Below are 71,050 nucleotides of genomic sequence, written 5' to 3'. Positions count from 1 at the left end.
GAAATATCTTTCAGAAAGACTTTTGTACTCCTTGTCTGTTTAGTGCTTGAAGTCACAAAGTTTTGCACTGACCAGGACTGTCAGGAGATAGCATGAAACACAAAATCTGAGCTTTTGAAGTATTTGTTTCTACAGGAGGTAGGAACTGCTGAAATATTGGTCAGATCCCCAAGATTGGTAGTTCCAGTTTTGTTTTCCACAAACTAACAAAAGCAGAATTCTCATGTCACTGATAACTTAACTGTGTGAAGCACCTAAATAGTGTATGTAAGTGTCATATAAGATACATAAAAATACTTAAACTGTGGTGTAAGTTTTTTTAGAAATTGTGTCTTTGCATTTCCTGGCACTGTTTTGATAGCAAGGCCTTGCATAAAGTGTGTTTACTTTTGTCTTAAATTTCAGGTCATCAAGAAAATAACAACTTCTGCTCAGTAAATATAAATATTGGTCCAGGTGACTGTGAATGGTTTGTTGTCCCTGAAAGCTATTGGGGTGTCATGAATGACTTCTGTGAAAAGTAAGCTGGACATGAAGTTTTTCTCTTACTTTTATCAAAATTTTTGTGCCTGTCTCAGACCTGAGGGGGGAAGTTACTGAGGGTGTTCAAAGGGGATATTATGGGTTTTCCATGAAGTCAGAAAAGTCTTTTAAATGCAGGTCAAAATGCAAAATCTAGAGTTCATACAAAATACCACATTTGTACAATATACAGAAGCTTGGGTTGCCTTTGACAAAACAAAAGCAGAATTCTCTTGTCAGAAGCAAATAAAGAGTCACTGGTATTTTGGCATGTTTTCTTGTTGCATTTAGAGTGAAAGCCTAATTTGTTCAGACCCCAGGAGGTGCTGTGGCAGGCTTTGCTTAGACTTACATATATGTAACACCCTGGAAAAGCTGAGGTACCCTGAGCATTGGGGAACTACTCAGCCACCTCTAAGATTAGGATTTCTCTGCTGTGCCTTGTGTAGAGTGGTTTTTAAAACAAACAGAACAATACAAAAATAAAAACAATACCAACAATACTTGTTTGTACATGTATACACAAAAATAGAGGGAGCATCAGTTGTGTCCCCTAATCATGCCAGTACTCAAACAGGAGCCTCTGAGGTTGATTCTGTGGAAGATTTTTCTTACCCAGTTGAGTCTGGATTAAGCTTTTGACATCAGAACTTTTCCAGAGCTCTGTGAATTCATCTCAGTGTCTCTGTATTTTCTGCCTGCCTACTGACAGCTGTTCTTATTACATCCACCCTTAAAAAGATAATCTCAAAAATGTAATTTCCACTGATGGAATAGTGATGTCTCTGGAACAACAGGCCTTGTTACTTGCATGTCACTGTTCTTCTGAGGCTGACAGAGAAACTGAGAGCTTGGTAACCTCACAAAATGTCTACAGTGCCTCTCCAAAGGCACTTGGTTGTCTTTGAAAACTCTGCATTGCAAATAATCTCTCATGGTGCAGTATAAAAGCAGTGTAATAGTGAGATAAGGATGGGAGAGGAGTGTGGATTTTGGATAACCATAGGGGAAGACTTCATAGTTAGGAAATTCATATGGAGGCGTTTTTCCATGCTGCTCAGGAGGGTCAGCATTTCTTGGCTGAGAGCACAGACCCATGGACCACAGTTAAAATGTTGCTTGTTGTGTGGGCAAGCTGCACATTGGGCAGTGTGAGTACATGTTCAGAACAAAAAACATCCTTGGGAGCTGCTGTGGTCTGTCCAGGAGGCCAGGCAGTGATGGAAAAAGCAGCTTTGGCCACCAGTGCCACAGTGGATCTGAGCAAGGGTTAGTCTGCCTCAGCATCAATAAAACACTGGGAAACTTAAAGGAAAATAGAACCTAACTGGAAGCTGTAAACTGACTTCACATGGGCAGGTGGATGGGAAGGTGTTCTAATGTATTGCAGGCTGTGAAATGTGGAATTGTGGTCAGGAATTTTACAGATGACACTTTCCTTTTGGCTACTGTTTGTGGGTCACTGAACACATTCATGGTGATGCTCATTTTTCACAGGTAGTTTTATTGAAGTGTCTGTCACTAACATTCCACTGGGAAATGCTGAAGACTTTATCTTTGCTCTTGTTTCAGGAACAATATGAACTTCCTAATGGGATCTTGGTGGCCAAACTTGGAAGATTTGTATGAGGCCAATGTCCCAGTTTATAGATTTATTCAAAGACCAGGGGATTTGGTGTGGATAAATGCTGGCACTGTTCACTGGGTTCAGGCCATTGGCTGGTGCAACAACATTGCCTGGAACGTTGGCCCTCTCACAGGTATGTGTGAGCAGTGCCTCTGCTGAGCTCTGTGTAGGTAACATATTACTGCACATGGCACAGAACCTGCCAGTTCTTACTCATTTGCCATGCTTTGCTAGATGAAAAAAACCCCAATGTGTTGTATTTTTAAGATATGACGTGTTGAAGCTTTAAAGAATTCCATTGTGAGAGGAAGAGAAATCAGCAAGAATGCAGCCTTGGCACTCATGCTTTGAATGGGCTTGTAGAAGTAAAATATGTGTATTAATTTATGTACTGTCTTCTTAGGACATTCTTAACTTTTTCTCCCAGATTTGTTCTACCCAGCAAACTGCACTATGGATTTCATATAAATTAAAGGACTAGTGCTCTAATATTGGTGGGAGAGTGGGTACCTAATAACTCTTTGGTGAGAGCATCAGGAAATGCAAACAGCTGTAAAATATAATTCATAAGGAACATTAGGTTTCTCAGACCTACCACTCTAGAATTCTTCGGTTTTGATCCATGGTCTTGGAAGGATTTTTATCTGTGAGTGTGGAAGGAAATTCTGCTACTAAGGCAAGAGTCTGTCAAGTGTTTGAAGAAAATGTACTTCCAAAAAAACTTCTGTTTTCTTAAGTAGTTGAAAATATGTCTTTATATGGTACAATAAAGAGTGCATCTCTAGGATTGTGTGATTGACTGAGAGACCTCTCATGTTCAGTCACAGAAAATTTTGTAAAACATTTTTAAAAGGAGGGTGGCGTGAGTAGGCTGCTTAATGAAAAAGTCTGACTCACTTCATCTCTCAAGAAGAGATTATATACCACAGCAGTGTAGAATCATGATAAATTGTGAATAGACTTGAGATGCAGACATTTCAAACCTGGATTTTTTTAATCTGAAATATTTTAAAATTTACTAATTCACCATTTTTGAAATACCTGCTCCATGTTCCACAAAGAAATCAAACACTTGCCAGTAACTTGTCTGCACAGGTATTTGTTGCTGTTGTGGCATTGTGTGTTCTCTCAGCATCATAAATACACTTTTTAAGACATTTCAAAGAATAGAAATGCAGTTGGAATGAATGGCTCATTGTGAAGGAAGTTTAGCTGTTAGAGATATAAATTACTAATTTAAACAGAGTGGTCTGGGCTGATAATTGTTCCTCCCCTGAGTGATGGCTGTGTTGTGTGTGTTTGTGCAGCCTGTCAGTACAAGCTGGCAGTGGAACGGTACGAGTGGAATAAGCTGCAGAGCGTGAAGTCCATAGTGCCCATGGTTCACCTCTCGTGGAATATGGCTCGGAATATCAAGGTCTCAGATCCAAAGCTTTTCGAAATGATAAAGTAAGTTTTTGTTGATTTGAAGATTTACTGTGCCCTTTTCCTCTTCACACATAAACCAGTGGTTGATTTATAAATAGTTCTTTGCAAGGCTTTTCTGTTCCTGGGAACCAAACCAAAGTTACTTAAGATTCTGTTTTTCAAGCACAATATTTATATCCCTAATTTTATATCTATATAAAATACTATACATTAGTATATATGATAAAATATCTAAATACATAAAATTTATATATATAAATTATATATATATATTATGTATAAAATATATATTATATATAAATTGTATGTATTTATATATAAATTTAAATATCAATATATAAAATTATATATATATTATAAATTTATAAAATATATGAGAAATATATAAAAGTATAATATATATTTATATAATTTCAAACACAATCTTTATATCCCTAATATAATATTTTTATCCCTAATTTTATTATGTTTTATATGATGTTATTTTGGCATAGCTTTAGAATCATCTGTGTAACTTTTTTTAGTTAAATGTGCCATAGATTTTATTCAACAATTTAAAGCAAAATGGCTTTGATCACAGCAGCTGTTTAGTATATATCATCAGAAATAGGAAAATCAGGTCATCAACTCAAATATTTGAATTGGAATATATAGTCATTTTTACAGCAAAGTTAAATTCTGCATTTCTAGAACCTGTAGTTAGTGAACTCATGTTGTCATTTGGAGATCCAGTATAAATCTTTTAGATCTTTATCTCAAGTAGGAACTTGAGACCCTCCTTCCCTTTGCTCTTCTGAACAACGAATTGATTGATCTGTAAAATGATAATTGAGTTTAGTGACATTTCTCATATGCACATTCCAAAATGCAGGAATGTTCCAGGCTTCAAGCATCTGTAGTGATTTTCTTCAAAGGGTGCAATTTGAAGAAATGTAAATCACATTGCACCATACTGAGGTTGGGGACTGAATGAACATTTCTAACATCTAACATAGATTTGTCTTAAAGTGGGGGAATGAATTCCAAAGCATATTACTCATCATGAGAATCCTCTGGTAGCAGCACACTCTGCTTTGCCTGAGTCTCTACCAAGGCACTTTTGAGCCCTTCTTAGTCTTACCAACATACTGGATCAACAAGCATTGTATCCTTTTATTATTTGCCTTGAAATGGGTTTTAAAAAGTGGGTGAATTAATTTTTGAAAAAAAGGGGCAAAGAAAAAGAGTGTCTTTTTTTCCCCAATGGGATTTTGTTGGTGACATCTGAGTGCGACATCTTTTTACAGTAGAAATTTAATTTAGTCTTGAACATCTGTTGCAGAATGGTGGCATTGGGGAAATGTTAAATTTGTAAGAACTGAGAATGTTGGAAGTTGACAACAGGGAGGTTTGTACTAACTCTAAAGCTTGATTATAGGGTAGCATTTGTGTGTGAATACTTTTCTAAAATCTAGGAACCGATACTCAGGGTAAATAAAGTATTTGCTGAAGGCCTGGCAGTCCTGCCCCTTCAATTAAACAATTAGTGCTCATATTCCTAATGCCAGCTGTCATAAAATGGAGAAGAGAAATTGAGTTGTTAGAAATGAGAAACAGGGGAATATGCAGGAGAGTGTGGGAGGGAGAAAACCAAAAAATCCATTTAAAAATACCAAATCCACGAGCTTCACTTTTATCTTTATTTATATAAAATACATACAAAGCCCAACAGACATCTATTGTAAGGCTCAAAGCAGTTCTGGAATGTTCTTAAAAAATATGATTTTGGTATTTTGGCCACTTGTAATTTTGCATTTGCCATGGTTTTGGGTTTGAAAGGAGAAGAATGTGACTGAGCACAGCCTCCTTCTCCAAGAGAATTGCTTAAAAGGTTATGGAGAAACACAGAGGACAGAATGGTAATTTGCTGTTGTCTTGCAGGCTGACAGCAGCCCAGCTTTTTCTAGCAAGAGACTCTAACTTTAGTGTATATTACAAATAAACAGAGATGCTGAGGAGCAGATAGAAATTTTGGATGTCCATGTGCATTTGCTTTTTCCAGTCTACTGAAATAATTTCCAGTTTAGTTGGATTAAGCCTCCCCCATCCAGATTAGTTGTCAGCCAAAACTCAAGTTCCTGCTGTGGCTGCAGAGGGGAAAAAGAGGGGATGATTAGCACTGGTTTGTGAAGTCCAATAGCAGCAGCCTGAGATAACTTTTTGTTGTGGTCACTCCTGTAGCTCTGGAATAACAGTTCCTAGAAATCAGTATCAGCAAAGCCTGTGTCTGACCTTGGCTTTGTAAACACCCTGGAAATGTAGAAACCCTCATGAATTTCCTTAAGAGAGAGAAGCAGTTGCATAATTTTCCTGTGGGCTCCTTGTCTGCAGGAAAAACCATCTGGGATCATGGCTGTTGTCCACAGCACCTGGATTTTCTGTGTACAAAAAGTGACATTTGTGAGTTATGTGTATGGTAGTCTATGCATATGTATAAAATGCTGGAAAAAATAGACATTTTTGATGGAGCTGGTTGAATTTCATCTTGGATAGCTGGCTTCATTGTCATCAGGAAATAAAAATAAGTGACATAGCTGTCATCTTTTTGCTGAGCACAAGTCTGTCAAAAATTGCATGTCAAAGATACATAAAGTGTTAAGGGAGCTTTTGACTTTTATCTCTGGGACTTCTTAGGTATCAGCATATTACAAAAGATTAACTCTTGGAAAATGATAAAAATCCGCTTTTAATTCAGTTTGAAAGATAAATACAAATATGTCTTAGTGGGCTGTGTGAAAGTAACCACTGCAGAGTCAATAAACTAAAGTTTGAGCATAGATATAAGTATTGGGAACCAGGTTAGTGATGGAAAGAAATGGAGTAGCAGAAGAGGAAAAGTAGTAGAAGGAAACTTTGCTTTTGGAAGATATCTGATGCCTCGTTATATTTTTAGTTAATGTGCAGCTCAGTGCTGTCTTTCAGGATAAAAGTCAAAGAGCAAAACCTGAAACTTTCTCATGAGATATTTTTAAAGATTTGGTTTTAACAGTAGAAGCGTGAGCAGGAACACAGCAGAACAAATTATTTAAAACTTGGCTGAGGGAGGACAGCCCTCACAAAAAGAAAAATTAACTGCAAACCTCTTAGATGGGAGCCAGAAGGACTTTTACAAATGCCTTTGAGGAAGAGAAGAATTTTAGAGGTAGAATGAGCATAGTAATAAAAGCTTAAAAAATTAATTCCAAAGTAACTGAAATACTAAGTTCTAATACAGAAATAGTTTCAGAAATGTAAAAGAACATGACATGAGAGAAATAATTTTGCACAAAATCATGAAGTTAGGTAAAATACTTTTAAGTGTCAGGGAAGATGTATTACTGGAAGGTACAGAGAGATCAGTTCTGCATTGCCATTAGGATGGTCTCCACACTTTTGAGAAGTTTTACTGAATATCTAAGTATTCAAATGGCTTTATCACTGCCCTTCTAGAATAAATCAGGATTATGTCCCTTTTTAATTCTCTTCTGTTGAATATTTGAATTTGACTGGACATGATTTACTCTTATATTTATGCCATACCTGCAAAGAATTTGAGAGGGGGAATGGTCTAGATTTTCTTCAATTGAATTCTCACTGTACCAGAGTAAAAACTGGCCTGCAATAATAAAAGCTGACCCCACTGAACTTGCACACTGTCACTTTGCTAGGAACTTTTTTGGCTTTCTTAAGGCTTCCCAATCAGGAAATTGTGCTGCATATTCACAGTGATAGTTTGTATGCTTTCTCTCATATTTAAATGCATGAAATAGTTAGCATTTACATTTTCAAGTTTCATTACTACGACCTGAATTTTATCCAAGGAGGGGGAGTTCACCTTCAAGCTATTGTTTTCTGCTTTGTTTGTGAATTTGGCAAGCACTGCAGCACTGTTGTAAGAGAGTTCATTCTGGGCAGGTATTTTTCACAACTGTAGCAATAGAAACCACTTTGAACATAATAATACTTTGAAAAGTCTTTGGAAGTCAGGAGTGGAGAACAATGGTGGCCTGTGTGCAGGTGTGCTTGCATTGCTCTTTGGGATGCCCAGAGACTTTTCCAAGTAACAGTAGAAAAGAAGAATGGTAGCTTTTAAGTTTATTTTAAATAATCAGGCTGTGTTGCATAAATGAATGCTTTTCCAAAATTATTGAGCTTGTCAGGAGCACAATAACCCAACACTTGAATGAATTAATACTTCATCTATCACCTGTGGTTGGCCTTAACATCATAACTCACATTCGCATCAAACTTCAAAAGTGTTGAAGGAGTTACAGCTTAATGAGCTGCATAATTTTCTTGGAATTGGGTACATGAAAATGAGATGTTTAACAGAGAAACACATTTTCAGTTTTGTGTTACCCTTTCAGTGAGGGTGTTAGTGAAGCCATAGTGAAGCCACTGTTTTTAGTGAAGATGAACAGTGTGAGTGTAAAACAAGAGGAGAGTATTTCAAAATCCTGGAATTCTATTAACTACTTGGAAACACATGAAAGAAATAAGGTTTTTAAAAATAGAGAATGTATGTATTACATGTTTCAGGCTCTATTGGGAGAAGGTTCAAGTTGAAGACACTGTTAGAACTCGTGAGCACTTCATTTTCTGTCCAGTGTTTGTTTTTACCCTTAATTTTTTTCAATCGTCCTTCTGCTTCTAATGAGCATGTAACATAACCACCCTGTGGAGGAGAAAATTGAAGGCTGCAAAGGCTGCAGCTCAAATAAATAGGGTAGCTGAGATCTAAAATTATTGTAGATAACATTGTAATTTAGAAATTTGGCAACCTATTTTGCCAGCTTTTTTTGAAGAACACACATAGCTCATAAAATGCTGGAAAGCAAGTTACATTTTCTTGTAAGGACAAGAACTGTATAAATTGTGACATAAAATAATTTAGGTATTTTTTACCTTTACAGGAGGTATGACAGGAAATTGTGGGTTTTAATTTGACATTTGAACAGTTATTCTCTTCATTCATAAAATAAATGCTAGAATTGGTTTTTGTGTTGATTTTTTTTTCCTAGTACCAACCTGTCCTTTTTCCTTTTTCATGGGAGAAGATACATGTTCATAGATTCTATTCCCACTGTGTGTAAAATGATACCCGGGGTTTTAGAAAACTTGGGATAATAAAGTTGTAATAGTGCAGAGAAAGTAACAGGAGTTTTAGGATGTTAGAAGAGTCCTTTGGATCAGACTATAGTCACACAAAATGTAAACAGCTATGCTGAACTTGGCAGTTCAACATTACTTTTTGCTGAAAAAGTTATGGTTCAAAATAAAATACATGGATTGCTTTTGAAAACACATTGTTCTGTTGGGCTTAAAAGAGCATTGATGTATTTCAGTCAAAAATGAAAGGTACAGCCTGTTTGCAGTACCTGAAAGAGGTCCAGAAGCACAAGGTCTGACTTTTCCCCCAGCCATGAGTCCAGTGATTCTTTCTAGGCAGCTGAAATCCCAGAGGAGGAGCAAGCTCCAAGTGCATGGAATTGGAAGAAGTTGAAGCTTTCTTGAGTTTTGCTGTCCAGTTGAATGTTGAACTGAGCACACAACTGCTTTTGCTTGCAGGTACTGCCTGTTAAGAACTCTCAAACAGTGTCAGACACTGAGGGAAGCTCTGATTGCTGCAGGAAAGGAGATTGTCTGGCATGGACGAGCAAAGGATGAGCCAGCTCATTACTGTAGCATTTGTGAGGTCAGTGAAAATATGTTGGGTCATCTACTCTTGTAATATTTATTTAAATTTTGCTCTGTCTTTTGTTGTTAATGATATTTAAAGTTTGCTTCTAAGCTGCAACATCTGCTCTGTGCTGTAAGCACATCTGTGTGATGCAGTGGTGCCTTCCAGGAGCTCATCCAGATGTTTTTCTAGACATGGGCTGTATTTTGCTGAAAGCTCTCCCACAGCACTTCGACAACATTGTTTTTCACTGGGTCGATTTTCAATTTTCACTTATTATAAAATGTTGTTATCCCTTCCTGCATAAAATTTGATCTGCTGAGCTTCATTTTAAAGGTATATTCAAATTTCATATTCATTTGTGTTGGTCTTTCTTTCAGAAGTCACCAACACACCCAGAAGAGAGAGAACTTAAGTCCTTTTTTTCTGTAGGACATACATTTTGCTGAATTTTTTAATTCTACTTACTGTTAATAGTCGCTTCAAAGTATTAGATAATAATTTTCATTAAGTTTTAAAGAAAATAACATTTTCCTACCCTCTGAAAATCAGTTCTAGTTATCCTCTGACAGAGCCTCTTGGGCAGGATGAGTGTGTGGCTCAGTAGTAAGGAAACAACAAACTTCTTTAGCAGACAGTAAAAAGGAAAAATAAGTATAATTTTTTGAAATCCTCACCTTACTATTCAGCAAATTAATCCTGCTTTGTCAATATTGACCCAAAGCTTTCCCATGGTGCTCTTCATGCAGACACCCTAAGTGTAATATTAGCAGTGTTACACTGCTTCACTTCTCTGCCCAAACCTTAGGAGAATAGATTTTCCCTGAACAAATCTAATTTTTCTCTTTGCATGCACAGGGTAAGCTTGTAAATCTTGAAGAAAGCACTGTTTTCATGGTTTTAACTTTTTAAAAAATGAAATTGTAATGCTTGGCTTTCTGTTTCCTGTCTAATAGGTGGAAGTCTTTGATCTGCTTTTTGTCACTAGTGAGAGCAACTCTCGGAAGACCTATGTTGTACATTGCCAAGACTGTGCACGAAAGATAAGCACGAACCTGGAAAACTTTGTGGTGCTAGAACAGTACAAAATGGAGGACTTGATGCAAGTCTATGATCAATTTACATTAGTAAGTCAAATTAATAAGTGGGTGCATAAATACATTATTTGTAAAGCAGTTGTAGACTGTCTTGGTGCTCCCCTGTACGAGTACCACGGACTTTCTGATTCAAATGGAGGTTTGGGTTGTGTGTGATATTTGCAGAACAAAACCTGAAGAGTCAGAATTGTGTTGAATACTACAGTAACTTACTGCAGAACATAACCACTGAGTTTTCAGGAAAAGTATGATGTTACAATTCATAAAGTTGTGGCTTTAAAAATCCAATAGAGATCACCTGAAGACCATAACTGGATCAGATGGAGATGGGAAGAATCAGGACAGTGAAGCTTGGAGAAACTAGCACCAGGTTCAAGAGCATCTCTAATACATTGGTTGTGGTATGAAGTCAGTATAGCAGCAGAGCATCCTATGCACTCAGACCCCTCCTTCCCCTTCCCCACCCATCCCCTCCCAAATCAGCACTGTCCTTCTGCTTAGCAAGTGGATGCTCTCAAACAGTTCTGTCTCTTGGCTTGGGGCCTCCTTTGCATTTCAATTTAAAGCAAAAAGCCTCTTTGCCATTATAGCTCTGTGCTATATATGGCAGCCTCCTGCTTTGAACTGCATCAGCACAACTGTCCTAACATTTCACCCAGGTTTCATTGTTCCAGGCAAAGATGGCCTTTTTTGTAACCACAATGAAAGTGATGCTGGATGTATTGATAAGCCTTGGCTTTCTGTCAGAGGAGACAAGCATTGGACTAAGTGTTATGGGAATTTCATGTTGGGTTTAATATGACAGCCCAGTAAGGGCTGTGCCTTTTGATTCATTTTCAGGTGCTGCAGAAATGTGTGTTTAGTTATTTCATGTGTTGGTAGCATGCCAAGTTGTGACTTTCTGAGTTAAGGCCTCAAGGTTCATCAGTAGAGGCTGCCCAAAGTGTGGGACCATGTCCTCTGAATTTAATTCTCCTCATTAGTCCCACAGAGCCTGGGTTGGTTAAACTTCAGTTCATGCTTCTAGAAGGTCACTGTCATTATAGTCTGTGAAATGCTGCAATTTCAAGTGATGATCTGTTATAGAAAATCATATAAATAAACACCTGTTCTCAGATGCTTCATCCAGTTGAGTGGAAATGGGCAAGAATGTTTCTGTATGGAGATGAGAGGGAGGGAGGGGTATTTTGTTGTCTGTGCTTATACACTATATAGGTAACAGTGATGATTCTGTCCCTAGAACAAGGGTTCTCAACCTGTGAGTAGCTCCTTCCCCCACCAAAACCTAAGGCTAAGGACATTGATAATTGTTCTTGTATGAAGTTGCTGTGCCATTCATTTCTTTCAAAGGGGATACACACTCAATTGGGAAGAGTCATAGCCCAGAAGTGACATCTGTCAGATGTAGGAGGAGAGTTAAGGTTTGTTGTAAATCACAGGATGAAGATAATCTCAGCTGGCAAAGGTAAATTAGGCCAGAGAGAGACTGGGGTAAAGCACCAGGAGTAAATGAGCCATGTTAGAGTTCCATAGCGGGGTACTCTAATATGATCTAAAGTGTCTTTAGTGACTGTGAGGAGCTTTTTGAAGGGATTGCACAGATGAGCAGGAAAAGAGGAGGAAATGCCATCCAGAGACTCAGTACTCTGAAGGAATGCCACAAAGTGCAGAACTGGGAAGCAGTTAGGTGATTTTCTGGGCCTCCTGGCAGGTGGCAGGAACAAGACTCCTCATTTCATTCTTGATGCACTTTGTCCCCATGTCAGAGAATCTGAGACCCCTTCCACAGATAGATACCTTAACCTTAGAAGGGTATTTGACTGCTCAGGTAGAGGGGAGGAGGGAAAATGAAGCCCACAGAGAGCCACAAATGGACCAACTCCCCATTGGTAAACAGGTTGAGAATCCCTGTTTTAGTTTGTATAAAGATATATCAGTACTGAGGCCACATGGAGCCCTTTGCTGCCACAGTGGGACTTGGGGCTGCTCACATCATATTAACACAGACATCCCACAGAATACTCCAGTCTGCAGTACAGGCAAAATCCTAATGCAGAGTGTTCATAAAATACATGTTGTATTTGAGTAAGGTGGAAAAAAAATGCCACTGTTCTCTCTAAAGTGTCCTGAAGTGTAAAATGAATAGTGTGTGTGACTTTTAAACTCTCATGGTTACAGTTTGTGCAGGTCTTAGTTAAACACAGAGTTTTGCACCCTTGTAGAAAAGGTAATTTAATGTTTTCTCTTTCAGGCTCCTCCATTGCCATCCTCCTCATCTTGACATTTTTTCATGGACATTAAATGAAAACTTTTCTGATATTCAGGAAGTGACCCAGTTCTGCACCACTGATTTTTGTAGCTATCCCGTAAGGCTGCTGGCTGAAAGCTGTGTCTATGCAACCTTCCAAGTGCGGAGTGTCAACCAACTGGACAGGAGAGAGCACTGCCTCCTACTCCAGAACTCAAAACAAATAAAGCTCATCCAGCTGTACTTCAAAAAAATAATTCCATGTTTTGTATATATCTGACAAAACTGGCAACATTATACAGACTACTGACTTGAAGACCACCTCTTTTGTATTTCTCTGTTTCTGGGCTGATGAGTTGGTTTCATCCATTTTTCCCCCTTCAGAATTTCCCTTGGAAAAAGTACTAGCTTAGCTGGTCATTTCTTTGTAAGGTAGTTAGAAATTTTAAGTCTTTCTTTGGGCAACTTTTTTTTTCTTTTTTTTTTTTTTTTAATGTGAAGAGTTAGGTGATATAAATTTTTTACTGCTTTTATGTTTTTCTGTCTTGTTTTGAAACCATGACGGTTACACTTTTGGTTCCTAAATAAAATTTAAAACAATTAACAGCCAAGTCACAAAGATAAATGGGTTGCACATAGACTAAGGAATAAACTTCAGATTTGTGATTTTTGTTTCTAATCTTGATGTAAATTTACACTATTTATAAATACATATTTATTGCTTGAAAATATTTGTGAATGGAATGCTGTTATTTTTTCCAGATTACCTGCCATTGAAATTTTAAGGAGTTCTGTAATTTCAAACACTACTCCTATTACATTTTCTATATGTAAATAAAACTGCTTAGCATTGTACAGAAACTTTTATTAAAATTGTTTAATGTTTAAAGTTTTTCTATTGTTTGAGTTTTAAAAAGATTTTATGTACAGTGCCCAGTTTTTGTTCTTTTTTGAATCTGATTATATATATTTTATATATACTCTTGTGCTTGTGTATATATATAATATATATAGAAACTCGAATATAAATATGTGTATAAAGATTTAGAGACTAAATTTTTCTCGTTTTAAGTTTTACATCTATGGTAGATTTGAGGTGTCTACTGTAAAGTATTGCTTACAAAAGTATGATTATTTTTAAAGAAATATATGGTATGTATCCTCAAGACATAGAATGACCTTCAGACTGGTTTATTGTTAAATTGCACTTTTTGCAATAACAGACCAATAAATAGTTGCTGCCAAAATGTAGTAGTAGAAAATAAGTAATGGCTAAATTTTAAAGCTCTTCAAGAAAATACCAACTTTGACAGGAAGTTTGGCACTAGTTTTAGAGGAGGAATGAAGAAGATTGAGCTTTGGTGGGGATGTTCTCTAGATTTCAACCAAATTGCAACTTATATATTACAATATGTTCTATTAACAATTTTAAAAGTTAAGACTGAATCATCTTGGCGTCATTGCTGACCCCAAAAAAAGGACGTTGTTTTGTGGTATTCTATTGTATTTTCACATATTTTGTAATACGAATTCACTGGTAAATTTTTGAAGCACTAGGTTTATTTAGGACAAGTTTATAATATATCATTGTAACAGTTTGCAGTTTTAATGATGGTATTTATTTTAAGTTGCTCCTTTCTCATTAGCTTCTTGAAAATGCATTAAATCTAAATTTCAAAATTGATAGCTTCCTTATCGATCAGAGTTGACTGATGCAGAAGGTTCTGCATCAAACACTTTCTCATAATTTCTCATTAGTGGGGTATGTTAGTGGTTGCATTGTTAAATTTTTTGTAATCAATGTGAAGTGTTCCAGGCACAGAGCATGCAGATAGTTCCTTTTTTTGAACAAGAAGAATCGCCTCTTATGTTGTAGCTTCAAACTGAAGGGTGTTTTAATGAAGAATCAGCACAGTTTATCTAATGCTGTTACAACAGTTTAACCACAGGTAGAGCTGACTTTCTTGCTAGTTCTCACTAGTTGGACAAAAGGGTGTAGAGATTAAAGAAAAGCATAATGAAATGTTCTTGCCAGCAAAATTATCAACTAGCAGTTAGGAAGCCAGTATTTGCAGTTCTGTAAAGGTGTAAGTCTCAGCTCTTGATAACAAACTCTACAAATCATAATTTTTTTTTACTTATGTATTTTATGCAGTCATAAATATTGTAATCTTGACAAACCATGCTGCAACTGAAAAGCTACTCCTTTAAAGTAGTCTTAAACCCAAATAAAAGCAAGATACACTTACCTCAACTGATGGTAAACAGAAGGTCCTCATTTCTCAGTGCTATAAAAGAACATTGCTAATTAGGGAAAGAGCTACTGTGTGCTAATCAGAAGGGCTTTCCTCCCCTTTGGAAAAGAGGATATGGCATTACCAAGGAAGAATATTCATATTTTGCCAATGAGCAAGTAGACCAAATCAGTAGAGCATCAGGCAGCATTCCTCGTGCTGTGGGAAGGGTTGTCATGAATTGGAATTGCTGCAGGGCTTTAATATTTTGCAGTTTCCACACTTAATCCCACTCTGCTCCCAAGCAATGGACAGTTTGGATTGATAAGCTGCTATGATTTAGAATGCTTTTGTTTCACCTTATTAAAAAAGCACAAGTTAATATTTCGTCAGTCGTACTTCTTAAGAAGCACTTTCTGCTGCTTCAGTTACAAAGCACACGATGCCAAGTGAGGCATTTGTAATCTCTGGGTGTCTCCAAGCATCAGGAGTTGGGCAGGGTGGGGGAGGCTGGAGTCTGGAGCTGAACTTTCCAAGGAATTTTGGTCTTGGGGCTCTTGAGCTCCACAGCTGAGCCCTACTGCAAGTGATTCTGACCTGCTTGGAGCTACTACCTGTATTAGCAGGCAGGTTTAAGATGGAGATGGCCAAAGATGTGGCAGATTTGTTGCAAGAATTTTCATAAAGTTACAGGCTGAGAGAAGAATTATACTGTTAGATGGATAAAACCAGAGATAAAAATAGTTGTTTAAAAAAATACCACAAAGTTGAATTACAGAAAAGAAGGAATCAGAAAGTAAGAGCAACATTTGCTGCTGAGCTATGGGTCTTAGAACTGCCCTTGAGGAGCTTGACAAAAAGGGATCCTTAAATGAGGAAATAAATAGTTGTGTTTGTGAGCTTAATTAAGTCCTTCCCTAAATATATTCAACAGCATTTGATTTTAAAGCTTTCCTCTGGATACACAACTTGGGAGCAGTTTATCTTTGCTTTTTTGGAGAAGTCCTACCAGTGGTTAGTCTAGCAGTAATTATGTTGGTATCTATATATAAAATATTTAGATAAAAGTCACTAGAAAGTGAAAAGTATCTATTGACAGGAAATCCCAAAGTTTCCTGAATTTGTGTGGCAGAGGACTTGTGGATCCTAAAGACAAAGTACCCTGAATCTGTGCCTTGCCATGTGGAAGAAGGACTTTCCAGTAGCATTAAAGTGATGATGCTTTGCTTAAATGAGCTGATTCTTGGGTGGGCAAGGCTTGGGGATTTCACAGCTGGTGGTTCCCTGGCCACAAATACATTTATTGGTTAATAAAGAGAAGGAAGATCCAGGGGTTCAGCCAGGACCACGGGGAAGAGGGTACTCATCCTTGGTTGCTGCCCTGATCCTGGGAAGGTTTCAAACGTGGTACTTAGTTCAGGGCTTAGGAGGGAGGAGGGTGTTTAAACCTGAGCTTAGCTAGGTCAGAACCATTTTGTGTGGAACTAGAGCAGAGCCATGATGGGAGCAGCAGATGAGTGTGGCAGGAAAGATTCATGTAAGATGGACTTGTCCAAGGGAAGGCCAGGAACTGTTGGAGCAGGTTCAGAGAAGGGCCATGAATTTGACAAGGAGGACTGGAGCACATTTCCTATGGAGACAGGCTGGGAATTGGGGCTGTTCATCCTGGAGAAGAGAAGGTTGTGTGAGGAGCTCAGAGCACCTTCCAGTGTGAAGGGGCTACAGAGAAGCTGGAGAGGAACTTTTCTGCCAGAAACTGCAGTGACGGGAAACGGGGCAATGGTTACAAATGGAAAAAGAGGAAATTTAACTCAGATATTAGGGAGAACAGGCACAGGCTGCCCAGGGAAGCTCTGAATGCCCCATCCCTGGCAGTATTCAAAGCCAGGTTGGATAAAATCCTTGAGGAACCTGGTCTGGTGGGAGGTGTCCCTGCCCATGTCTGGGTGTGGGACTAGATGAGCTCTAAAGTCATGATTGAGTCTAAATTTGATTCTGTGATCTTCCATGGCTGCTTTAGCCAGTGTGGGAGCAGGCAGAGGAATCCCTCCGGCTGAGAGCGAAGGGAGACAGGGCTGGTGAGTGTGAGGATTTACTCAGGGACAGGCCAAAGCCAAGCAGTGCTGCTGTTCCCATTGTGCTGGGGCTGAGTGGCGGAAGGAGGGGTGCAAAATTCAAGCACAGAATGAAGCTGAAGCTCAGCCCCAGGTGAGCTCAGTGCAGGGCCTGTGGAGGAGGGCACAGGGTGCCAGGGATGAGGCAGCAATGCAGGGGGAGGGCACAGGGCAGCCTCATTGCGGGAAAACAAAGGCATTCCTCCAAAAGAGGGGAGAGCAGGGCATCTGGGGGAGGTGGAACATAACATTTCCTTGTTGGTGCTGGAAACTCCATGCAAAGCTGAAAATGGAGGAGAGGGAGGGAGAGCAGCTGCTAGTCAGAGCCCCTGTGGAGACAGGGACATGGGGAGAGGGTCAGCTGTGTCAGGACAGGGGCACAGGGACCATCCTGAGCCCCACAGGAGCTGTCCCCTGTCACCACAGCTGGGAAGAGCTGTCCTGTGCCCAGGAGGAGCAGTGCTGGCCTCTCCCATTGCAGTGGGACAAAGGGAGCAGGGATGAGTTGTATAGGTGAGGGGTGAGGTGCCCTTATCCATATTTATTTGGGGAAGCCATAAAAGCACTGAAGGGTTGGAAGATGGGCAGAGGCTCCTCACTGTGGCAGCAGCAGGGAGGGCTCAGCTCCCAGCCTCCCTAGGGCAGCAGTGTCAGTGTTTTACTGCAGTTCCTGCTGCCAGGACCTCCTTAAAGGGTTAAAATGCAAGTGCTGCTGGCCCTGCCTGGGGAACAGTGGGGCTGTGGGCGTGCACAGCAGTTGGGGCACATGAAAATGGATTTATTATTGGAGCCCTCTGCCACCCTCCTGTCCTGCCCCCGAGCTCCTGACAGGCACTGGTTCCTCTCACACAAGAGCACACTCTGCTTTCTATTAGGATGGAGCACTGCTCTCAAATGACATCCCACCTTTTATTTTTTTTCCTCATAGAAGGTATTTTCAAGCTGTAGGACAGAGCAATTTAAAGGTAACAAAATCCCAGGCAAGGGTTAATGGGCGGGCTAATGGTTAAACAAATGGGCTAAAAGCACTGACTCCTTTAATGCACTGAGCTGGAAGATTCTTGGAGGAGTCACACCCAAACAGCTCAGCCATTGCCAGAGTCCATGGGAGCACTGAAACGTGGCAGGAGAGAGCTGCCTCCAAGTACATTCAAAAACTTAAAATCACTGAAAGAGTCAGGAAGGGACACCACAAGAGAAGACTGAGAGAAGAAGCAGCCTAAGATGTGTGCAGTGTCATGGCTGGGATGTCATTTAGTTCAGCCTTGGGGGCACAGCGAAAATGAACAGGCATAAAGGATATTTTCACCCCTTTCCTCCTCTGTTTTTTTCATCACCAAATCAGTGGGAAACTGAGGGAAGCCCTTTGAGGAAAGAGGCCTTTTTCTTGTGGCAGTGGTCAGTCAGCTGTGGCTGTCAATACCATATGCTGAGTGCAACATGCAGCTCATGTCCTGGATGCTGCTGGAGCTTTAATCTGTTCAATTTTAACATAAAATTTAGGGGTTTGGGGTGGTTTTGCTCCCCCGGAACATCACTGCCACTGGGCTGTCCCACAGGCTGACCTTCACAGCAGTAACTTGAAGGATTTTTGTGGCATCTGAGAAGGCTGAGAGGTGGGCAGTGGGTGGAAACAGGGTTTGGTCGCCTGCTTGCAAGCAAGGTGCAAACATTACCTATTTATGAACCTAAGGTACTCATTGGAACCTATTTAGGACCCAAAGTGGTCCTCGGGTAGGGGTGAACATTGGCTGCTGGAGGGTAAGTGAGCCACCAGGAACAGCCTCATTTGGGCTGTGATGAAACCCAAGGACAACAACTGGGAGCCCCTCACAGTGGCCGCATGTTTGGGGGTTTTTTGGGGGGTGCAGGGAGGAGTGTGAAGGGCTTTTTAAGAGTGGTGGCACTAGGCAGGGTACCCAGTGGAATGTGATAAGAGCATCTGCTGTAGTTCCAGTAGCTGAAGACCTCCTTAAAGGTCAAATGCCTTTGTAGTGAAGGTCTGCAAAGATATTCCAGGGGCTCAGGAGCTGCTGCCAGGCTCAGGGCAGACTTGCAGCTCAGTATTTATGTGCAGGACTTTGTTTTGAGATGCCAGTGTTATCTCTGCTGTCCCAGATTAAATGGTGATTTAGGGACATATCCATTGCCTACAGAGCAGCTCTCCCAGCTCCTGGGTCGGGCGCCAGGAGGAAGGAGGAGCAGGGAGGAGCTGGCACAGGAGTGTAAATTATTGCAGCCCTGCCACAGCACAGTGGCTGCTCGAGTCCCCTGGGCTGTGTGAACCTGCCAGGAGCACAGCAGCTCCAATAGGATTCCTCCTGAGTCCTTTTGGAGAGCCCAGGGCAGGGCTGGGTGCTCACCCACACCCCTTGGGGAGGGCAGACAGCAGGAGCTGGGAATGTCTTGGAGAGGGTTTGGGGCTGCTGCTCTTTAATATTCTGCCCATCTCATTACCTCCTGAGGCTTCCCAAGCTGGTGCAACCCTGGAAGCCTCAGGAGAGCACCCAGAAAGGTTTGAGTTTGAGTGGCAAAGTGGTTGTAATTATGCTTGAGGAGGCAGAAGTGCCTGGGCAGCCCAGGGATGCTGATTGCAGCCATCAGATAAGGGTGAGGATACTGGATACCTGGCTGGGAGGTTTAAAAATAAAAAATTGGTTTCACTGACAGGTTGATGGGATATAATGTTGCTGAGAAATAGCAATGTGGGCTCAGCCCAGGGTGCCCCATGGCACACATTTTGCATCAAAATACTGAGCTTTGGCTGAGAACCAGCCCACAACAGGCCCTGGGCAGAGGGACATCTTAGGAGAAAATGCCTCATCTCCACATGAGTCTTGGTTTGGAAAGACAGGAATCTGCTAAGGAAGGCTGGAGCCTCCTCTGAAATGGAAAAATGTAAACCCCCTTCCTCAGAATTGCTATAAATTTTAAATTAAGGCAAAAATATGGGAGCAGGAATAACAGTTCTTCTTTAGGGAAGAAAATAAAAATAAAATAAACAATGCTAGAACAACACTGACAGAGTCAGAACCCAACCTGACACCCTGTGGGTCAGGGTGTTGGTGGCAGTCCCATTGGAATTGTGGCTGCAGCCCTCCTGCAGTGTCAGGGGTGGTTCTGCTGGAGCAGGGATCCTGTAGAGAAGGATGTATTCTTCCTCTGAGGATCTAGTGGGAGAAGAGACAGCTGCTGTTCCTGTGGGGAATCCCATGGAGAAAGCTGTGCTGGTGTTCCAGAATCTCCAGATTATATCCGGGTAAGAATGCTTGGCTCCTCCCTCTGGACTCACATCTCCCAATGGGATGCTCTAGTTCTTATCAGCCATGCAGGGACATTCAATAGCTGTTATCAGCAGATGTCTCCCCAGAGGGAGGAGTGGGTGTGGAAGAGATAAGGAAAACTGCTCACTGAACAGCAGAGCAGACAGCTGCCATCCAGATGGCAAATATAATACAATTTGCTTGGCAATCCAGGACAACATGGATTAGCTTTCCTTCACCATTATCCATTCCTGCACTCAAATGCAATGGGATTTTGGTATTCCTAAACATGAATGAGGGGAATTGCTGTGTGTGTGTGCTGTAACCATGTGATTCTAAGTCAAGCTGCAGCCTCACATTTAAATCCTGCTTCAGCATCTTCATTCTCAAGAGGAATTTCTTCACTGAAAGGGTTGTCAAGCAATGGAAGGGGCTTCCCAGGATGGTGGTGGTGTGACCCTGAAGTGCTCAAGAAACAGCTGGATGTGGCATTTAGTGCTGTGGTTTGATGGCTGTGGTGGTGTTTGGTCAAAGGTTGGAACTTGATAGTCTTGAAGGGATTTTCCAACATTAATGATTCTGTGATTTTTTAATCTTTCAGCTTTTACCTCTGTTTTCCAGTCAGATCTTCTACAGGATTGTCTCTAAGACAGATACAGACATTTCCCCTGTAAAAGAAAAAAATATCAGGGGGAAAAAATACCAGTTTTTGTGAGAAATGTCTTAGTGATACAGGAATACAGTTTTTTAAAGGTAGCAAATGAAGAAGTAGAGAAGCAAATTATGGCAGGGCAAAAGTCTGGGGAGGCAAAAAATTGTTTGAGTGAGTGCTTTGTAAACCCCCCTGAGTTCTGTTAACAGAGAAATAAAGTGTGTGTCAGTAGGTGATGATACCTTTGAAAAGCTGCTTCACCAGCTCCAAAGTGAAAAGCAAAGGTGGAATGAGTTTTCCAGCACTGAGCAAAATGAGTTGGCAATTATCATAAGTGCAACTTCAGTTCCTAATTTTCAAAATCAGTGCAAAATGCTGTTTACAGAGCTCGATGGAGCCTCCAGCAATTAGGGCTGTGCTATGAAGAATGCCATGGCTAATGCTCTCTATGGCTTATTTACACAACCACGAGATGGGAGAACATAAGACAGCATATGAATGAAGTGCTGCTGTGTTTGAATAGGTATTTGATTGCCCTGCGTGTGCCAGGAGCTGCCTTTTCCAGCTCTCCCTGGTGCTCCTGCAGGGCAGGGGAGCCCCAGCCCTGCCAGCACAGCCCAGGGCTCCCTTCCCTGGGGCTGTGGCCACGAGATGTTTTGGGTGAGATGCTGGACTCTGCTGTGCATTAATGTGGAAACTGCGCTAGAAAAATCAATTTGGCCTCCAGCATGGAAACATCCCCAGCTCGTGGGAACGCCGATCCCCTGCCCTCAAAGCATCCCTGTCCCCCAGCAGAGCATCCCAGGGGAGATGGGGGTCACAGGACGCCCACTGAAGGGGGGCTGGCTCCTCAAGGAGGGTGCTGGGCCAGCTCAGCACCTTCTCCCCTCGCTGCTCATCCCCAGCCAGGCCGGGCAGCACTGCCAGGAAAATGAGGAGCGCGGCGCTTTCCCACACACATCCCTGAGCTCTGCTGAGAAAGGGTCGTGGAAGGAGTGAGGAGCTCTGTGCTGCTGGATGTGGTACCTGGAGAGAGGACAGAGGGGTGCAGCACCTTGCTGCAGTGTTTCCTCGCCTCCCTGCCACTGACTGCCCACGTTTGCTGTTTCTGCAGGGACGGTGGGTGCAGGGCAGCAGTGAGTGTAAAAGGATGTGAGTTTAAAAAGTGGGTTTTTCTCTGTCTGAGGAGAAGGGACGTGCATTTCTTCTCATCTTCCAGAAGCTGGGTGGTGTGACTGCTTTTGAAAAACTTGAATACACAGAAAAGAAAAAAAAAATCCCACACGGAGAGGAAGTGCTGCTCATTGCTCTGTGCCTTTTTTTTTTTTTTTGTCTTTTTTTTTTTTTTTTTTTTTGCACCTCCTTCCTCTTCCAGTTTGTTTGGCAAGCTATCTTGCTTGAGATCTGCCAGAGAAGAAGCCCTCTTTCTCTCTATTCTGGCAAATCTCTTCACTTCTTGAATGTCTCCTGTGCCTTATTTGTGTGCTCATTTTGGTGCTTTTCAGTGGCTGTGCTCATCTCTCCTTCTCAAAATATCTCCCTTTCTCTTCACATTTATCTCCATGCTGTCACTGGCAAACATCCCTAGTGCAGCCTTTCTGCTCACTGACACACTCCTTGTGTCTCAGCCACGCTCTTCGCCTTTTCTGGGTGGATTTAATGCTCAAAGGGGAGGAAAAAAATTGGTTTGAAGAATAGGTTGGCATTAGCAGAAACTTCCAGACCAAAGGATATCATAAAGCAATTAGCTCAATACTGTAGGTAGGTCTGTGCCTGTCACTGATAATGGCAAATCCACTTGGATACAAGAAAAATAGTTCTTTTTAAAACAGGCTTTTATTTGTCTCATTGCAAGGTGATTCATTTGTTTGGGCTGTCTGAGAAAGCATTAAATGTCTTTAAAGTTTTAAAAACTGAAGGCATAATGTCCCTCCAATGCTCCTCCACCTTAGTCCCCATGACTGAAATGCTGTTTTCAATGCTGGTTTGACTTGAATTACTTTGTAGTTCTCTACTTGTTTTTTTTCACATTTGCTTCTTGACATGCTAAAATGCTTTGAGTCATCAATTCCCTGCCACACAGGGAAGAGTGGAAATCTTTCCCTCCTCCTTTACCCCCCAAGGTTATTGACCAGTGGTTATTGGGTCAGCAGAGGAAAAAAACTGAGCAAAAAAAAATTAATAGAAAATTAACTAGAAAGAGTTGCATTTATAATTTTTTTTCAGTGAAAATGCATTCTCAGTTTCTGCTGTCTTTAATGTGTTTGTTACACCTGTTTGGATGGCAGGTTCCCCTGAGCACAGTTCATCTCACCTGATTTGCAGAAGCACAGAAATCCTCCTGCCTTGGGGTGCTCTGCCCTGCCATGCCCCCTTAATTAAGCAGGAATTGGAGGGCCCAGTGCTGGTTTGGGTGATCACAACATTTCCCTGTTCCTTCTCTTTGGGATTTCTTTCATCTTCCCTGGGAGCACCACGGGGAAGTTTTTCCTCTGGCTCCTCTCCAGCTGCAGCAGCTTCAAGGAAAGAGTTCCTCTTCCCTGTCCCTGATTTCAGGTCAGAAAACACTTCTGTCTCCTTTTCTGGAGTGGGGAATTGTCCCTTGGGAAGGAGTCTGGCATCCCTGTGATCCTCTGAGAGAAATTACTCAACTTCAGTGAACTTAAGGGATTGAGGATGGTTAGAAGGAAAAACAGAGAGAGCTGTTTTGGGTAAGACATCAAGACAACTTGGTCATGGTGGTTAAATTCTCCAAAAACCCAAGAAGGACAGGAGAAGAGAGGAGGAGGAACAGCTTCCTGAGCCTCTTGAGCAAATTCTCTTGAGCCCAAGGTTTCCAAACCCTGAAAAGCAAACAAAGAGCAGAACAACTCTCTTGGACCATTCTGACTCTGTGAGAGGACACAAACCTGTATCAATCCATGCACAGCCTCTGAAAGCTGTTTCAGATGTTGAAACAAAAAGTCTCTTGAGGGTACCAGCCCTTGAAAATCAAACCAGATGCATTTTTGCCCGATAACTTGCTTTTGATTATGATGAAAGTTTGTTCTGAATGAACATTTCCAGGCATGCAAAGTGGCTAATCTGGCAAAGCAGCACTTTAATAGATCTGGGATCTCAAAGCTCCCATGTGCCATTACACAGTGTTCCCTCCCTCCCTCCTACTCACAGCTCTGATGTTAAGACAGTTTCTTTGGATCAGGATAAGGTTATTTCCTTCAAGCTGGGTTTGGTTTGGGGTTTTTATTCCCCAAAAGGAGATATCAGTGAAAAATTAGGGTGTTTCCTTGAGAAGACAGTGAGTCATTAGTAGCTGTGTTGCAACAGCTTTATTCATTAATATTGTAAAATTATTCACATCTTTAATTGTACAGACACTGCAAAACTTAAGATGAGAAAGATGTTTTCTTGGTCATGACAAGGGGGCACCTGACCACAACCTGGGACATCACCCCAGGAGCCCCAGTCCCTGTTCCTGCCATTCCTGTGACATTTGGAGATCCCTTGGGCCAGACCAAATCACACTGGGGCAAATCTCTGCTGTTGTGTTTGGGGAGGAGTGTAAGACACGAGAAAAAGGAGGATCCTTGTCCTGCTGTGTCCTTGCCCTCCCTGCAATCCCTGATGTGGGGGATTCCTCTCCTCAGGCCCATGACACCCTGCCAGGCTGATCTCTCAGGGAAAACCCTCCCACCACTGTGCCCCTCCAGTTACCCTCTGTTTTCCTCTGTTTTCCTCTGCACTGTGCTGAAACCTCAGCTCTTCCCAGGCTCCCTGAGCTCCCTGGAGCCTCTGCTCTGCTCCTGCTTTTCTCCCCACGAGGAGCATCTGGCCTGGATGGAGTCACACACACCCTGAGCAGGGCTCCTCACTCGTACCCACTGGGTGCTATTCCCACCCATTTTTCACCATCTTTACTGCAAAACAGCGCCAAAGTCTCAGTGCACCCTCCCTCATGTGCTCCTTGCTCTCTCAGAGGGGAGGTTGGGCTGGGGTTTACCTGATTTTAGTTTCAACAGAGTCACTTCAGCTCTTTCTCCTGTTTCTTCTTTGAAACACCGCCTGTGACTGTCATTGCAAAATCCTGATTTCTTCATTCCTTGGGCTGCCTTGCACTGAGATTTCCTGCTGGCCTCAGCAGCTCTCCTGGCAGGCTCTGTGCCTCTGATGTGTTTGAGAAAGGGTTCATTGTCAGCCTCCTCGCTGTTAGCAAGTCACTCCTTGGATTTCTCTTCTGGGGCTGCCTCACTGTAGCCTTGCACTTAATTTGCCTGATTTCTGCATCTGATTCCTCCCTTTTGATGGGCGTCTGTTTGGTTAGAATTGCTCCCTTGTGCTGCTGTTTAGCCACCTGGGGGGTGTGTGTGTGTATGTGTGTGTATTTTTTATTTATTGTCAGCACACATTCACTGTGAACTCCTAATGTGGTGCCTTTAAAGGGATCCCACTCTTGCAGGGCTCTTCAAGAAAAACTTGGGCAGAGATCACAGCAGATCCCACTTTCCCATTGGGCTCCATATACGGCTTAAAACAAGATATGAAGCAGCTCACAGCTGTTCCTGCAACCTGCAAATCCGGCCTCCAAAATTTTCCCTCTGAGTTCCCTCCTCTGCCAGGGATACATCCCATCCCTCCATCCTTGTCCAGCAGCAGGAGGGGATTTGGGGGATTGCATCTGAGGGGTTTTGCTCCCACCAGCCCCAGAAGGAGCTGCCCAGTGTCTCAGAGTGTGCTCATGGATCTGGGTCTGCAGCAGGGAAAGGAGGGAACCTGTGGTCACAGCTTTTCCAATAATTCCTAATTTTTGCCTCTGTAGTACTGAGACTCCTCTGTCCTTTAGTTCAGTCTGTGTTTTTATCAAATTCATGAACAATTCCTCTCATGAAATCCCATGAACATGGACACCTATGGGAATGAGAGTCTTTGAAGGCTCTGATCCAGTTAGAAAAGTCCTGTTTTTTCCCTACCCTTTGACCTTTTATTCTTCCTCTTTGATCTGCCGGCACTGAGGGATTTCACTTTTTTTTTGATAAATACACACATTTTCTGGTGGCACCTCAAGGTCATGTTTGTACTCCTGTCCTCCATTCAGAAGCTCCTTTCTCCTGCCCTCCTTCCCCAGTAATTTTATCTTGCTGCACTTGCCATGCTGCAGTCATGCCAAAGCTGTATTTTTAGACAGCCCTGCTTGGGGACGTGCAACCACAAAGTTCAGCCAGCCCTTCCCTGGGGTTGGTAACCCCAGAACTCCTGCTGGAATAAAACTCAAACTGCTTGACTTGACTTTGGGGAGCCTTTCCCTGAGCACTTTGACAGAACAAGTCAGCACCTGGGGTTTTATAGGTTTTTCTGGTCATTTTACTCACAGAACGCAACAAGAGCGTTTCCTGCAGGTTTGGTTTTTTCTTTCACACCTTGTAGACAAAAACTGCTGCCAATATTTGTCCCCAGTCAATGCAGCCATTTGATGGAAAGCCCCCATCACCTCTGGCCCTGCTCCTCTGGGAGGTTTGGTCCTGTGCACCAACAAAGGCAGCCCATGGGAGCCTCTAAACCCCACTATTTTCAGGCATCACTAGAGGAATGAATCTGCCTGGTGGAAAGGGACAGGCAGAACAAGCAGTGCTGTGAGTGGAAACAGGAAGGGATAACAAACTGATTTCCTGAAATCTGGACAATTGTTCCCACCCCTTCTCCACCTGCTGAAGGGATTTCCATTTTGAAACACCAGCACCAATGCAGGGGCTCCTTTCAGGGGTGCCTGAAATGGTGCCAATGCCCTGAGTGGGTGCAGAGGTGTTCAATCCCAGCACTTGCCCCCAGCACCATCATTGTGCCAGCACCCTCCTCCTCTTGTCCTTAGCAGTGCCTGAACTGTACACAAATCCCTGCTTTGTTCTGCTCTGTAGAAATAGTGCAATCACAGAATGGCACTTTTATTTTCTCCATCTTCATCTTCAGGTGTTGAGGAAAAAAAAAAAAGAGTAAATGTTTACAGCTGTTGCAGCCAGAGCAGAGTGAACACCCAGAGGTGATTTTCTCTCTTACTTTTTCTGCACCAAGAATGTGAACAGAGGGAGGTTTCAGTGCCTGAATTATTCCAAGTGTCTTGATAATTTTTTTTTCAAAGCAAGAAAACCCACTATTTTCAGGCATCACTAGAGGAATGAATCTGACAAGCCCTTATCCAAATGAATGTTTAAATTTTGAAAGGGGGGAAAAAAACTCCCCTGTGACTGACAAGGTCCTTTTCAAACACATAATATGCTGAACCTTGCATGACATTTCTGTGGGTGTTAAGTCTAAAGAGCTATCTTTGCATGCAATGTAGCAAATGAACTGTGTAAGGCGAGGGCTGGAGCTCTGTGCATCCTTGCTGAGTTGTACTGGAGCTCTGGAAAACCTGACAAGCTGCTTCTATAAAACCTGCATTTCCCCACGGAGCAGGCTGGTGTGTTCTTGCTCTTCAAACGCCTGAAAAGTTTGTTCTAGACTAACTATTGTCATTTACACTGCATGTTGCAAGGAATAGATATTGTGGGGTTTTGTGGAAGAGCAGAAAGGTGGAATGATGCAAGTAAAGCTATGACTGAAACAAAACTGTTTGAAGATCTTTGTTTTCCTAGTTTCCCTCCCTAGTTTTCCACCTGTCTTTTCTTTCCTCTTCATTTTTTCTGGACTTTTGGATCATCCTCACCCTTCCTTGGGGTCTCTTATCAGTTGTTCAGGTCACCCTGAAACCCCACTGTCCTCACTGAGGCTGAGACCATCCCCCTGTGGAGGAGAGCAGATGAGTCTGCCCATTGTGACCGTGTTCACAGCGGTCTGAGGATGAGGGAAGAGATGAGGATCTGACTCCATGTTTCAGAAGGCTGATTTATTATTTTATGATATATATTACATTAAAACCATACTAAAAGAATAGAAGAAAGGATTTCATCAGAAGGCTAGCTAGGAATAGAAAAAGAAAGAATGATAACAAAAGCTTCTGTCCCAGAGAGTCTGAGCCAGCTGACTGTGACTGGCCATTAATTAGAAACAACCACATGAGACCAATCACAGATGCACCTGTTGCATTCCACAGCAGCAGATAATCATTGTTTACATTTTGCTCCTGAGGCCTCCAGCTTCTCAGGAGGAAAAATCCTAAGGAAAGGATTTTTCATAAAAGTTGTCTGCGACAGCCCATACTCTGTAATCCATAAGGTAGAAACAGTGCATGCCTCTCCCAGCCCCCCAGCCTGGAGTAGCTGTTTCATTTCATTTTCCTTCCCCTGAAATTCCTGTTTGTGTTTTTGTAGTTTCAGGATGGTCACCAAGCTCCTTTCAGCACTGAATTAGGGGAACAGAGGGTACAGTAGCAGACAGACTCACCCATTAATCAAATTAATGTGTCTTAGTGAGCCAATTCAGAGCACCACAGAGCTGCTTCTTGTGATTTCATAACATCTCATGACACTCCATATTTTTGTTCAAGCTCTCCCTTCCAGATTCATGGGATGATGGGAGAAGCTGAGGAAGAATTAGCAATAAAGCATCTAGAGCACCTGGCTGCAGAGAGTAATTGGCAAATGGGACCCAAGTGCATCCTAAAGTCTCAGCAAACCAGAAAGCAAATAAAAAGCACCTGCAAACAACTGATGCTGGCTGAGCTTGCTGGAAAGATGCATGAAATGTGCTTGACTGGCTGCTCCTGTGGACTGGAGCTGCTGAGTGGGCGTCCCAGGTTCTCCAAAATGCCAAAAGGGAAGCTGGGAGCTGGCAGGGAAGGGGATGTGTGTGTGTGTTTGTGTGTTTGTGTGCGTGTGTGCACGCGCACGTGTGTGCCTGCGCGAAGTGTGCACAAAGTGTGGCAAGAAGTTATCACCCACAAAAGCAATGGAGTGGGAAATCTGAATCTCCAGCCCCAGGATGTGTAGCACCCTCTCAACCCCCTGGCCTTGGTTTGGAAAGACAGGAGTCTGCTAAGGAAGGCAGGAGCCTCCCCTGAAATGGAGAATGTGAACCCTCCCCACCCCTCCCAATTGCTGTAAATTTTAAATTAAGGGGCTCTCAGGCAAAAAATATGGGAGCAGCAAATAACAGTTCTTTCATAGGGAAAGGAAAAAAATAAAAGGATAAAATAAACAATGCAGTACACTAGAACAACACTGACAGAGTCAGAACCCAACCTGACACCCTGTGGGTCAGGGTGTTGGTGGCAGTCCCATTGGAATTGTGGCTGCAGCCCTCCTGCAGTGTCAGGGGTGGCTCTGTTGGAGCAAGGGGATCCTGTAGAGAAGGATGTATTCTTGCTCTGAGGATCCAGTGGGAGAAGAAGCAGCTGCTGTTCCTCTGGGGAATCCCGTGGAGAAGCCGTGCTGGTGTCTCAAAACCTCTGGATTATATCTGGGTAGGAATGCTTGGCTCCTCCCTCTGGGCTCACATTTCCCAATGGGCTGTTGTAGTTCTTATCAGCCATGCAGTGACATTCAATAGCTGTTATCAGCAGATGTCCCCTCCCAAGGGAGGAGTGAATGTGGTCACTCAAAGAGAGAGATAAGGCAAACTGCCCACTTGACAAAGGTAATCTGCCATACACATGGTAGTTGAAAACATCTTGCATCGCAATCTTCAACACCCCCTGAGAAATCACAGTGTCAAAACACACTGAAAGTCAAAGTAAGGCCAAAACCACAGTTTTACAAACCTCTTGACATGAAAACTCTAAAAATATGTGGCACTAAGAGAGACGCCTGAGGAGCAGCTGGGCATAAAGGCAGCTGCAAACTACCCACAGAGAAAAAGGAGGTGCTGAGGCTGCCTGGGAGACTGGTGGAAGATCTCTCCTGCCATTCTTGTTCTGCTGTGGAAACAGCTGAAATTGTCACCAGGAACAGTTTGCAAAGGCTCAAACAAAGCCACCGACAGAAATAACTCGAACACAGAGAGGAAAAAATTGCTTGAGAGTTCTTTTGGGAAGGATTAGGTTTTAAATAATTGCCATTTATAAGTTAATTTCACATCCTTTTGGAGTTTGGCCCACTAGGATTTGAAGGCTTGACTGAAGCTGGCAGACAGGGTGGGCACTGATTCCAGAGTTTGACTGCCAAGAAAAAGGAAAATATTAAAAGTAAAAATTGGCAATTCTGAAAAAAAAAAAAAAAAAAAAAAAAAAGAAAGGAGGCCAGGGAAATACAGGGAAATGAGATTTAGTTTAGGAAAATTATTGTTCTCTGAGCCATGGACTGATTTTATGGCTGGTTTGTTAGTCACAGTTTTACATGAGCCTGGCCTTTGCCATCAATGCCTGCAAAGAAACTGGTGGAGAACACAGCTCCCAATGCTGTAATAATTTGTAAATCCACAATTTTGTTTTTTTTTTAATCATGAGTGGCTTTTTTTTCATTTAAATTCGTATCAAAGTCTATTAAAAGCAGTGGGGAGACTCCTCTCAGCTTTAACAACTTTGAATCAAGCCCTGTAAAAATAGATGCTACGTGTCTCAAGGCTTCTGCTGCAGCCTTGCAAAATGAGTCCAAGCAGCAAAGTAAAACTTTTGTGCTTCTGAAGAGTTTTACCCCCATCTCCTTTGGGCTGTGAGTAACCAGGGCCTGTGGGACACTTCTCTGTCCTTTTGCCCAATTCTGGGCTGGTCCTGAGGGATCTGGGGTTGCTCCTGGCATTCTCTGCTGAGCACTCACTTCCTCTCTGTGTTTTCTGCATGTTTCCAGCACAGTGTGGGATAATCTCTGCAGTTAAAAGGGCCCAGAGCTAACACCCAGGTCTCAGGTAAACCCACTCCCCAAGAGATTGGAGATGCAGACATATTCAAGAAAAACTGTTGGAAGCAGGTTGTTAGACAGCCTTGTGCCTCTCAGGGAAGGGCATGTTTTTCCTTCTGGAAGAGAGCCATGATGTAGAAATAGACTGGAAGCAGGAAAGAGGGCTGCAGTGGCTGAGGCTGTATATTTAAACCTCTTTGCTGTCTGACCATCTGGGCCTGCAGCTAAACCTGCCTACAAATTATTTCCAATGTTTCTACGTCTTGAGAGGTAAAAGGTGCACTTGGATACTTTACACCAGGAAGAAAGGCAAAATAATTGTCGTGAGTCAGATTTCCCCCGTGTCAGACCTTTGTGTGGGGTTTTGGATGCCCAACCTGTTCCATCAGCCTTCACCCATCCCTGCCTGGAACCCCAGGCTGGATGCTCTCTGTGCACAGAGCCCCTCACAGCCAACACAAAATCTGGATTTTCATTCCCTCTCTGTGCAACACAAGCCAGAACAACCACTGGCAATGCAAATGCACTCACATCTTTTTCTGCCTTTACATTTTTAACATTTTTTTAACCATAGCTAGAAGAAGACTCTTTCCATGATGAAAATTCTTGTGGATGATCCAGAAAGCCTCCTTTCTCACTTAGCTCAGTCAAATTTTCTCAGTGATTCCTGCATGCCTGGATCCCAGGAGAAAGCCCCAAGCCCAGGTGATGTCTGTCTGACCCCCACACATGTGGGAAGGTTTGGTGTGGGCTTCTGACACCTCACAGGGAGCTCACATGAGGGGGACTGACAGATTCTGGATGAGAAAAGTTGTGTTTTGCCACTTTCGCAACCATCTTCTGCAAAATGAGGCACCTGCATCTAGCCCTGGTTTGACAATTGCTGCGAAATGTTTTCAGAACTACCCCAAATTTTAAGCCCCTGACTCACTCCTTTGGGGACTGGCTTACCACTTCCTCCTCTGGAAGGCAAAGGGATGAGGATTGCTGTAGCTCTGGCTGGTCAAACTTAGATGTCCCCAGTTCTTGGGGGGTGCCCCAGCACCCACACTGGAGTATTGAGTGTTTGGCAGAGCTTGTCAGGCTCAGTGTAAATTAATGTCTCATCCTCTGCCTGTGTTCCTTCTCCTCTAAAGGTAATTTTCCCATTTGAATGGTTTTGTGCAAATGGTTCCTCCATTTTAGAGAGAATAATGTGAAAATATCTGCTGAACAATCCCATCCCAGACTGGAGTTTTTTCCTCACCTTAAACCAAAGTCCTGTATTAGTCTCTGATTACTGTCCATTGACTTGGGAAAGACTAGAAGCAATTATATTTGGGGATTAGAGAAATTAAGTCCCAAGAAACATGGAACCTTTCAGCTTTTTAATGCTTTTGATTGTGTCTTGCTGTTCTGTGTGTCACCAGAGTAATAAAATTAAAATATTTTATAAAAGTGAGATGTGATTGGTGATTGTACAGAACTGATCTGGTTGTTCCATTTATCTATGATTCTTAGCACATTAAAAATAGCCACAGGGAAAGTCTTAAATCCATCCATCCATCCATCCATCCATCCATCCATCCATCCATCCATCCATCCATCCATCCATCCATCCATTCATCCATCCACCATCCATCCATCCATCCATCCATCCATCCATCCATCCATCCATCCATCCATCCATCCATCCATCCATCCATCCATCCCATATTATTTATATATCATCTCCATCAGAAAGAGTTTCTTGGCAATAAAGATCCTCTATCTAGCTGGTTGTGAGCATCCTGCCTTTCAACAAAAAAAGCATCCTGTTTTTCACAAATGGCATGGGAAATTCTTCCAAGGCCAAAACACGTGAACGAGATTTATTAATCCTGTGGCCCCTTGTCAGTCATGACAACATTAATAATCCATAAACCATGTCTAAACCATACATCACGTCTATATCCCATGTAACAAATGCATCTCTAGCAGATGAATAATAAATCCCATGTGCACTCTGCTCCCTCTTACACCAAGAACACCCCAGATTTGGGGCAGCTCTTTCCAGCCACCCTGGAAAATTTCCTTTCGGGATGGGAAACGAAATCTTGTGATTTCAATGGAGATCAATTGGGCAAGCTTTGGTGCATGTCCCTGCACTTTATAGCATGCCATGCCTTTTGATGGCTTTCATATCACCTACAATTTTTCTTCTTTTTTTTTTTTTAAGTATCCATGCCACGTCCTTCGTATCTTCCCCTCCAAGTTGTGTCTTCCTCCCTGATTTTTCCCCCTGCTTTTGCAACATCTGTGTAGTTAGTTTTGGCCTCTTTTTGGTTCTTTGCACTGCACCTGATGTCATCCCTGTCCATTGTCTTGTAGTCACTAAATTTCCCAAATTTTTTTTGTTTTCTCCTTCCCACTCTGGGAGGAGGCTGACGCTGCCCCAGTCCCTGGCAGGCCCAGCCCCAGTGTCAGTATTTGTCACTGTATCTGCAGTCGGGGTAGCGGTAGGCGAAGCGGGAGTCGCAGGAGCGCAGAGGTTTCAGGATCCCTGCCAGCTCCGCCATGGCCTCTCTGGCACCGCCGTCGTCGTCGCCGAGGCCGCGGGCGCAGCGCTGCAGGAAGGCGTTGATGCTCTCCTGCACATGGGGCTGGAACTTCCCTGACAGCAGCTTGGGAAGGAGGTCCTGGCACACCATGACGAGGCTGTGCTGGTCCCTGATGGAGTCACAGGACACTAAGGCAGGCTGGCAGTCCGCGGTCAGGCAGCTGAAGATGTCTCTGTACTCCTGTTGGCCATCGATCAGCTGGCTCCCTGGTGGGGACAATTAAACCGCTTGTTGGAAGCAGAATGGTGAGCTGCTGGGCAGCCAGAGATAGCTGTGCCTCTGTGTTAACATGAGGTTTGTTACTGTCTAAAGGATGTGGCCACCTTTCCCTGCAAATTACTCGATGAGGAAGCTCTGTGTGTGCCAATTTTCTTGCTTTTGAAATATGTATATTTTTCTGAATGACAGAGCTCTTCAGAGCTGCCTGTCAGAGGAGCTGGAGATGAGTCTGTCGAGTCAAGCTGATGCAGAAAAAAATGAGAACTGGAGTACAGTTCTAAAATGTGGAGCTCCTACAAAAAACTGCCACAAATAGCCAGACCTGTAATTTTTTCCATGTTAACCAAAATCATTACATTGAAACTACAGCTCATCTGGCTGAAGTCAAGTTAACAGTCATAGCTGCTGGGATAAGAAAAGGAAATCCAGTGGAAAATTTTCTGACAGCTGCTTCTGAATATTCTGAATACTCAGCTGAATGTGTGAGCTGAGGAAAAGCCTTTTGAAAATCTGAATATTCAAAATGAAACTGTTAAATTATTGGATGAATAGTCTTTGACTAGCTCTACTTGCAGGAGTAGACCAATGTAACCCGTGAAAATTGAATACTAACCCTTGATTTTATGTAAAAGTGACAAAAAGGGAGATTTTGTTATTAAAATATATATATTTGTTATAAAAATAGATATAACAATAATATATATTGTTATAAATAATAATTACCATTATTAGTCAATGTGATAAATGCAGGTAAGAATGGTCTAATTTTATCCACTACTGAGTACAAACAAAACTACAAAATTTCTGGTGGCAAATATTGACATTTGTGTGGCAAAAGTTTGAAAAGGAAGGCTTCAAATGGGAGCATTGGGCACACCATGCACTCTGAAAGCTGCTGCCAGCTACAGAGTGGCCACCAAATCACCAAGTGCACAAACACAACACCCGTCTCCTTCCCAACTCAGAGCCAGGATGGCAGGAGCTGCTGATGGTGAGTGTCTCCACGAACTTCTCATCATTTAATTTAGCAAGGTGTGTTTGGTTAATTAAATAAAATTCAAACAAAACAAACCCAAAAAAATAAAACAAAAAGGCAGCAGTAGAGCCAAGGGCAGAAGGGAAAAGATTTGTCTGCCCTGCCTCCCGAGCCCTCCCGTGACAGATGCGTGGCCTGGACCCCGCTGAGTACCTTCCTCCTTGTCGATGATGCCCAGCGTGCTGGCATCGCGGATGAACAGATGCCCGTTGCTGAAAACGCCGAAGGTGCCAGCGTCCACGTGGGTGAAGTAGAAGAAGTAGTTGAGGTCGTTGCTGGCCATGGAGCGCAGCACGGCCAGGAGCTGCAGCGCCAGGTCCGCGGCCACCTCGGGCGCCGCGCCGAAGAAGTCGCGCAGGGGCCGGGTGCTGGCGCTGACCAGCAGGCGCCCGCAGGAGCCCAGGTACCGCGGGAAGGGCCAGCCCTCCACGTCAGGGAAGATCTGTGGGAAGCACAGCAATGGGGGATCACCCCTGCCCTCTGTTCATGGAGCCACCTCCCTCTCAGAGTGCCCTTTCTGGCTCCAAGCAGCAGGGCTGTTGTTGGAACCCAGGAAATTCCTCTGGCTGCCCTGGAGGACTCGAGCCCCAAGACCCCTGTGCCTTTGATTTAGCCCTTGGAACAAACAATTACCAACCTTTATATGAAGAATTACAAGTCAAGAAAGTTTAAGTGGAATGATAGTGAATTTATCACAGAGTGATAAATAGATTTTTGTGGTTTTTAGAACGAGGGCTTGGGGTCCTAGGATGGAGGACTTTGGGTGTGCCTTGTCCTTTTTCCTTCTTCTTCCTAGCCTCCATCTTCTGGGTGATGTTGGTGCTTTTAGATTGGTTCAGAATAGAAGCTCAATGTCTAACACAGATGATAGGTATTGGGAAGTTATGGTAAATAATGTACATGTAGTTTTATATAAAAAGACAACACTGCTTCTGAGGCGGTCAGTGTCCCTCAGCTCAACCTGCTGAACAGACCTGCAGCGGGTCAGAGAACAAATGTTATAGATAAAAAACAATAAACAAGCTTGAGAACAAGAACAGAAAATTCCTGACTCCTTCTTTGACTGCTGGGCTGGGAAAAAGAAGCTTGTACATATCTCAGGGTCGCTCTGACAAGCAGAGATTCTGAAAGGTTGTGGTTTGGTTCTTAAACCACCCTGCAATCCTTCCTCGCCCATCCAGCTGGGAAAAGTACTTACTACCCCATCCTGGAGGAGTTAGGATGCTTTTTTTCTTTTTCTTATGGTTCTTTTTTGTAACAGAGGAAGAATCTGGTATTTCGGGACTTATTCTGTAAGAGAGACTAAGTGGAAAGTCCAAGATAATAATAGTTTTCAGATTCATGAAAATTTTAGCCACAGAACAGCTAAATTTAGGTGTCTTTGATGGGTCCCTCATGAGCACTGAACAGATGAAGTCACAGCTTGGAGTTGAGGTAAGGCTAAAGCAGTTTTTGCTAATTGGTGAGAACTGCCAGGCTCATTTGTAAGAGACTTTGCAGTCTCAGGGGCAGAAGTGGTGGGTGTTTGCTCCAGTGGAGACACCTGGGCTGGGCTCCTGCATCCCTGCAGCTCGTGCCAAACCGTGTGACTGCTGAGCTATGCCAGCACTAGGCTTTCTGTCATTTGCATTACAGCTCATCTGTGTCCCCAGCACCTCAGGCCCCAGCACCTCAGACCCTGCCAAGCCACTATGAACTCATCCAGCTTCATGTTTAAGGTTACTTCTCCCTTCTGCTGCGAAGGCATTCTGGGCAACTGTGCAAAAATCTAGCTTTTTCTCTTTGGTATATTATTCTCATCTCTTCAAGTTGTGTTCCTGTGTCTTCAGGCTGCTAAGGGCCACAGCTTCATGTCCCAGTGATCCATAACTGGGGTGGCTGAATGACCCCAGGAGCCTCTCAGCACCATTTCCCTTCCCTGGGACCACACAGAGCCCTGTGAGATGCTGAGTCCAGAGTGGCCTTGGGCCAGGGATGGATGATGCTGCCACTGCCATCTTTTCTTTGTGGAATCATGAAGGGTTGCAGGAACCAGCAGTGAGGACTAAAGGTGGGATGGGGAAAGGTGAGGATTCTCCCTTGGACACATAAGGAAAGAGAGGAGCTGCATGCCAGGCAGGTCAGAATGGGTCCAGGGGAAGGGCGTGAGGCCTCCCAGATCACCACCTTCAAACCCAGGGGTTTGGAACCCAGAGCCAGTTACCAGCAGCAGGCAAATGGAAAACACAAATAGAAAACACTTTCTCTTCCAGAAACAGGCTGTGATTTTATGTAATGCATTAGTAATGCAAACCTAACACTTTGAAGTGTTGGGGATGTGTAAAACCCTGGATTTCACAGCGCTCCAGTGCAATAACACACCTGGGATTCCCTATCTCTCCCCAGCTTCACAGACTGGAAGTGCAGGGAGCACCTCATGAGCCTGCCAGGCTTCAGCCCCCCAACTCCATAGAAGAAAAAACACTTTCTGAAGGCCAAGGAGTTGACAAGGACTGGGGCTGAGACTCCTCTGCCGCTGAGCCTGGCACACATCTCATGCAAGGGTTTGCTTGTGAGGGGCTGTGGGGTGGTGTTTCAGGCTGGCACGTACCTGTAAGAGGATGGGGTGTGAGTTGACTGCCAGGGTGTAGAGCAGGCGCAGCTTGTCCCTGTCTGTGAGGTGATCCATGTAGATGCTGCCGGCGTCGGGCACCTCGGCGTAGCGCCGCACGATCCTGTCCAGGAGCCGCTGGGACGGGCAGCGCAGCAAGGGGCTGGACAGGCCCTGGGAGAAGGGAAAACCCAGCAGGGAGCTCTGATTCCAGCCCTAGACACTGCCATGTGTCAGAACCCAGGAAATTCCTCTGCCCTGGAGGACCTGAGACCCTGACAGGGGGCTTGGAGACCTTGGCATGGGGTCAAGAACACCTGTGCCTTTGATTTTAGCCCATGGACAAAACAATTGCCAACTTTGTGCGAGGAGTTACAAGCCACAAGAGTTTGAGTAGAACAATACTGAACTTATGACAGGGTGAAAATGTGGAATTTTGGTAGTTTTGGAATGGGGGTTCAGAGGCCAAGATGGAGAAATTTGGGCGTGCCTTGTCCTTCTTTCTTCTTCTTCCTAGCCTCCATCTTCTGTGTGATGGTGGCACTTTTGGATTGGTTTAGAGTAGAGATGGACTGTCTAACTTAGGTGATAGGTATTGGGAAGTTATTGTAAATAAAGTACATGTAGTTTATAGTGTAAAAAGACAACACCACCCTGAAGGCGGGCTGTGTGCCACGGACTGACCTGCTGAATGAACCTCAGCAGGCCAGGAAAAGAATATTATAGATAACAGAAAATAAACAGCCTTGAAAACCAGAACAGAAGAATCCTGACTCCTTCTTCAGTTGCCAAGCTGGGAAAATAGAGTCTCTGAGACATCTCAGGGTCATCCTGACCACAGAGACCCCCGAGAGCAACATTTGGGTCATGCTGGGGTGTTCACACACCTCTGTGCTCTGCCCACTGTGCCCCTGCTTGCTGCAGCACAGCTCTGAAGGGTGTGGGCACACAGGGCATCTCACCCTTCCCAGGAGAGGACCTGTGCCACCCAAAAATGCCATTTCCCAACTCAGGTTTCAAGAATGGCCCTCATTGCTGGGCACTGCAAACCTCATATTCCCCCAGCTGCACAGCACCACATCACTCCACACCATGGGACTCTTCCCTCTGCCTGGGTTTCCAGCCCTGGCATTCCTGGGGGAGGCCCTCCAGTTGTTACAGCAGTGAGTCACTTCCCTCGTTAAATAATCTTCGGATCACTTCGTTATTTGCTTAACCTGAGAGCAGCTTTCTTGGAAATACTATTTGCTAAGGTCAGTAAACATGCTTTAAAAATGTAAATAAACATTATGTGTGAGTATAAGCACAGGATATGTTCTCTCTCTGATAAACTCATGCATTAACTATCAAAACCAAATAGTCTGTGTTTATTTTTTGTAAATAGCAGCAACAAATAGAGAACCGTTGGGCTAATGGAGTCAATTATCACTGTATTTCACCCTTCAGATTTGGAGGTTTGGCTCGTAAAATTGCATGAGCAATCTATGGCTGGGATAAACAGCATAGAAAATTATACCTTCATAGTCAAAAATGGCCTTTTTTTATTTTTCAGTTAGTCTTCCTTAATAGCCAAGGAGAGTTTATGTATGGAGTGTTGCCCACAATGGCACAGAATCACTGCCCTGACATGCCTCTGCTGGGGAAGGGAATCAGGTTTTTTCAGCCTCTTTATTAAAAATTATTCCATTTGCCAAATTTGCTCTTTTGAGTTTCGTTTATAACCTGATGGCTGGGAGATGTGCTTCAGAGGAAGGGGAGGTGGAGCTCAGGCTGCTCGCTGCCATCCTCCACGCTGGGAGCAAAGATGTGACGCAGCATCTCCCCAGCCCACGTGGCAGCTCTGGGGCAGCTCCTTCCAGCCCCTCCTGTGCGAGCTGTTCACTTGGCACACAACCCTGAACCACCCAGCCGTGACAAAGACATGAAGGAACATGGAAAGGATGAGTAGCACACTTTCCCAGTTGGAGGAGGAAAGGGGGGAATTAGATGTCCCACGTCTCTTCCTCTGCATCCCTGTTTGCCTCAGTGATACTCCAACCACTCCTTCCTTGGCCATCAGTTGCACAAAACAAGTCCAAAATGCCAACAGCTGGTCAAAACTACCTGAGAAACTCAACCACAACTGAAATGTTGTTTTATGAAAACCAAAAAACCTTCCTTCCCAAAAAGAAAAAAAAAACATGTGCCAAAAATAATTCTACTCAGTTCCTGCTGCAAGTCTTCATACACTCCTCTCCTCTGGTGTAGCCTTATGAGGAAAATTTTTTCTCAATTAATTATGTAAAACCACAGAAGAGGTGCATGGGGAGGGATGGTTATGGATTTCTGTCTTGCAGCACTTGCAGGAACATTGTGGCTGACTCTGTCACTTTCCCTTTGGAGGAGAAGTGATAAAAAATGAGCAGAAAAAGCCGTGTAAAGTAAGAGATAAATGGTGGAGAAAGTCTCTTGCAGCTCTGTGTGCATGCAAATATTTGCAGCCAAAGTTAGAAAGCCTTGCTGCTTCCAGGAGTCTGAAACGCAAAGGCTGAGGCCCTGAAGAGTACACAGTGGGAACATAAATCACAGTGGCAGAGAAGGCATGGATGGTGTAATTAGGGTTTTTCTGAGGTCAGAACTCATCCTCAATGTAAATGTGGGCACGTGCTGCTGATGTGGTGCTCATGGCTGCTGATTTCCTGAGGAACTGTTCCAGGGAGGAGTGGGACCAGAGGAGTAGGGCTGGGTGCTGACATTTTTGCATCGAACATTGGTGCAGCTACAGTTCAATGAAGCCCCAACCCCCAAAAACTGGGCAATGGGGCCTTTTGGTTTCAGCAGAGAGAGTCACCAGCATAAAGCTCAGCACCTGCTTGACTGTTTCAGTGGAGAGGGGTCTCACCTTCCTGCAGGCTGATGGAAACATCTCTACAGCAGAAAAGGAGCTGCAGTTGTAAAACTGTCAGACAAAAACTGTCAACGGAAGAAAAATGTGAGGAACACACACTCGAAACATTGGAGATACAGATTTATCTGAGAATATCTTAAGTCCTTTGCAGTGACTTATCACCCCAGAGAATAACACCTGACAGACAGCCTGATGTATTGTTTGTGATTGATGTGGAAAGCTTCTTATTTACTTTGATTAAATACCCACATTTCTATATGTGATAGTGAGTAGTTCCTGCAAAGCCTACTCCACTCAGCTGAGAGTTCTTAAACCCTATTACACAGTACAGGATGCATTTTAAACTCCATGAGTTTATGCATATATAGCACAGACACACCCAGAATTCACTTGGATGTAAAGACAACTTGTGGAAGATTTCTTGCTCTGTTTTCTTTTCAGACAGCCCAAGGAGAGACGGCCCAGACCAGGATCACAGCTGCCTCCTGCCCCATGAGCCACTACTCGGGTCCAGCTTCACCAAACTACCAGGTTTAGGATGGGTTCCAGGAGGAAACACTTGGATGTAGGGGTCAAAGCACCTATAGCTCCTGGTAATGTGAATCCAAGGGTTTCCTTAACTCCCAAAAGAAAGAAGGTAAGAATGCTCTGAGAAACTCATCCCCACTGCCAGCAGGGTTATGGAAGTCTCTGATGATGAGGCACTGGGTCAAAGAGGTGGCAGGTCTAGGAGGTGGCTCTGGGAGCCCCAGAGTGTCCATCCTTCCCTAGGATAGACAACTGGACATGTGAATGAGCTGCTGGCCCTGTGCAGCAAGAAGAGATGTGGACTGGACTCATAACCAGGGTGCTGGTGCTTCTGCTGTGGGCAGGATGACATGCTGGTCAGCAGCTGCTGGTCGGTAGTTGTTGGTCAATAGTTTCTGGTCAGCAGCTGCTGGTCAGTAGTTGTTGGTCAGTAGTTGTTGGTCAGTAGTTGCTGGTCAGTAGTTGCTGGTCAATAGTTGCTGGTCAGTAGTCTCAAACAGTCCATCCTAGACAATCCATCTGCAAATGCTGGATTTTCACCTTGGTACTGCTTCCCTCTGTTTGCTTTCAGCATTTTCCAGGCTGTGCTTTGTAGGCAGGGCTGTAAATTTTCCCTGTGGGTGACCTGTGCTGAAACCAACCTGCTTTGTAGCCCCTCCAGCAGGCAAGCACCCAGAGTGGTTTGAGGGGATGAGCTCCTGGTGAAGCTGTGTGTGTCTGGGGCTGCTGAGCAGGCTGAGCCCCAGCCAAATCCTGCTCATCTCTGAGGCAGGCTGGATTTTAAGACTGAAGACTTTGCTGAATCCAGTAAAGATTTTCCTTGTGGCTGGCGCAATAATCGCTGTGGCAGGCGGCTCAGCTGCTGGCTGGGTCAGGCAGGGTAGGCAGTGTAAAGTGGAAAAACATCACCTCATGGTCTGTCATTGTGATTCAGGCACGTTGTGGTTTGTCATGGTGCTCTGTCTATCAGACAGAATTACCTGGGCCCATGAGCTTTCCCCAGTGCTGCTGCTGCACAGGATAAACTGCAGGGGAGGGAGAACAAGCAGTGCTGTGTGACTGCAGCTCTGAGAAACAGCCTGGGCATCCTGTCAGGCCTTGGGAGAGGTGCTCTGTTAACACCTCTGAGAAAGGGAGAGTGGGAGTACAGAGCCGTGAGAGCAGTTCTTTAGGTAAGTACTTGCAGAGACAAATGGGAGCCCCAAAACCCCCTCTCCAGTGGCTCCTGCTGGGTTACTGTGATGGTGTTCACAGGGGTCTTAGGATGAGGGAAGAGACGAGGATCTGACTCCATGTTTCAGAAGGCTTGAATTATTATTTTATGATATATGTTATATTAAAACTATACTAAAAGAATAGAAGAAAAGGTTTCATCAGAAGGCTAGCTAAGAATAAAATACCAAAGAATGATAACCCTTGCCCCTGCCCTTTCCAGATTTGTGGCTCGGGCTCTCTGTCCAAGCCAGCTGGGCTGTGATTGGCCATTGATTACAAACATGCAACACGGGCCAATCAAAAATCCACCTGTTGCATTCCACAGCAGCAGATAATCAATGTTTATATTTTGCTCCTGAGGCCTCTCAGCTTCTCAGGAGGAAAAATCCTAAGGAAAGGATTTTTAAGAAAAGATGTCTGCACAAAGTTACCAATAACCACCCTGGGATGGCCAGGGAGGAAGGGGATCCCCATCCCTGTAGGGCTGGATGGGCTGGGGAGGTCACACTGTAACCTGTGGTGCCCCACACAGCAGGGCTGGGATGGGGTCTCACTCACAGACTCACACACACAGTATGACTGAAATGTTGTTGCCACTGGCAGTTTTTTAATTAAGATCAGTGTGAGACCAGAAGCCATTTTGCAGAGCACATGCCTGATCTTAAACAGGGATTGTTGCAGAAATTTGGTGATGAGGAAGTCCCAGGGTCTCTGGATCACTATTTTTCTCTGTGTATTCAAATCTATATGCTGTTAGAAGGGATTTAAATTCCAATTTTTGTTCCTCAGATTGATTTACAGAACCAAAGGACTGTGAAAACACGACCAGAGCAATCCTGAGGCTGATGTGCAAAGGTCTGGGCCTCCCTGCAGCCTCTCACGCCCTTTCCAACTCCAAAGCTGCTAGAAGGGGTTGATGCAATGTCCCAGGGAGTTTGTCACTGGGCACGTCCCCCCAGGCTGGCCCTGGGCTCACTCAGAGGTGCCCTGGAGCTTGCATCAGCTCAGCTCCCACTGCTGCTGAGAATTCCCCTGCACAGGGAATTCCTGGGAGAAACTGGATAGGTGCGAGGGCAGGGTGCCCCAGCAGGCTCTCTGGTGGCACTGTGTGTGCACATGTGCACCCATAAATGTGTGTGTGCCCCTGTGTGCAGCCCTGCCAGCTCAGCTGGCATGTCTGACTCCGGGACGACAGGGTAGGCAAAACTGTACCACATGAAGAGCCTTTTAAGGAGAAGGATTTGTGCTCAGCTGATGATTTAGCTTTGCAGCAGGTCTGAGATACCACAGAGCCACATTTCTCCAGTTACTTTTTCACCCAGCTCAGCAAATTGAAGTTTTAAGCTCTGGGAGCAGGGGGACAGCAGAGTTTGGCACAAACACCTGGGACACTCCAGCAAGGCTGGGGGCCCTGGCAGCCCAACCTGCCCTCCTGCAGGCCCTGCAGTGCTGCCTGGGGCTACAGGGGTGCCCAGCAGTGCCTGGGCTGCCTGCCAGCCTAAGGAGGTGACCCTGCCCACAGCTCAGGTGAGGGATGCTCTGGTGGAAGTGACACCCATTCCCTCTCTCTAGTGCCTCTCCCGAGGTTACTGAGCAAAGTACAGTGTAGCTTGGCTCCAAAAATCCTTTCTCTGTCAGGTGTGGAGGGTGCTGACTTCAGGGTGACCTGCTGTGCTGGACTGGCAGGGATTTGGGTGAGTCCTTTTTGGGCAGTCCAGGCATAACCCCAGTGTATCCTTCCCTCCCTCTCTCTCTCTCCTAAGCTGCTGCTCCACAGGGAAGAGGAGGAAGAGTAAGTTTAGCTCTTCCTTCCAGCAGAGGAAGAACTAAAGCAGGATAGCTTTAGCATTCACCAAAGCTCAGTGGCTGCAGAAGCAGCTGCCTGTATACAAATATAAACGAAGTCACTTTTCACAGTCACTTCTCTCTTGGAATGGGAAGAAAATTGAAAAATCCTTTATCTCTCAGGTCTGGTTCAGTGCATATCCAAGCCCCACCCTGGCCCCTGCCCTTTCCAGGGGTTATTGTGATGTTTTGGTGCTGTTTGGATGGGGTGAGGGGGTTGCCCTGTGCTGTGGCTGCCCATTTACCTGGTGGTGTGACCCACACTCACCGTGCTCCTGTCCTGGCTTCACCTGTGACACCCCAGGACTGTGGGGAAAGGGCAGTGTGCTTCCTTGTGCCTGAGGTCATTTGCTATGCACGGCAGGAGGGTGAGTAATCGAGGCTTTGGCTCTGGCTGCCCATGCCCCTGGTCCTGCCAGCCACCAGCAAGAGAGAACCGCACTGACTTGGCCCCTGGCCCAAAGTAAAATTGCTTTCAAGGCACTGGCTGCCCTTGTGGGTACAAATTTATGATGGAAAAAAACCCAAAACCCCACAATGCTGAGACATGATGGAAAATTAGGAAAAAAAAATAAAACGGCAGCAATCTCCCCACTGGAGCTGTTACCACATTTGTGTGCACAGCCTGTTGTTACCCCCGTGCCTGAAGCCACCTGGTGTTGGGAAGGACGAAAGTTTGGCAAGAAAGTCTCACAGATATGTGTGCTTAGCAGAAAGATTTTTAAATGTAGAGTCTGATGAAGGAATAGAGATGGAAACAAGTTTTGATATAGAAGAAAAGAATTGCTGAGCCAGTCTTACTGGATAACCAAGGAGGCAAAGGGTGTGTTAGTTAGAAGGGGTTTTGTGACTTAAAGCCAAGGATAAATCCATCTCAAACAAGAAGATGTTTTTACCAAGCAGAAAGATAGCACAGGCAAACAAGCCTGCCCATGTTGCAAATAGAAAAAACATCTTAGAATTTTCCACTGCAAGAAAACTGAAAAACAACTTCTAGCTTAAACTGCAATGTACTAACTTTTAGTGATTGGAGAACAGTAACATGAAGATGGTAATTATAGTAGTCATGATAGGCTATAGATAATAGCTAAGGTATAGATTGGTTCTACTGTATGAAGATGCTCAGCAAAGAAAAGTATATAATGCAATGTAACCAAAACCAAAGGGTCTCCAGGGCTGCCTGCAGCTGGAGCTGACAGCTGTAGGCACAGGCTCTGTCACCCACCACCCTGGACTGCTGTAACCTCTTGGATGGAATAAGCTGCATTTTAGAGACCTGCCTGGAGTCCCGAATCTCTCATTTTGGCTCTTACAACCTGGTGCTATGGCTTTGCACAGGACTTCATCTTCAACCTGCGCAAGGAGCCAGGAGCTGGTGCTGGGGCCAAGCCCATCCCAGCCCTGCACAGGCTGTGCCACGGCATTACCTATGGCTGGCAGGGCTTGGCCTTCCACTGTGGCACTTTTCCTCCCCTCAGGGCATCACTTTGCCTCTCCCCTTTGTTGGGGAAGATGAAACAGGAAAGCCTTATAAATATGAGTGCCTGGCAAAAGATTTTGAGAATATAGAAACTATAGGTGAGATTGAAATGAAAGCAAGCTTTGAGATCCCTTAGTTGCTGAACAACTGGAAAACAATGGTGTGGCTGGGCTGAACGTAATTAATCCCCTTTTGATGAAACAATACCCTCTGCTTGCAGGCAGCGCCAAGGGTCAGAGCAGACCCTGCCAGCTTGGCAGAAGGTGCCCAAAGAGGAGATTTTAGGTTTTAAAATGTAACAAAGTATGGTAATGTAATGATTCTTATAGGCTGTATGTAAATGCTATGGGATTTCTATCTTGTACTAGATTGGTTAGTGAGAATCAGAATATTCAACACAGAAGAAGATTTATTGTATTGTAATGGGAACTTTGCTAACTTTGCTCTCTTACCTCTTGCCTTTTAGCTCTTGCCTTTTACTCTCTTACGCTTTTATGCTCTTACCCTCTCATCCTCTCTGCCCCTCTCTTCTCTCGGGCCTGCTCTGAGCTGTGGCTGGCAGCTCCCAGCAGGGCCCAGCCCCCAGGCCCTTTGCAATAAACCCCAAGTTCCTGACCTGGCTGCAGAGATCTCTGCTCTCCGTCCATCCTGACTGTGCTACCCCCTGTTGCTCCAACACTCCTTTGTCCCATAGACTTGGCTCAGGGCACACAAGGCTGCCCCATTGCCACTGACCAGGCCGAGCACCCGCCACCACCCAATCTCACCCTCCAACCAGCGAGTCACAACCACATCCCCACAAGACCATTTTCACACCCCTAAACCCCATGGGCCTTGCTCTCCCCTGTGCTCCCCCAGCTGTGTTGGGGCACCACAATCCCCAGACAGACCTGCACCAGGTCGGGCGTGAGGCGCTTGGCCCTCAGCCACTTCTGGAAGCGCTGTGTGCGGCGCAGGGCACGCTCCAGGCTGCAGCTCCTGGTCCCGAGCAGGGAGGTGCAGATGCGCTTGTCCGCCCGGTCGTGCTGGTACTTGGAGGTCAGGCGGGTGATGTCCACCAGCCGCCAGCTCTTGGCATCGTCCGTGTAGTTGCCCGAGTAGCTGAGCAGGGAGCTGGGGGGCAGCTTTAAATGAGAAGAAAGCCAGGTGTCAAACCTGCCAAACCAAAGGGAGAGCCCCATGGAGAGTGGGTTAAAAACCGCACGGATGGACACAGCGCCTGCCCTGCTGAGCTGCTCCTCCAGGCCGGGCCCTGGGCATTCCTGACACTGCCTGGAAAAGGCTCTGTCACTCTGGCTGGGTGGTCCCGGGGGGAGCAGGCTGAAACCATCAGCTAAGGGAATGTTCTTTGGTAAAAAAGCCCTTCTTTGCTTCCCAGTAATGACAAGCATCTCTTGTCATGAATGCTGCCATGGAGGGAAGGGTAAAACACCCAAACTGGATCTTTTGGGTAGAGGGAGGAAGGAAAGGGAGAGGGCTTCAAGGTTTTGGTTCTTGAAGAATTCCTGGTGTTTTTAAATTTTCTTGTTTCTAGAGAAAGTGTCCCAAAAAAGGAGTACTTGACACTTTGCAGGTCCATCCTGATATTAAAACCTAACCACAAATGTACTTGGGAATATCAAAATGACCTCTTGTTTTGAGGTGGTGGCTTTTGTCCGTGCAGGGGTCTACTTGTCTCCCCTAACATCCCTGCCTATATTTTCTCCCCCAACATCCCTGACTATTTTTCAGCCAGGATGAGTGACCTCCTTGATAGCAGCAGAGTTTGGGGTATGATGGGGATACAGGGAGTGATGGGGGGACAGGGTGCGTGTGCCCTGGGCGTGCAGCACCTCTGTAGCCATGGAGATCTTGCACTAATTTGCTCCCCCTCCACAGGCACAGGAGGGGAGCATATGGGCTGGGTAATTGGGTAATTGTTTTTTGTTTCAGCAGCCCCCTCAGCCCTGCCCACACGCCAGAGCCGAGGAGCGCGGTGCCTGCTCTGGGAGGATGTCTGTAACCTGCTCTTGGAAAATGGCCCAACTCTGACCTTTGGTTTGGCCAGCATCCTGCCCTTGCTGCCTCTGAACCCTCCTGCCCTGAGCTCCTTGTCCAAGTGCGTAGGAACGCACGTCCGCATTTAATCTCACCCTAAATTAAAGCCGGCAGCTCAGAAGTGAAACAGGAGAGGCAAGAGGTTCCCTGCAGGATTAGCCTAGCTGGAGTTTCAGACAGCTTACAAGACATTAACAAATCTGAAAGCTGAAGCTGGTCGTTCCTTTCAAGTTCCATTTGAGAAATTGGCACAGAGAAATTTGGGGAGGATTAATTTTCTATGATTTCAGGCAAATAACTGACTCAGTGACACGAGCCACCATCTGCAATCATGAACTGATCAGATGATCCCTCCTGAAGGCAGCACCCAACTCCCTTTCCCATCACAGACCCTGTGCAGCTGAGTTCTGGGTGCCCAGGATGGGTGAAACCCTGGTGCTTCCCCTGCTTTGGCTTTCAACTCCTGCCATGTGCCTCCTTCCAAAAATTTACCATGGAGGATGGCTAGAAGTGGGGAAACCTTGTGAGAACAGGTTGGTGGATTCCAGCTTTTCAGTTGTTTGGGCATTTTGCCTGGTACAAAACTGAAGATTCCCTAAAATTAAAGCACCTGACATGATAATAAACACTTTGTTTGGGTTTGGGTTTTTTGTTTTGGTGGGTTTGTTGGTGTTTTGTTTAGGTTTTTTAGTTTTGGTCTGGTTTTGAGCTAGGATTAAAGAAAAGAGAATAATTTCTGTGCCTCACTGTGATTGTTGTGCATCAGGACCCCTCCCAGTGCCTAATCTGCAAAGTGGGCACAGCGTGCCAGGCACGTACTGGGAAGAGATGGCTCTGGTCTTTCTTTCTTTCTTTCTTTCTTTCTTTCTTTCTTTCTTTCTTTCTTTCTTTCTTTCTTTCTTTCTTTCTTTCTTTCTTTCTTTCTTTCTTTCTTTCTTTCTTTCTTTCTTTCTTTCTTTCTTTCTTTCTTTCTTTCTTTCTTTCTTTCTTTCTTTCTTTCTTTCTTTCTTTCTTTCTTTCTTTCTTTCTTTCTTTCTCTCTTTCTTTCTCTCTTTCTTTCTCTCTTTCTTTCTCTCTTTCTCTCTCTTTCTCTCTTTCTCTCTTTCTCTCTCTCTTTCTCTCTTTCTCTCTTTCTCTCTCTCTCTCTCTCTCTCTCTCTCTCTTTCTCTCTTTCTCTCTTTCTTTCTCTCTTTCTCTCTTTCTCTCTTTCTCTCTTTCTCTCTCTCTCTTTCTCTCTTTCTTTCTCTCTTTCTTTCTCTCTTCTCTCTCTCTCTTTCTCTCTTTCTCTCTCTCTTTCTCTCTCTCTCTCTCTCTCTTCCTCTCTTTCTCTCTTCTTATTTTTTTTTAAGTTAAGCACAAATACGCCTTGTGACTTGACTCAAGCTTTTGTGTTCAAGGGAACTCACATCAGGCAGAGAGCAGGAAAGTGCCACCTCCCGTGTGCAAGCAGCACATGGATGTGTGAAATCCAGGGCTGAGCATTAATTTGAGGGTGGATGGAGTGATTCCCTCTGCAGATCTCTGGGGGGAGAACCACCCTGGCCTGGGAACCCGCCATGGGCTGCAGCAAGTCTGTATTTGGCATCATTTCTGGGCAGCACAGTGCTGGCCTGGCACATTTGCTGGATACTTTCAGGATTCATCATCAAGTTGTGCTGTAACCGCTCCCTCTCGTACAGAGCTTTTTAGCTAAGGGCCAGCAAATCCTCCAAGACCTTCAGTAAAATCTATGCAAATAAGTGAGTCATAGATTACAGATTTTAGATGAACCCAGAACTAAATGCTGAAGAAATCCAAACTAGTTTTCCTTTGTTTATTTCCTGAATGAAAGGAAGTATTTTGTTTCAGCCAAAATAATTTTGCTTGCATTTGGAATTTCAGAAGTAAGCTAAGTCTTAAAACAAAACAAAACAAAAAAACCTATGAATCCCCTTCTAATTGAAGCATTCCAGCTTTTTCAGTTTTCTGTCCCATTATTTTTGGACAAAGCTCAGGACCAGCATTGGCACCAGTTTTTGAATAGCTTTGGTCGGCTCAGTTCTGCGGTATTTTGAAAATCTGATATTTTACAAAAAACTTCCACTGCACTCTGCTCTCAGTACAGTTGGTAGACAGGCTTGGTGTCCTCATTTACAGATGGATAAAGTTGGGCAAAGATAAGGGAAGTATAGAGCATTAGAGCACAAAATGAGTCACCAGCCATTCTGGGAACAAAACTCACATCTTCTCACTGTGAACGCATGTCAGAGCTCCCAGAAACGATGGAGAATTAATGAAGCATGTTCCAATGTGAATTAGCACAGAGAAACCCAAGTGCCCAAGTGCCATACACCTTTGCAAACATGTGAAAAGGTACGAGGGTGGATCAAAGAGTGCAAGCATCACTGAAATTTCCCTAAATAAAAAAAAAAATCCCTGTTTTTCAAGAAATCAAGTGGGAGAAGAAGTTTTACCCATGCAAAGGAAAGCCTGAAGCTGAGTGAGTGCTCAGGAGAACATTTTTAAGTTCCCCTTCCCAAAGCCTCACAGCAGAACTTCACGTTATCACTCGTGTGTGGGAAGCCAGCTGCGGGCTGGTGGGAGAGAAAAAGAAGTGTCTGGCTTGGGGAGCCCCTCTGTGTCCCCTGAGGCAGGAGAGTTGTGCTCCCACATGTTTGTGGCTCTGCACTCCTGGAGCCCAGAGGGACCCTGTGCGCGCCTGCACCCCGTCCCTGCTGTCCCCTGGAGGAAATCCAGCACGGGGCCCTCCTGCCTTGGCTCACGTAGCACCTCCCTCCCACAGCCCACTGTGCAGCTGCAGCCCCACAGCCAGAGGCACTGCTGCTGGTTTTGGCAGGGCTGAGGGAACCTGCAAGGCCCCAGCCTCCCCAGTGGCCAGGTGGGAGTAAAAAAAAAAAGGAGCTGCTTTGTACCTGGCTGCAATTCCCTAAAAACACTGCACAGGTGAGCGGGGATGGAGCAGGCTGGGGCACCTGTGGTGCTGTAGGGAATAAAATGCAGAGCAGACACTACACTACCCTCGATGCACCCCTGGCCCCTGCAGACCCACACCAGCCCATCAGCCAGCTGAGCTTGCTGGGCTGATTGCAAATCCACGCTGCATTTCGGGACAGGAACCCAGGCTGGGCTGGGAGAAACCCAGCACTCAGCCCTGTGCACCTCACTCATTTCATTTGGGAATCCAGGCTGGGCTGGGAGAAACCAGCACTGAGCACTGTGCACCTCACTCATTTCATTTTGGGAATCCAGGCTGGGCTGGGAGAAACCCAGCACTGAGCACTGTGCACCTCACTCATTTCATTTTGGGAATCCAGGCTGGGCTGGGAGAAAAGCAGCACTGAGCACTGTGCACCTCACTCATTTCATTTTGGGAATCCAGGCTGGGCTGGGAGAAACCAGCACTGAGCACTGTGCACCTCACTCATTTCATTTTGGGAATCCAGGCTGGGCTGGGAGAAACCCAGCACTGAGCACTGTGCACCTCACTCATTTCATTTTGGGAATCCAGGCTGGGCTGGGCACTCAGCCCTGTGCTCCTCACTCACTGCTCACTCTGGCACTGTACACGTGGAAAGCAAAAGGGCAAAGTTACAAGGATGGGACCCCCAATGTGCAACAGCAAGGAGTGCTCTGGCTCAGCAAAGCCACAAGCTGCTTTTTTCCAGCAGCAGTGCAAGGATGGATGTCTGGTATTACAAGTCCACCCCAGACAAACCATTATGGTTTTACTATGCTGCGTTTTATAGGATAGTTTAAGATAAAAACGGTGATTTGTCTAATACTATACTACTTACATTATAGCATTAAAAATACAATTTTACTATAATAATTTCTTCTCCCCCAGGCTTTTATATCTATAAAAGAAAGTGCATATGGCTCTATAAATCATATCAGACCCAATAAAGCCTTCCTCTGCCAAGCACTGCCTTTGAATTTTTCCTCAAATTCAAGTGGCAACATTTTCCCTGCTGTCATCAGCTTTTGAGCTTAAAAATGATTGGATTGGTCCAATGACCACTTGGACAGTGTGTGTCTCATCAACGGTGAGGCAGATGCAATTTCTGCCTTCAAGTTCTCACACAAATCTCCCCAAAATGTACCAGTAATTTAGCTGCGTGCTATTTCCAAGCGTGTGGGTAACCTCATGTGCAAAGTCCTCATGCCTCAGGCAGGTTTAGATCCCTTTTGATCTTAGTTAAAACATGAAATTCTGCACATTCACGTTGTTGCACCTGGTACAGAATTATACAGCATGTTTGTATGTTTGTAGTAAACATACTCTGTTGGGAGCTTACAAAGCTAAACTCCTTTTTGCCTTTAGTCAGTTGCTCATAATAAAATACTTCCAGTAAATCTAAACAGGCTGATTTCTTCCTTTCCCCCATCACTGCTTTGAGATTTTTCACAGCCCCTCTCTAGACAGAAATCTGTGCCTTTTACTCCTGCTTTCAAGTTATAGTTTAGGGCTGAAGTCTGATCACATTTGCATTGCTTTAAAAGAAGAGACAAAGCATGAGCTTACAGGCATTAATTAAAATACTAAGTGCTGTAATGGCAACTGGGTGCATTGTTGCTCATGAAAACACTTGGAAATTCTAACAGGCAACTTTGAAATTTACTATACAGTATGCTTTAAAAATTACTCTGCTGAGTTTCTGACCTTATCTCCTCTTTAAAGAACTTCTTGCATATGGATGTCCCAATGCAGGCGTTGCATTTATCAAGTCCCAGGAAAGTCCGGCCAAAGCTGTAGCTGGGTTTGACGTGGGGCACAGACGGAGAAGCTGCTGCTGCTGCTGCTGTGGAGGGGTTACAGCCCAGAGCCAAAACCAGGAGCAGCATCAATGGATCTGCAGCTCTGGAGCAAAGGCAGCATATCCAGAGCCCCATCTACAGTAGTGGAGAGCTCTCTGCTTTTTGCAAGCTGTCCCTCTCTAGGATTTCAGTCTCTTTTTGGTGGCTTCAGCCTGCAGTGGTGCGCCCCGAAACGCAGCCGGACACTCTGGGTGCAGGAGACACGGCTGCAGTCCCCATCCTGCCAGCTGGTCACTGGCTCTATTGGCTTGAGGTTTGGGTGGGAAAGATATGCTGTAGGGTGTGGAGAAGGAAATACATGGAGGATGCAGATAACTTGGGTTGCCATGGTTGTCTTTCCTCTCCTTGTTGCAGCTGCTTTGGCCCCTGCTGACCCTCCCATCAGCAGACTTGGGAAACAACACCAAGAAGTGCTCATCTGCTCTTGGTGCAGACAAATGAAGGATATCCTGTCGCTGGAGAAAAGGGCAGACGTGGGACACCTAGTAAAAAAATTTATTTGGGAGGAGTAGTAGCATGGCAGAAATGCACATTTTACCAGAAGCCAGACCTTTGTTGTTGCTTTATTCATGGAGATTTGTGGTGGTGCATGATGTGACTTCTTGGATGCTTCCTTGGCCCTTCTCTGGAAAGGCTGTCAGGTGGAATCATCACTGTTCTGTTTCTTGAAGACAGCATTGTTCAGCAGTGATTGCTAAAAAGAAAGAAATCAGGATAGCCTGCAGCTTTCCCAAAACTCCCAGCTGATGGAGCAGCCTGACCTCTACGCCCCTCTTGGAAAATGAGGTTTTCAGCAAGACTTGTGTGCTTTGGAATGTCTTTTCTTGATGGTCCTGGCGCTGGAAAGAAGCTAGAGAAAGGGATGGGGGTGAACTCAGGAGAATGTCAGAGATTTCAAATAGACTTGGAGATTACTGTGATCACACCAAAAGCTGTTCTTGTTAGGACAAAGACTTGGAAGTTCTGGAAACTGGTGGCTACCCATCCTGACCTGGGTGCTGGGGACTGTGCTAGGATATCTGGCAGGATGCTCAGGGCCAGGGAAGCACAGCTTGAAGGAGCAAGTGGCACTCTGGCTGCAGGCAGCTCACGTTGCTGTGGTGGCACTGGGCCTGGGTCCTCTCCATCCCCAGCTGTTGTGTTTTCAGTGACACAGGAGACTCTCCTGGGCCATATCTCACCATAGGAGCAGGGAGGAGCAGACTGAAGCTTTGAAGACTTCTTATCCCCGCAGCTGGACTGCTCACACCAAGTGGCCAAGCCATTTCCCAGCACATTTTTAATGGAAGAAAAGGTGCACTGTAGCCATCCTTTTTTATACCCTCTGGCCTTCAACCTGATGGGACTAAAGGATGTGAGAGACACAGGGGTGTACCTTGGGCTCTGTGATTACCCCTCACTCTCTGAAGGGGCTGCTGGGGGATCCTAACAGTGCAATGCAGCTATTTAAAGCATAGAGACTCCTTATTTGTGGCACTTGGGAGATCCAGGGTCTCTCCTTGGCTCCACATTCTTGTGGGAGGTTGCTTCACCTTCTGGTACACAAAATGGAGATGGTGAGGTTTGGGGTTTGTCTAGAGGGTACAGCACTGACAGAGGGGGATAAGGAGCCCTGTTGAGAAGAAAGGAGGATACCATGAACCCTGCAGAATCTGCAAAGCAGAGGGGCTGGGCAGTGCTAACACACCAGCAAGTGCATTCAGTACAACTCTGCATTGAGCCATCATCACATTTGGCCTGACACTCCAAGGTAAAGCTCTTTGAGACATGTTGGTGGAAAGAGACAGAACCAGAGCTAAACAAATATTAGCTGTGTCCCACTTCCAGAAGTTCATCCCTGGTCTTTTCTATTGCTGGTACATTGTTCCTCTCCCCTCTGCAGGAATCAGCCCTGCCCACAGTTTCCTGCCAGTAGCTCTGCAAATTTGGCCATGCCCACATTGCTCCCTGCCCAGCTCTTCCCTGGATGGTACCAAAATTACACACCAGCAATCTGTCTTTATCTTCATTACGTAATGCATAAACCACGTATCCTTCACTTCCTTTACTAATTCAGTTGTCTCCCCTCTGTCTCCTGTCCTCTGCTGTGATTTTAAGAGCAGACACACCAAAGCTTCCATCTCCTGCTGCCCCAGCCTCTGCTGCCCCAGAGAAAGGAGAGGGATTCAGCCTCTGGGGGTGGTAATTGAGCTTTTCTCAGTGCAAACCCCAGGGTCTGGCACAAAACCCAATGCATGGGCAGTGGGCTTTCTGTGCTATTTATGATGCCTCAATGTCTGTGTTGTTCTTGCACTTTTGTGTAGTTCTGGCACATGTAAATGGTTATGTCTCCCTAGGAAGTGTGCTTTTTTACAATGTATCACACTTGCATTACCTTGAAGTGTTATAAAAGCAACTTTTTATCAAAGAATGGGAGCAGGCGCATCATGACCACCTCAAGTTTGCTGCTGGCATTTGCATTTACCCCCAGGAAATGCTTGAGCTCCCTCCTTCCCTCAAACATTCCTGCTCAGGCTGGGCAGTCCCTGAGCACAGATGATGTGTGTAGGAAACATTCATTCATGCTCTCAGCACTGAAAAACGAAAGCTTAAAAATGAGTAGATGTGTATCTGAACTAACCAGAGAGACAGGTGAGAAACCACAGCTGGGTGAGTGCTGTGAGAGGGGCTGCACTCCTGGAAGTTGTGACGGTGTTCACAGGGGTCCGAGGATGAGGGAAGAGATGAGGATCTGACTCCATGTTTCAGAAGGCTTGATTTATTATTTTATTATATATATTATATTAAAACTATACTAAAAGAATAGAAGAAAGGATTTTATCAGAAGGCTAGCTAAGGATAGAAGAAGAAGGAATGATAACAAAGGTTTGTGGCTCAGACTCTCTGTCTGAGCCAGCTGACTGTGATTGGCCATTAATTAGAAACAACCACCTAAGACCAATCACAGATGCACCTGTTGCATTCCACAGCAGCAGATAATCATTGTTTACATTTTGTTCCTGAGGCCTGTCAGCTTCTCAGGAGCAAAAATCCTAAGGAAAGGATTTTTCATAAAAGATGTCTCTGACATGAAAGTGGCCTCTCTTTTACTGAGGTCGTTCAGCAGGTAATGTCAAACCTGTATTTGCTTTCCTTTGTATTTGTTTTCCTTTTCTTCTGGTGACACAGTACAGAACTGTTGTGGTCAGGTGGAGAGCAGCCAGGTCTGCAGGAGCCTTGCAGATCTTCTCCTTGTGCTAGGATGTGGGATTTTCAGGGCACGGATCACTGTGGTGTCTGCTAGAACCAAGGGCTGGCCCTAACAACCCCATGGAACCTTCACAAAACTTTTAACAAGAGAGACTCCTATGCAACACAATTCACCATGTGAGAACATGGCCCTAATAGAAAAGCCTCATTAGTGTTCTAAAAGTTATAATTTCTAACAATTTCTAAAAATTTCTAAAAAGGATCAATATGAATATACTGCCCTATCGAGGTCAGACCAGTTGCAGAAAAGCTTTTGGAGTGGTTTCTACCAACAGAGGTAAAAGTTTTTTATTTAGCCTCTGATCCCTCCTTTCCCCACATGGAGAGTGGAAACACCTGGAAGTACAGCCCCACTTCTGATCACAACCGTGTGGGCACTGGAGCTCCTCCAGTCCCTGCAGGTTTGGGTGGGTATGGCTGCGATCTCCAGCTGCTCACCGAGGTGGGAGAGGACCTGCTCTCCCTTGCTGCTGGTTCTGGAGGAAATCAGGAGAACACAGGCTGGTTTTTCCCATGTATTCACAGGATGAAATACACCTTTTACCTAACCCACCTCCTGGTCTCCACCCAATCCATGAATGCAATCCAGCTGTTCCTCACTGCCTCTTTCTACCCCAATCTATTGCCCACCTTCCCTGGTCAGTGCCAGCTGCCCCCAGGGGTGGGTTTCATGTCAGCAGAGCCATGCAGCCTCCCTCTCCCCATCTCATTGATGCACTGTCATTTCCATTGGGACACTGGAAATGACTTTGCGGATCAGGAGACCTTTAAAATTAGTTAAAATTAATTAAATAGTTTGGGATAATCACCAATAAGTGTTTCAGAACATCCCAGATGAAGCTGCAGAGGAGCAGAAGGTGCAGTGCTGCTGCTCCTCAGCTGGCATTGCCACCAGGGTCTTTGCTGTTATTGACCTGCACTTGTTCATGGGGATTTTGCTGCTTGGCCAACTTAAACCAGCAGATTTTGGGTGTCACATCATCTCATCTTCCTCTCCAGCCCGGGTTTGCAAAAGAGCCTGCTCAGCAAAGACGGATTGCTGCGTGGGTTGCAGGAGGGCTGCATCTCACTGCCACGGACAGAAAGGAAACAACAGACAGGAAAAATCAAAGTTTTGCTGGAAGAGGAGAGGCTCTTGCTCTTCCTGAGGCCCTCAGTAATCCCTGCCTGGGTCATGCTGCCTGCAGGGCCCGGATGAGACCTTGGCTGTCACACAGAGCAGCTTCGCAGGACAGGGTGGAAAGCAGCTCAGGGCGTGGTGCAACCACGACTATTATTAATAGCATTTTTCATTAATCACATCCAAGATAATCATTAAACTATTGCCAAATAGTCAGTACAGACTTGGTATCAAACTGCTTATCACTTCAATCCCAGTTCAGGCTGGATGTGTGGATTAATAGCCGGAGCAGCTTGACACATTTGCAATTCTTTCAAAGTGAAAAATGTGACTCTGAATGCTACAAAAGTCCCAGCACTTGGGAGGATGCGATCACTTCCTTCTTCTCTGTTTTCCTCCCAATTGCATGATTATGAAAGAAACATCTGTTTTGAAGCGATCTGCAACAGAAAATTTTTGTTCCAGTAGGATTTTTAATGGACAGCTTCTGTTACAGAGTCTTGTTCTCCCCAGCCCTGTTTCTTCCCCTTTTTCTTTCGCTGAAAGATGAAAGAGAAAGGAAGAGGAGGAGAAAAAACTCAAGCAAACAAACCCCACTGCCCAGACTACAAATACAGACAGAAAAAGGGGCCACTGAGGTGTGGATGGTGTGAAACTCCACAGCTGAGCTGGCAGAGAATGTTTGCAATTCAGTTCTCTTTGAGAACATTTGATGTTGTGTATGTATGGATTTTTCTACATTTTGAACATATGAATGAATGTATTTTTCTACATTTTGAATGTAGGAATTTTTCTACATTTTGAATACTAAAAGAGTGATACAAATTTGACCTTTTTTTTATTTCCTCACCAGGGAATAATTCCTATTGTGTGGTAATCTTAGATGCAGTTAATCTGAAGCAACAATAATCAAGTATATTAATTATATATAAAAATAGGTATTGTTCTGTATCTGTGGTATTTTTGGATTCTCCCCAACTCTGTTCTTCTGCTGCAGAAGAGGAAACCTGTTGTTCTTTGGGAAGTCTTTGCATTCTGGTAGGCAGCTGGAAGAAAAAGCAAGTGAGAAGAAAAGCCTCAGGCACTGCAGCCAACACATAAGACCAGTTCTACTTTGTGAGAGGCTGAAATGTCAGTACAGAAGGCCACTGAGTGCTATCAGCTGCTCTGCTGTTTGCAGCATTTATGAGAGACCATGCCAAGCAGCAAAAACTGTGGAAGAGGATCCTGGATTTTGGTGCACCATTATCTACAGACTGAAAATGAGATGCAGGAATCTCAAGCCTGAGAGAAAACGACAGTGAAAAGGAAATTGGCTGCACAGCAGAACACAGGGGTGGGCTGGTCACTCCCTGCACGAAGCAGGAGGGAAGGAGGCCAGGATGAGCTGCTTGGGAAGGGAGCAAAGCTCCTCCTCAAGGAGCAGCTGCCCTTGGTGGTGGCTCTGCATGGGCTCCTTGACCACTGGTGCTACCAAGCAGCTCCTTGGGTCCAATCCAAATCCACATGCAACCAGCACCTGCCTCCTGATTGTTTTTGGTGATGCTGCAACAAAGAAACGAAGCATCACTGTGAGAGGAGTGGCAGATTTGTCTCTACGAACAAGCTGTGGGTCTGCTGGTAGATAAAATTAGCACTGGGAGATAAAAGAAACAATGGGAAGGATTCCACTGATTGATGAATGGAAAAAGATCTTTGCTTTTACAAATAAACTTTAGGTTTGTTGATAAGTGAAATTAGACATTGAAAGGGGAAAGAAACAATGGGGAAGAAAAACCCCTAAATTCCATAAGAATTAAAAATTAAAAGGGAGGGTTATACATTAGAGGGCAATCTCTGGTATCAGGCATTCTGGGCAGTCTGTACCTCCCAAGTACCTCACCCAATGGGGAAAGAGAGAAGGGAAATGTGCCCAAGGAAATTGGGATAAAAAGGAGTCTATGTCCTCCAAAAATTTGAGAGATCCCAGGGGAATGCCCCATGGCCTCTCCCTTTATTTGAATAAAGTAAAAGGTCTCCTCTGTCTCCTTTTTGGACATAAACCTCTGATGTTTGTGGATTAATTTTCCTAACAACTTCCTAGGCCAAATAAATAAATACATTTTAAAAAATCTCTTCCTATAGAAAACCAGAAATATTTTCAGGTCATACAGTTTTTCATAGGGGAAAGACCTACCTACCCCCACAATATTTTTCTTGGATATGTGCTATTTGTTCAGCATCCCAGCAGTTAAAAGGGTTTAAAAATAATGCAGACTTTCTGGTGTCATTCAGATTTTTGGTCATCTTCCTCTGTGAGACAGAAGCAGGACAAAACATGATCATCTAAAATAAAAATGGCATGGCAGGGAGACCCTTTTGGAATAGGTTGGCCAATGAACCAGAGCTGTTAAAAAACTCACCTGCTTTCCAAGACCAAAGTGAAACACTTCTGAAATATGGGTATGAAAAGATTCTTTCTGAATTAGTTACTTGGTAAATGAATTTTTTTTTTAAAGATGCCCTGAAAGAATAAAACATGACAGATATTTGATCCAGTGGCAGACTGCTAAGCTATAAATTTGTCAAACCACAACTTTCTTTCCAGATACCCATTGTTTGTTTGGCCCAATTTGTTTTCTGTCCATCAGACTGGAATCTCTTTTTTAATCAGCTGTATCATTCCAGCTGTCTGGAATACTTCTGGAAATACTTCTCTGTGGAAGGAGAAGTATTTTGGGAGAAGTGGAGCATGCTCTGAGTAACCTTGGGAGTGGTTTTAACCAATACCCAGAGCTAGGATGGGGAATTTCAGTATGAATTTTAACAGTACAAGTGCACTTTAGGCAGTGACCTTTGCTTTTCCCACATTCCAAAGGGAATATGTGCCCTATAGTCTTGAATGTTTTTGTAGGAGTGCAGCTGACATTTGCAGGTGACAATTTTCCATATTCATAAACAATTTTTGATATCCAGGCATTGATTCCTGTTCAGGGATCAGGGCTGGTACAGACCAGGTTCTGCTGTGTCGAGTGAAAATATGAAGAGGTTCCTTAAAACTGGCAAGTGTATTAGTTGGAAGAAAAAATGAATCAAGACATGAAAAGTATTGATTTTCTTTGTATTTTTTTCCATCTCTCTTTAAATCTTTGCTTCAATTCTTTTCTGGCTATAAATGTGGTGTTTTAATATTTTGGTAACTAGATGTGTGACCTAGGCCACCTCCATTCTCTTTAGCCATTTTCTCCCACCAGCCTCCTCCTTGCATTTTAGAAGAAATAACAATCAGTTGCAGGAAACTCCTCAAAAGCCCCCCAGGTCTAAGCAGATTTACTATCTGTAAAACTTTCTCTATGCAAGCATTGGTCCAGCAGTGTGAAACAGCAGAGCATGGCCATAAATTGGTTTTTTTTTTTGGCTTTTGGAGGACTCAGGTAGATGATTCAATGCTTTATTACATTGGGCTTTGCATGTGTGGGTCCAGATTTTTTAGGATAGGCACCAAAATCCCTGCAAACGAAGCAGGGTAAGCAATTCAATTCCTTAAAGATGAGTTAATCTTAGATGGGGTTCAGCCATGAACTCAAAGAAAACCTGCATATCTCATGCTCCATGGTCAACCCCAGCCTGCCCAAACTCTGTAACACAGCCCAAAATGCTCAGGCTCCACAATAAATTTTGTGTGTTACCCAGCACCTCTGAAAGCCTGTAGCATGTGCTTTATGTGCTCCAGCACACTGCCACACCAGAAGGGGGAAAAAAATAAAGAAAAGAGAAAAACGTATGCCAAAATCTGAGTTCCAACGGGTTTTTAGCCATAAAGAAGACCATACATGTCTTCAGAGAAGAAACAGTCTGGAAAACTAGAAAACATAGAAAGCCGTAGGCAAGAAGTCCCTTTTCTTTTCATCAAACTGCTTCCCTCCATTGCCACTTTATTTCTTCTGCCTTTAACCTCCCTGGGGGACAATCATGCACGTCAGCCTCCCTCACATCACACACTTCTTTTTCTTTAGCATCCTCAAAGCAAATTGGAGATTACTTTGCAGATTGGTGTTGGGAATGAAGTGCTCGCACATGCTGCCATGCAAACACCTGCACAGGCTCCTGTGGCATCTGTGCTGCTCCTCCTTGCATTTCCACTGACTTTGTGGCTGCATTTCTGGCAACAAATTATCTAGAAGTGGAAAATCAAGAAAGGGTTAATTTAAAAAAATAAACAAAACAAACTTTGCCTTGTTTGCAGTGATTTTGCATCAGTTTCCATGGAAATGGAAGTAGAACAAGCCAAGAGCAGTGGTGTAGCCAACTTCAGCTGCTGGCTTCTAGTTCTTGCTCCTGTTTCCATGGAAATAGATGCCAAATCAGCAAAAAATAAGGTAACTTGTTTTAAGATAGTAGAGTTTTAAAGGCTTGTCCTTATTTAACCTCAGTCAGGAAGATAGCTGGTGAGGGGAGGCAGCCAGCAGCTCAATGAAAACTTTCAGAGGCTCTTTCAGCAGCTGACTGCTTGTTGAACTCTGCAGAGAGTGAATTCACAGGGCAGCCACCCATCTCCAGAAACATTCTGCAACTTTCCTGCCCTTTGTAAATAGCATTTTCCTCTTGGCATGGAGAGTCACAGCAGCCTGTGGGGGCCCAAGCCAACCCCTCTTTGCAAGGCACCCTGCAAGTGCCTCCCTGGGCTGCCTTTGCCTCCCAGAGCTCAGAAATGGATGTGCTTTTCCCAGCTGCAATGTGCAAACGATTCCCATTCCAAGTTCTGTTTCTACCTATGGAGAGAGAAGCAAAGGAGCGTTAGCTGGGGGAATTCCTGGCTGTGTTTTACAACAAACACCCAACTTTCTTCTTTTCCTGATCCACGAGGGCAAAATTTCACTGAGATAAAAGAAGTTGGCCACAACCTTGCTTATAGCAAAACGTGGATGGGAAAGCAGAACTGAATCCAAGCAGAAAAAATACCCAAAAACCTGCTGTAATTTCAAGAACAGAAATTTCATCCAAAGCTCATTTCATTAAAAGAAACTTTAATAGAAAGCTATTTCAGGGTTGGCTTTTGATCCTCAGCTCCTGCTGTGATGGGACTGTCTGTGGGGAAGAGAATTTCTTGGTGGGAAGTTGTGTGAAGACAGAGATGAGAATCCCATCCTCAGCCCCATCGTTCTTTGAATTGCTCTTGAATTGTGATTGTTGCCAGCCTTCCTCCACCTCTCTCTACCCCCACAACCCCTTTGCTTATTGGGCATCTCTTTATGAGCTGCAGAGACACCCTTAGACAAGGGATCACATCACAGGCCACTCGTGGCCCCTTTTTTGGTAGCAGAATATATCTGAAAGCCATAAGTGTGGGTATATGTTTAAAAAAAAAAAAAATTCTTGGCTGGCATTTGTGGTGAAGTAAATGCAATTCTAATGAGGCATTCCTTCATTTGCAGCATTACATTTTTGCTTTTAGGGACATAAAATCTGCTCTTGCAAGGGCACATGCTTTGCTTCACACACGAAGAATATTCCCTTGGGCTGCTGGGTGAGTAAATAAATGAAAAGTGCAGGCCAAACTAATTTTAAAGAAGTGAATCAGGTCTAGACTGGGGCCTCACTGTCGTTAATTTTAGGTATTACAAGGAATGTGCTCATTTTCTGACTGGTTTCTGTGGATCTTCTTTGAAGAAAACCCAAGAAACATCCAGCCCTTCAAGAAATTGCCAAAAAAAGATAGACTTCTTTTGCATAACGAACACTTAAACACATGGGAGGTTTTTTTCTTTTCCATTTTGACAGGACGCATTGTCTTAAAAGTCGTGAAACTTTCTCCAGTTGCTCTATCAGACATTTATTGCTGCTGTTGCTGCTGTGATGTGATTTCTTTGTGGCTGTTTTTGAGCTGTTGAGATCCTTTTTGAGGAGGGAAACCCAGGGCTGTGTTACTTATGATCCTCCAGGACACTTCACTGACATTTACCCTGGAAAAGCTTTGGCTTTTTCTCTAATGGCAAAAAAAAATATATATATAATATCAGGGAAGCAATGGAAAGTAAGCTCACACATTTCAAGGGTGGATGTGGGAGGTGGAGCTGAGAGCACCACTGCTCCCCAGGTGTTTGTAATTCAGCTTTCAGTGTACTTTTTGGACTCTCCATTACACAACAGTTCATCATCCCCTTCCAGGAGGCTTCCAGGCCTCCAGGTCAGTAACCTGCACAAACGTCATCCCCTCCAGCTCTCCGTGGTTAAATCATCACTCCAGGAGGAAAAACAGGAGCTATCTGCCAGCTCTTCTGCAAGCAGCTCAAAGCACCATGGCACAGCTCAAAGGATCATGAGAATGAACTAGAGAACAACAGGCTGTGGAGCCAAAACTGAGATCAAGCAAAAAAAAAAAAAAAAAGAGAGAGAGAACAAGGTCTGACATGAGGTGTGTGTAGCAAAAGAATTACACACATGCACTTTTCTGTGAGTTTCATAATGCTGGCAGATCCCTGGAGTGTGCTGTCAGCTTTGTCCTGGAAATCCAGCTCTTCCAGCCCTCCCAGTCCTGCCCTGGTGTCCCCAGGAGGCTGTGGCAGGTGGGCACAGAACAAGGTGTGGCAGGAGGGGTGGAGGGTTCCAAGCAAGCACAGGCTGTGCTCTGCTCTTTCTGTGGAGTGACTGCTCCCAGAGCACAGGCTGCTCCCACCAGGAGGGAAAATCTCATGGGGGAGTAGAGCAGCAGCCAGCAGGGGCAGGGAGGCGTCACCCTGGGGAACTCCTTCTATGGGCCCTGGTCAAAAATCACTGTACATGGTGCCTTGGTTGGGAAAGACAGGAGTCTGCTGAGGAAGGCAGGAGCCTTCCCTGAAATGGAGAATGTAAACTCTCCTTACTCCTCTGAATTGCTATAAATTTTAAATTAAGGGGCTCTCAGGCAAAAATATGGGTGCAGGAAATAGCAGTTCTTTAATAGGGAAGGAAATAAAAGGATAAAATAAACAATGCAGTACACTAGAACAACACTGACAGAGTCAGAACCCAACCTGACACCCTGTGGGTCAGGGTGTTGGTGGCAGTCCCATTGGAATTGTGGCTGCAGCCCTCCTGCAGTGTCAGGGGTGGCTCTGTTGGAGCAAGGGGGATCTGTAGAGAAGGATGTATTCTTCCTCTGAGGATCCAGTGGGAGAAGAGGCAGCTGCTGTTCCTGTGGGGAATCCAGTGGAGAAGCTGTGTTGGTATTCCAGAATCTCCAGATTATATCTGGGTAGGAATGCTTGGCTCCTCCCTCTGGGCTCACATCTCCCAATGGGATGCTGCAGTTCTTATCAGCCATGCAGTGACATTCAATAGCTGTTATCAGCAATGTCCCCTCCCGAGGGAGGTGTGAATGTGGTCACTCAGGGAGAGAGATTAAGCAAACTTCCCACTTGACAAAGGTAATCTGCCATATTGATGGTAATGGAAAACATCTTGCCTTGCAGTCTGGAACACGTGGAAACCTCCTCCCAGAGACACCTGGAAAAGCTGAGTGGGGACTGAATAACTTGTAAAACCACAATCACTCCATCCCTGCTGGTTCCCTGTGCTGGGCAGGGGGAGATGGACAGACAGATTGCTGCAACCTCCTGGGGCTGACACCACAGGGTGCTCCTGTCCTGATCCCTGAGCTTGGCAGGACATCCTTTCTTCCTGGCTCTGGTCTCAGGTTATCATCCACCTCAACTCCAGCTCCATCTCCAGGATCCTCCTTGCTCTCCCAGCTTTTTGGGGAGGTCAGGGTGGGCAGGCATGACACCTTGAGCTGTGAGAGCCCCCTCTGCAGCTGAGACAGGCAGCTAGCAAAGAGCAAATGTGAGCAGTGAAGCAGCACAACTGCTCTGCTCGAGAGCTCAGTGTTGGCTGGGATGTGACCTTTGCCCAGCCATCTCAGGGACCCTTAATGCTTGGGAGTTTTCCCAGTGTCTGCAAAATTTCTTAGGTTAGTTTAAAGTCTAATTTGTCCTTCAGTGACAGAGTCATGCAATTTTTTTTTCTCCTCCTCCATCCATGACTAGATAAGGCTGCCTTGTGTATGGCTTGCATGATGTACCTGTACAGATTTCTTTATTTTATTTTATTGTCTGTACTAATGATTTTAATCATGGAGGTTTTTGCTTTGGAAATGGAAGGCCTGTAGCTTTCACAGCACAGATGGGAGATAAAAGCACTATAATCACAGAGTGCGATCAATGAGACTTTTTCCAGGAAGATGCTAAAGGCATTATTTGGCATTAACAAAGAAAGGGATAATTAGAAAATAGGCAGAGAAGCCTTTATTCCTGTAATTAATTTCAAAGTTGGAAGTTCCCTAGTGCTTTTCTGTTCAAAAGTGACAGCATATGAGCCATTGCAAAGGAGATGTGTATTAATCATAAATCAGAAACAGGGAGGAAATTGAAACCTGTGTTTCCACTGACTTTAAAAAGAAAAAGCTGCTGCCTGGACTTAATGTGTATTCTGACTGTATGTGAAGGAAAAAACAATTATAAATAGTTATTGACACATTACATGAAAGGCAAGAGGAGGATGTAGCCAAACTTGGTTTCCTGGGAGACTGGGCAGTCCTTTCCAGAGTAAAAATAATGCTCAGGAGTCACTTTGATAGCTTGAGGCTGTGCCTATGTTTGCAGCTGCTTTTTTTCTGCACTAATTTTCTACAATTGCTCTCAGTCCCACTGAGGGCCACAGTGATGAAGGAACTGTTCAGCAAACTTCCTCTGCCTCCCTTCATTTTACCACTGTCAAAACTGTTTCTGACTGAGAAATAAGAAATGAGTGGCTCTGCTTTGGGAATGCCAGCAGCCACAGCCATCTTGCTTACAGCCTTCTCCCATCTGTATCTTCAGCTTTAACAGGCAAACTGAACATCTTCCCCGGGGTAAGATCAAAAATTAGCAAAGGAAAAAGGCACGCACAGCTTTCTGTGTGGTTTTTTCCCCTTCTGTCCCCTAGTCCGTGGCTGTTGTCCCCATCATCACATCCAGAGGTGAGACATGAATTGGTGCAATGTCCAGCTGGTGAAGGCACCAGCCTTGCTACAAGGGTGAGGCTGGAGACCTCCAGCACTGATGGTTTTTACTAAGAAACACTGGATCCCCTCAAGACAACTGATGTTGCAAACAGAGCCACATGTTTAGTTTTTTTTATTTATTTTTTTTTTAAATATGGACAGCTTTACAATTAGTTTTTTATTTCAGTGTGGGTTGAACTCATATTGTTGGCTTTGTATCATGGCAGGCTTGGCTGATGACTGGTGTAGGTGAGCATAACACGCATGGTGCCTCCTCACACCATGAGGAATTCACAGCCTACACACACTTGCAAATTCCTATTTGTGTAATTTTGGGGTTGACTCCAGAACAATTGTTCAGTCAGCTGCACTGTAGCATATATGTATTTATATATACAATCATTCACATTGTAAAATTTTGCATGTGCACACACACACAGTCGCACTCACACACATACACACACATACACACATACACACACGCACACACTCTCTCTCTCTCTCGCTTTCTTTAATGATTTTTTCACTTATTTGCTCACAAGGTTGGTTAGATCACTTCACTTACATTCCTCTCCAGCTTTCTCTAGCTTTAGACCTGCAGGCAGGTGAACTTGGCATTTTACTTTACAACAGGATCAAAAAAATTGCATAAAGGTAAGAGGATTACATACAGGTTCTATATGGTTTTATTTTTTCGGAGTTCATTCAAGGACAATCCTCCTTTTAGGTCCCATTCCTAAAGTTTCTTTGCTTAAAGGAGAGAAATATGTACATAAGCTTATCACAGAGCTCTACCCAGCATTTCACAATGTGCAGTTGGCATTTGCTGGTGGCAGCACTGGTGGAGCTCTCTGTGTTTCCCAATGCACGGAGAGAGTGTTTGAAACAACAGTTTTCTTTTCTATTACTTGTTAATTTCCATATTCTCTTCTCATTGCATGAGCTCCAAGCTCTCAAGCAAGTGGTGCTATTTAAGTTCTCCTGGAAATACTTCTTACACATGCAGGAATAGAAAAAAATGATCTGCATGTCCCTGGCAGAAATATCTTCTGAAACCGCTAATGGTTTTCTTACCTCACAGCTATATCCAGGGAATGTTCCTGCATTTACCACTCCAAATCACTGCAGAGATGGCTTAACTCAAGGCAGACAAGATGTTCTTCTCCTTCCAATGAAATTATTTTCTCCTGATGTGTGTCCTTCAGTCTCATTTTTGAACATAACCTGGGAAAATCACCCCAATCACTGTCAGTAGTTAGTCTTTAGCCAGTGGTTGTAAAGCAAATCTTTTTCTTTTACCCATTTATCTTTTCAGAGAAAAAAGTTTATTAACTTTGATAGGAGAAACTTTAAAGTTTTAATTGTATGAATAATTTTAGAAGGTAGCTCTAATTACTTTTGATTTATAATTAAAAATCAAGTTTGCAGAAAGGCATACATATGAATGTCAAATATCTAAAATATCTTAAGAAGGTACGGAATAAGACAAAGGAAAAAAGCTCCAAAATTACAATTTTCCAGAACATTTAGATTTCATACTAACACAGGCAAAAATACTTGCTTAGAATACAACTTAAAGATGTGACAGGACACAATGTCATCCTTTACAGCCCACGTAAGATATGTTATGATGCACTGCAATGACTGCAAAACAAAAAACTTTGAAGACAACTTAGTAATACCTTGATTAATGCAAATTTTATGAAACATTCCAAAGGATATTAACATGTACTCAAATTTTATCCCTCGTTGGCAAATGTAAATGTAACATTTGGCTAAATAATTGTCAAAATTTCCACATTCAAAACCTTTCAGTAGCTGATTAGACTGCGGAATTAACTTTTGTGTAAATCTTCCTGAACCTTTTGATTAGCTTCCCAATTGTCACTGGGAATTTATAATAAAAATTACAGCAGCAGGCTTAAAATTATTTGAACATGCCTAGAGCTAAGAGCCAGCTAAATTGAAATCTTTTTAGTTATTGGAGTATTCCTGTTCTTCGCTCCTCTAGAGAAGACAGAGCCACATTTTAGCTTGTCCTAGAAAGGAGTCCAGCTTGACTGCAGGCAATTCCAGCCTGTGAAGAGACCCAAAATAGACACCTGGCTCATTCCCAAGCCATAGTTTCCAAGTGAACCAGCTCCCAGCTCAGTCTCTCAGCGATCTCTCACTCACACAGAGACAGGCTCTGCCACACCATTCATGCTCAGCAGCGTGTTAGTCCTCAATTAATAACACAGGCTACACCCAGAATCAGGCGTTTATCCCTTGTGAACAGGTTTAACACAACCTAGATCTCCAAAATGGCCTCTCTTTGTGGAGACAGACCTCATTTGCTGTAACCCCTCGACTGTGGCTGTCCTATATTGGCTCTGTTGGACTATTAAAAACCCTCTCTTTCCGCCCAAGTCACCCCAGCACTGCCCTGGCCAGCAGCACCAGGAGATCTGTGTGGGATTCACAGCCCATGGGCTGTCCCAAGGTGCTCCCACCTCATCCACATCATCTGACACATCTTCACCAACTGTTGGCAAGGTGTTTTGGACTTCCGAGCAAGAAAAAAAAAAATTAAATTCATGGTTTTCTTAGCTGTGAAAGGGAAATTAGTTCCTTACCCACTCCTCCTTCCAGGCCGGGATATGACTCAGATCCTGGTAGTTTAAGGATGATCAGAGCCGATGCTGGATTTCTTTTGTGAGATGCGTCGTAGCTGTACTAAATGCTGGGGATAAAATTACCTTCTGCTGCAGGACTTCTTCCTGTAGCTGGAGGTAGATTGCTTTTCATCTGGACTTCAGTCAAATTCACAGTTTTATGACTTCCCATCGAATGCAATCTAAAATTCATGTAAAAATACTAAAAGGAGCATACTCGTGCAACTTCGGCAGTGCTGATAATTGGGGGATTGTCACCATGATATTTTATGAAAAATCCCTTCACCGGGATTTTTCTCCTGAGAAGCTGAGAAGCCTCAGAAAAGAAATGTAAACAATAATTATCTGATAGCTTGGAATGTGGTTTGGAGGTTGCTTACCCACAGGTGCATCTTTGATTGGTTCCATGTGAATTGTTTTTACTTAATGGCCAATCCCAGTCCAGCTGTGTTGGTCGGTCATGAGTTTTTATTATTCATTCTTGTCTAGTTTTCTGATGTCTCCTTTCTCTTTCTTTAGTACAGTTTTAATTAATATAATATAATATAATATAATATAATATAATATAATATAATATAATATAATATAATATAATATAATATAATATAATATAATATAATATAATATAATATAATATAATATAATATAATATAATATAATATAATATAATATAATATAATATAATATAATATAATATAATATAATATAATATAATATAATATAATATATCATCCTTCTGAGAATTTGGAGTCAATTCTCATCTCTCACCTCATCGTGGGGACCCTCAACACCACAACAATTGGTGACCACAGGGGATGTACATCAGGGACAATCCTTTCGGAAAGGTTTACATTTCTGCTCAGCTTCCAAATGAAAAATATCACAAGGAAACACGGGGTTATTTGTGGTGCTAACAATGCATATTTTTGAGGGTCTCTGGTTTCCTGTGGTGCCCCATCCTTAGGGCACTTCATTGTGAACGTGCTGGCACACATCCTTTTCCCAAGCCCAAAGCCACCTGGCAGCTACAGCAGGAAGAATGAAAAGCAACATCCCACTTTCCACAGTAAATTCTCAACCTATGCACGATTTGTTGTAGCAATCTACCCATTTGCTCTCCTGCAGGGATAAATTACTGGTGTCTGGGCTATGCTGTGGAAGGAGAAAGATTTCATAATAAGCCCATAGCTTATGTTCCAAAGCATGAAGGTTTCTGCTTTATTTTAAAGCATGGGAATATCTAAAGCAATATTCTCCCCATGTAGACTTAAAATAATTTTGAAAGCCATAGTCTTATTTTCCCTCTGAATTTGCCTTTAACTTAAATTAAACATACAAGCGTGCATCTCATAGAAAAAAAAATTAAAAATAATAATTATTCTTTTTCAGTACCTGGCTTAAAATACTTAGCAAGTTCATTGATTTTTCAGAAGGCTGGAACTGAGCACAGTCTGAACAACTGGTATCTCCTGAGGCATTTTGAATAGAATATCCCAAAGCAGAGCACTCACTAGGGTTGTTTGCTTTTGAAAATCTTGACTGTGGGTGACATTTCTGTTGGCTGGATCCCTTAACTCCAGGTAATACACAGCAGAAATTAACTGCCCCTCTGTACACATGCTCATGCCTTTTTAAAATGATATTTTAAATGTAAATAACTCCCTGAATACTCGAGGTTCAATCAGCACAAAGTCCTTATACATAGGAAGCCTCAAGATGGCACTCTTGAACTGCAGAGTTTTTCAGGGAGGCTGATTGTGAGTTTCTTGCAAGGGGAAAAAAAAAAAAAAAAGAGCAAGAAATGCAATGGTGAATGCAACCTGTGCAGCAATAACCGGAGGGAATATCAAGTAGAACAGCAATATCAGACTAAGGCATGAAAACCTATGACAAAATATATACTTGAAAATACAGATTATTATACAAATTAGGGTTGGTAAACCCTCCAAATTTTGTGAATAAATCCACAGTTTTTTGAAGCTTCACCCAGTTTTTTATCTCGCTCATCCTCCCCTATTCACTACTTCCTCTTCTCTCCCTGAAGGTGTTTTGATGTTATCTCAGCAGTGTCCTGGGGCTGGCTGAGGTGTTGCTCCTGTTTGTTAGATGTGAGGCAGAGCACATTGTGCAGGATATTTATGCCAGAGGCAAGTGAATGAGGGATGGTGAGCAGGAAAAAAACCTGCTGAAACTTTGGCCTGCAGACCACAGGCAGAATTCCATGGTCTGTTCCTCATTCCATCGCCATCCTCCATGGAGCAGAGGCTGTGCTCAGTTCCAGCCTTCTGAAAAATCAATGAACTTGCAAAGTATTTGAAGCCTTCCCTGTTGGCTCCTTCCTGGATGTTCCTGCTTCCTCCTGCAGCACAGGGACAGAGGGAGGAGGCCTTGATGTCCCCAGCTTTGGAGGGGAGGCAAGGACACCTACCTGCCCTTCATTTGGAACTCACAGAGCTCACCTGCTCCTATATCACAGCATCATTCCCTGCAGGTGGGCTAATCCCTGGGTGGGATTCCTCCATGGGGATGTGTCAGCACTGCCTGGGGGATGGACAGGAGAGCTGTGCCATGGTTCCCAGGCAGAGCAGCTGTTTTGGAGCAGCTGGCTCCAAACAGGCACTGTGGTGGGTGGCACCAGCAGGTCATCAGCCCTGTCCCATTGGGGAAGTGGGACCCAGACACGTGTGAAAGAGGAGCTGGGAAGGAAAGCATCAGCTCCCAGTCCTCCTAGAGCCTTTCTCTCCCTCTTCCTCTTCATCCTCCTCTTTGTCCATGAGAGGAACTTCTGTGGGAATCAGGGAAGTGCAATAGGAAGCAGCCATGGGAGGGAGGATGAAGACCATGGTGGGCCTACCCTGGCTTGCAAAGACTTTTTGGTGGTTTTCTCCCATGGCATTCCCCTTCCCTGCCCCGGCAGTTTTCCTCAGGTGTTGCTTCTCTCCCTGTTGCCTTGGTGAGTGTCCTGGCAGGTCAGGGTCACAGCTGGCACCATCCCAGCCCAGCAGCCAGCCTGCCCTGCTGGAGCCACCACGCTGGAGCCAGCTGTGGATCGCTCTTACAAAATCCTCTGCTGACTCACCCTTCCCTTGCTTGCCTAAGTGAAATCATGCCTGCCTTTAAACATCTCATTGCAGCATTACATGACACATTT

General features: G+C 44.3%; 2 protein-coding genes across 10 annotated transcripts in view; one reads left to right on the top strand and one right to left on the bottom strand.

Annotated features, from left to right (window-relative positions):
• Positions 1-14,302, top strand: part of KDM6A (lysine demethylase 6A) — a 152,120-nt gene extending 137,818 nt beyond the window's left edge. For 4 of the 9 annotated variants that reach the window (XM_063181710.1, XM_063181718.1, XM_063181695.1 and 1 more), the window contains 7 exons: positions 406-520; positions 2,095-2,282; positions 3,457-3,598; positions 9,164-9,290; positions 10,232-10,402; positions 10,664-10,742; positions 12,624-14,302. In XM_063181710.1, the coding sequence (XP_063037780.1) occupies positions 406-520; positions 2,095-2,282; positions 3,457-3,598; positions 9,164-9,290; positions 10,232-10,402; positions 10,664-10,720 (800 nt within the window). In that variant the 3' untranslated portion in view covers positions 10,721-10,742; positions 12,624-14,302. The other 5 variants (XM_063181721.1, XM_063181726.1, XM_063181703.1 and 2 more) reach the window with 2 other exon arrangements.
• Positions 14,303-32,466: 18,164 nt separating this feature from the next.
• DIPK2B (divergent protein kinase domain 2B) lies at positions 32,467-52,126 on the bottom strand. Its single transcript, XM_063181678.1, has 5 exons — positions 51,724-52,126; positions 45,917-46,181; positions 37,072-37,245; positions 34,635-34,923; positions 32,467-33,432 (listed from the first exon to the last, which is right to left on the bottom strand). The coding sequence occupies exons 1-5, from the start codon at positions 51,951-51,953 to the stop codon at positions 33,089-33,091; spliced, it is 1,302 nt and encodes a 433-aa protein (XP_063037748.1). The 5' UTR covers positions 51,954-52,126; the 3' UTR covers positions 32,467-33,088.
• Between the last annotated feature and the right edge of the window lie 18,924 nt (positions 52,127-71,050).

Source organism: Melospiza melodia, chromosome 2 (assembly GCF_035770615.1).
Source record: "Melospiza melodia melodia isolate bMelMel2 chromosome 2, bMelMel2.pri, whole genome shotgun sequence".
NCBI classification, from domain to species: Eukaryota; Metazoa; Chordata; class Aves; order Passeriformes; family Passerellidae; genus Melospiza; species Melospiza melodia.
The sequence above is the reverse complement of the archived record's forward strand: the minus strand, read 5'-3'. Positions and strand labels throughout refer to the sequence as shown.

Excerpts from the sequence above, each read along its gene's own strand:
- DIPK2B (XM_063181678.1), bottom strand. The coding sequence starts at position 51,953 with ATGGGGCTCTGGATATGCTGCCTTTGCTCCAGAGCTGCAGATCCATTG. Across the intron at positions 46,182-51,723 it reads TTCTTTAAAGAGGAGATAAG|GTTTGACACCTGGCTTTCTT; the intron begins GTCAGAAACTCA and ends TTGGTTTGGCAG. Across the intron at positions 33,433-34,634 it reads CATCATCGACAAGGAGGAAG|GGAGCCAGCTGATCGATGGC; the intron begins GTACTCAGCGGG and ends TGTCCCCACCAG.